Source organism: Pseudorca crassidens, chromosome 16 (assembly GCF_039906515.1).
Source record: "Pseudorca crassidens isolate mPseCra1 chromosome 16, mPseCra1.hap1, whole genome shotgun sequence".
Taxonomy (NCBI): Eukaryota; Metazoa; Chordata; class Mammalia; order Artiodactyla; family Delphinidae; genus Pseudorca; species Pseudorca crassidens.
This window is the reverse complement of record NC_090311.1, coordinates 34811753-34883841: the sequence shown is the minus strand read 5'-3', so window position 1 is coordinate 34883841 and position 72089 is coordinate 34811753. Positions and strand designations below refer to the sequence as shown.

Genomic DNA, 72089 nt, shown 5'->3' with positions numbered 1-72089 from the left:
AGACTGGGACAGACAGATCTCCTGTTACCTCACTGCAGAGCAAGGCCCTTCCAGCTACTATCACCAGCCCTGAAATGGCATGGCCCCCAAATAGGGGCTGGGCCAAAGTCAGGTTACCCAAAGGCACAGCTGATCACCAAACCCATTCTGGATTCAGGGAAAGGTATATAGTCGAGTTTAGGAATGGAAAAAAAACCAGCAAGAGCCACCAAAGGACAATCCAAGATGGCGGCCTACAGAACTGCCAACAGGACAGTCAGAGAGACCAGGAAGCAGACTACCACAGCAAGCCTTGTCTGAGCTGCCCAGGGCCTGACACAGAGCAAGCAGGAGTTTATAGCATAGCGGAGCGTCTTCATATCCCAAGCCAGCTAAACCACTTGGGAGAGTGGAGATGGAGACAGAGAGAAAAGGAGAAAGAGAGAAGAGAGAGAGCGATTAAAATGCTGCCTTTGACCCCACCAGTCATTGTACCCCTTGAGCACATGCCCCTGAGTGAATAGAGGTGGGAGGTCAGCTGTCCCTCAGGAGACTAGGTCCCCTCAGACCTCTCTTAGATAGGCGTCAAATGACATTAAGGGTGGTTGTTGTGTTTAAAGGTAGGTTTTGTTTTTTTTTTTTTTTGGTGGTACGCGGGCCTCTCACTGTTGTGGCCTCTCCTGTTGCAGAGCACAGGCTCCGGGCGTGCAGGCTCAGCGGCCATGGCTCACGAGCCCAGCCGCTCTGTGGCATGTGGGATCTTCCCAGACCGGGGCACGAACCCGTGTCCCCTGCATCGGCAGGCGGACTCTCAACCACTGCGCCACCAGGGAAGCCCTAAAGGTACGTATTTTCATGCACTGCGACCTCTAAATGCAAACCAACACCACATTGTAAAGCAATTATACTCCAATAAAGATGTTAATAAATAAATACAAACCAACCAGTTCATCTGGTGCTCTTCCAAAGAAAGAGTGATATGTCCAAATACTAGAAAATAAGATCTCTCTGATGGATTAAGTGAAATTCTGCAAAGGGTTCCTTTCCTAATGTGGAGTCGTAGGGAATTTTGACCATGTCAGCTTTTAATCTTTTGTGCTGACTTTGGATTATCTCCAGGTGGTTGAGACTCTTCTGTCAATGTGTGTAGTACGATGAGGCATCTTCTGAAGGCCCAGGGCCCAGAGCCTGAGGTCTGACAGGAACTGATATTTAGTTCATGAAAAGTGGTTTTGTTTTTAAAATAAAGATAGCTAAATTCCTTACCAGTAGCAATTGTAGTGTGGCAGGTTAGCCCCGCTGGGAATGTATCATGGAGGTTCTCCAGGAAAGAAAGAAAAGCATTTTTTTCCCCTATTGCTCTCTCCTATCTCTCTTTACTCCAGGAGACCTAAGGTCCCCTGAGGGAAAGTTTAGGGATCTTTATTTTCTAAAGCAAAGCTCTGCTGAGCTATAGACAAGCTGAAACAAGATGGTGGCAGAGTCTTGAAGAAAAGGCAAGTAAAGTTCCTGGAGGGAGAGCATGGTAGACAGAGGAGTGGGGAGTATCTGAGAGACAGGGGTATATACCCTGCTGCCATGTGGTGTCCCAAAGAGGGTTGCCCTTGGGGGGGAGGTGACTGCCAGATGCCTCTGGAGGCTGACACTCAGCACAGTGACCTTAACCTTTGAAGAGGGTTCCTGTGGTCAGTAAAGGGCTAAAGATTTGCAAGGTGAAATAAGACCAGAACAGCTGGAAGTCCCTTCCAAGAAGAAGTCTTGGGCAAATGGCAGAAGACCACAGCACCAGACATCAGCATTGGGAAGCAAAGAAGCGATGCAACAGTGGAACCACCATGAGTTACAGCCCAGTGCCTCCTGCATTTTCCCAGAACCAGGAATCTTGTACCATCCAAAGGAAGGAATGGGGGAGCCCCACTAGCGACTGATATTGGGTTCCCCTCCACCTGAGGAGTGGAAAGAGGGTGCTCAAGCTGTTTGACTTTTATTTCAAAAAGTGAATGAATCTGTCGTTGCTTAGGCCTGAGTTCTCCATAATTTCTTCCCAAATATCATTATTACTGCAATAATAACAATACCTAACATCAGCAGAGGGCTTCTCCAGTTACACTTTCACAGTGTACACTTTCCTGAGTTCTGGATATTATTATCCTTTGGGGTGTGGATTCTAGAAAGGATTTGTAGCCTTCGATTTCATCCTCCAAAGTTGGGGTCTCTTCTTTTTTTTTTTTTTTTTTTTGCAGTACGTGGGCCTCTCACTGTTGTGGCCTCTCCCGTTGCGGAGCACAGGCTCTGGACGTGCAGGCTCAGCGGCCATGGCTCACGGGCTTAGTCTCTCCGCGACATGTGGGATCTTCCCGGACCGGGGCACGAACCCGTGTCCCCTGCATCGGCAGGCGGACTCTCAACCACTGCGCCACCAGGGAAGCCCAAAGGACCTCTTTCAGAACACTTTTGAGTGCTTCACTGATGCTTGCCATTATGCATTTCAACCTTTTAGAGAACTGAGTTTCTTTTAATAGCATCACTGGAACTCTCTCTGTGAACAAGAGCCACTAGATGGCCTCCCATGTGTCATAATGTGATGACCAACATGACTGACACAGACTAGGTGCTTAATAAATATTTGTTGAAAATAAAAATGAGTAACTGAATAAATTATTTGATTAAGCTAGGTTTTTTAAATTAACAGACTTTATATCTTAGAGCAGTTTTAGTTTACAGAAAGCACGGAGTTCTCATATACTCCCTCCCGCTTCTCCACCACAAACAGAGTTTTCTCTGTTATTAACATCTTGTGCTGGTGCAGTACATTTGTTATAATTCATTATGCAGTATTGATGCATGATTATTAATTTAAGTCCACAGTTTACAATTGGGTTCGTTCACTCCCTGTGTTGCATGGTTCCATGGGTTTTGACAAATGCATAATATCATGTATTTACTATTACAGTGTCATACAGAATAGTCTCACTGCCCTAAAAATCCCCTGTGCTTCACCTTAAAATTCCTCCTCCCTTTTCCCTAGCTCCAGGCGGTCACTGATCTTTTCACTGTCTCTACAGTTTTGCCTTTTCCAGAATGTCATATGGTTGAAATCATACAGTATGGAGCCTCTTCAGACTGGCTTCTTTCACTTAGCATTATGCATTTAAGATTCTTCCATGTCTTTTGTGGCTTGAGAGTGCATTTCTTTTTAACCCTGAATAATATTCCATTGTATGGATGTATCAAAGTTTATCTATTCACCTGTTGAAGGATATCTGGGTTGCTTCCAATTTTTAGCAATAATGAATTGAGCTGCTATAAACATTTGTTTGCAGGTTTTTGTGTGGACATAAGTTTTCAATTCATTTGGGTAAATACCTAGGAGCATGACTGCTGAATTTTATGGTAAAGACTATGTTTAGCTGTGTTAAGCCTGTTTTTCAAAAAGCTATTTCTAGGGCTTCCCTGGTGGCGCAGTGGTTGAGAGTCCACCTGCCGATGCAGGGGATACGGGTTCGTGCCCCGGTCCGGGAAGATCCCACATGCCACGGAGCGGCTGGGCCCGTGAGCCATGGCCGCTGAGCCTGCGCATCCGGAGCCTGTGCTCCACAACGGGAGAAGCCACAACAGTGAGAGGCCCACCTACCGCAAAAAAAAAAGCTATTTCTAGCCAGCGTTATCTCATAAAACAGAGGAGGGAGAGGGTAGTAAGCTATGAGTTGACTTCCCCCAGTGTAGAACTATAAAACAGGTCTGCTTTTATTTGTACTAAAAAAAATGTTTAGCTTCAGAGCGTATACCCAAGTTCTAGTAAATTTGGATTTAGTGAATAATACGAATTATGAATTAGTGAATATATCATTGCCCCCATGATTTCATTTTGGCCTTTTCAGTTTGGCTGCCAAGATATACTAGTCTGAGAAAGTCCCTATCCACCGGAATTTTACATGGTAGTGGGAGAAACAGTAAATAAACATACAGCCAAAACCCGTTCAGGTGGAAGTACTGGAGAGGAAAAGACCACAAATGATCAGGCAAGAAAACAAATGAATTTTTCTATCAGCTTACATGGTGAATCTGCTGACGCAGCCAAACTAGGATTTGGGGGAGTGGAGTAGGGGTCGGGCCAGGGTGGGTAATGCAGAGATAATTTGCTTCAAGGAGATATTACTAGAAGCTTTCTTGAAATATTTTCCAAGATGTTCAAGTGACCTGATAGCAGGGGAAGGCAGGTAGTAGTTAAGGGAGAAGATTCATGTTTGGGGCAAAGAAAAACTTTAAAACATGAAAACAGAAAGCAAGAAGTCTTTACGCCTTCTTCCTCCGATGTCAGCTGCCTTTCTCTGAACCTCTACATCACAGCTCTTCAGCTGGGTACATCCCTTTCCAAGGAAACTGGAAGGGTCTTACTTTTTTTTACTGCCCCTCATTTTTACTTTGCAGGTAGTTAAGTGCTCAAGAAGAGCTCACTACATCAAAACGGGGAGCTTTCACCAATATGAAAAAAGGAACTCCAGTTTTACCCTCAAAGTTCAACTACCACAAAAGCCCAACACAAAACCAGAAATAACCTCCTCTCGGTAATCAAGTGTTTTTAAGTGGTGTTAGAAAGAAACCAGCATATACATTTTCAGAGCTTCATAATCATTAACTATTCTCCACCATCCCAGAAAATGTGAACTTGGATGAGCTCCAAGCATCTTAGCAACAAGCCAACAGCTCCCAACCAGAGCCCTCAGCCTTCTGATGGGGCCAGAATCCCAGAGACAAAGCATTATTTATCGACATAAACTGTCTTGCTTCTGAAGCTGGAATCCCAAGAACCAAGCTAATGAGAAGACTCCGTGCCAGGATGTCATATTGAGTTAAGAAGGCCAACCCAGTCACAGTCCATTTCTCTGTGCTCAGCCCAGACCAGAGGAAACGCAGGGCAAACATATACAGCGGCTTCTGAAAGGCCCCAACACTTGATGCTCGAGCACCAAGACAATCGCTGTCTTCAGCTGGGAGCGTGGGAAAGGGCACAGAACATGGAATGTTTTCTGAATGGAGGGGCAGGACCCTTCATGGAGTAGCAGGAGCTGCCAGCTGCAGGCCTCGGCAGCGCGACGCTCCCAAACTCCTGAGTATGGCAGTCAGGGCTCTTGCTTGATGAGCCTAATGGTGAGACCCAACCCCTCTTTTCTCCTTCTAATCCCACCACTACAAAAGGCTTCATCTAGGGCCCAACTGCCGGCACAGCTAGAAGAGGCAACCTCAGCATAGCAATAGGGGTCCCTCGGTTTCAGGAGGTTAAGGCACCTCTCTGAAAACCCCGAGAAGAGGTGACATTTCTCTGCACCCCATCTGGAGTTACCTTTGGTTGTTTCCTAACTCTGAAACATCCTCATATTTTTCCTTCTACTATATGTTTTTTCCTTAATCTTGGGGCAACTTAGAAAGCCCAGCATAGAAGAGGGCTTCAATTTGTGTTAATAACAGCAAATGATCACTGAAATTTACTGAGCTCTATGCATAGCAATGCACTAAGTGCTTTACATCCATCACCTCAATCCTCACAAGAACTCTCTAATTTAGGAATATCAGGGACCCCATTTTACTGATGAGAAAAACAGAGGCTTAGAGAAACTAGGTTAGCAGTTCTCAGAGCATGGTCCCTGGACCAGAAGCATTAACATCACCTGGGAATTTGTTAGAAATGAACATTCTCATGCCCCATCCCAGGCCTACTGAATCAGAAACTCTGGGGGCGGGGCCAGCAATGAATTTCAACAAGCCCACGCGTGCGAAAACGTTGAGGACCCCTGGACCGGGTGACCTACCCAAAACCACACAGTCAGTGGGATCCAAATTCCGGCAGTTTGGCTCCAGAGCCCTGCTGCTAACCTCTGCGCTATGAATTTATCTGGACACAGACCTAAGGGGCCCCCCTCCTACCTACAATCACAAACTCCAGATGTAGAGAATCAGCATCTGTTAATAGATGCTTGGCCACTGAAAATGTCTGGTCAGATTCATAAGGGGGAGAAAAGGGAGAAGCAACCTGCCTTTTCTACATTAAGGTTTTCACTTCTCTCTGATTTAATAAGGCTCTGAAACATTCCTCACAGAAGCGAGGATTTCTTGCACCGTCAACACCCCGCCCTAGTCACAAGGGCACTCCCAGAGGCTACACTCCGGCCTTATGGAATCTTCATTTCACACCCAGAGAGCAGACAGAGCAACGCAGAGGAACGAAGTGGGGAGTAGCTGATATTAAACATGAAAAAAATTAAAAGCATCTGTATTAATTTCCTAGGGCTACCATAATAAAGTGCCACAGACCAGGGGGCTTAGAACAGTGGAAACGTACTGTTTCACAGTTCTGGAGGCTGGAAGTCTGAAATCAAGGTGCTGACAAGGCCCTGCTCCCTGTGAAACCTGTAGGAGAAGGATCTTTCCCTGCCTCTTCCAGCCTCTTGTGGCCCTGGTGTTCCTTGACTTGTGGCAGCATAATTCACTTAGCGTTCTTCCTGTGTGTCTTCACATCATCTTCCCCCTGTATGTTTCTGTGTCCAAACTTCCCCCTTTTAATAAGAATATTAGCTTTATTGAAGGGCCCACCCTACTCCAGTATGATTTCATCTTAACTAATTACACCTGCAGCGACGCTATTTCCGAATAAGTTCACATTGTGGCGTTCTGGGGGTTAATACTTCAACACATGAATGTTGGGAGTACACAATTCACCCATAACAGTATCTGTTTATGAGGATAGGGGATTAGACTACAGAAGTTTTCATGCATAGTGTTTGCGGCAGGACCATTTCAGGGACTCGTAGACTGACATTAACAAGGCCATCTACCTGAGGGTAGTTTCCATCATGGCTGATGATCAGAACCATCTGGTACTTGTTAAAACCAGAAATTCCCAAGCTGCCTCCCAGACATCCTGAATCAGAAAGAGATTCAGAAAGCTGTGTGTTAACAAGCACCCCTGTGATTCTGATGTAACCAGCCCTTTGATGCCCTCAAATTTGGGAAGCACAGTTCTAGCCAACCCACATGGATGTTCAACATTCTGGCCCTTGTGACAGCCAAGTGCCTCTGAAGTGGTATCCAGACTCCCTCAACTCTCCAGCCACCAAGATGCCCGTGGTAAGTTCTAAGTTCAGATCAGTCACCTCAGGAACCCTTGCCCTGAGGACTACTCCAGAGTTTTCTTTACACTCAGGTCCCAGATTACCTACTTTGGTCCACAGTCAGAACCAAAAGTTCAGAGAAACTGAATTCTAAGCTAGATGATTTCACTGAGTGGAAGCCAAGTTGAACCAGGTCCCCTGGGATCCATCTTCACTAACCCAATAACTTCTCCTCTTCAAGTGCCTCTGCTCACTTGTCCCTTTCTCTCCATCAAAGGGCTTCCTCTGCCAGTACCTCAGCCTGTACAGTAGTCATCCTGGTTGCTTTCATCCCCAAGACTACATGGCCCTTCAACTCAGTTCCCCACAGCTCAATGGCTCAGTTTTTCAAGGTTCCAATTCCAAATTTCCAAAAGAATCCAAGTCCATCCTGGGTTACGTAATCTTACTTCACCCAGTTAACTGTGACTGAGTAGTAGGTCACACAGTACAAACGCAGCACCTCAGCCAGGCCTCTCATCAAGGGCTGTAGGTGAAAGCAAGGGTTCTATGGGTGGGCAGCACCCAAGGCATGTCTTCTACAGTAATACAAAAAAGTGAGTACCATTTTCTAAGCACCTAATAGATGACAGACACTGACCTACATGTAATTCTCACTTTAAACATTCAAGGTAATTATTACAGATACAGAAACTGAAGCTCACAGAACTGAGGTAATTTATCAAGGGTCACTCAGCTAGTCAGGGGTGGAGTAGGAATTCCAACTCAAGTCCACCAGATTTCAGAGCGGTGTACTTTTCTTTCTGCCTTCCAGCCTAAGGCAACCGGACCAAGAGATGGAATCATTTCATCACATCAGGGGGAAAGAAATGGGTCAACAATCTCTACCCTGTCTATCTGGCTGGAAAGTGCATTGGGAAACCTCTACAAAGATAAATGTGAACCTTTGAACATGCCTGCTACCACCAGACCCCATCGTGGTGTTTGCTGCAGAGCATCTGTTCACCTCTGCCCTGTGGCTAGAATTGCATGGCCACAGCAGGGGTCTTAGCAGCTGTCCAAGACCCCCTGCAAAGAACTGCCCACTGCTTACAATCTGGTGGTATGGCCACATAAACAGAATCTGAATTCTCAGCCCAGAGCTTGGCAATCCAAGGTGAGTGCTATTTGAATTGCAGTAAACTTCTTGTTTTTTCACTAAGAAACTTAGCGTCCAATGCCAAAATGTTGGTCAGTTGTGTTCAAGTTTGGTGTAACAGAGCACGGACCATGGTCATAGGCAACTCTCAACTGTAATGCCACCCCCCAAACCACAAGAAAGGGGTCAGGCCCACCGAGGTTTTGCCCCAGAAAGGAGATGGGTTTCACACTATGATGTGGAACAGGCCACTCTCGTTGGCACTTGCAATGGTTCTTTCTTTGCGTCAACTTGGTTGGGTTATGGTACCCAGCTGTTTGGTCAAACAGTAGTCTAGATTTTGCTGTGATGGTATTTTGCAGATGTGACAAACATTTACAATCAGTGGACTTTAAGCAGAATATCCTCAATAATGTAGGTGAGATTCATCCAATCAATTTTTCTTTTGTCACTTGACAAAATTTTATTAGGGGCATGGAACTCTGCACATAGCAGAGTTGAAGGATATTAAATAAACAAAACTGGCCAGAGGGGAGGATTCTTAAAGATGGTGGAAGAGGCAGTTAGAACCAGAATTTGGACTCAATTACATGTATAATGAGGTCCCACTAAAAGACAAGGAAATTGATAATTAATGTAGGGTTTTCTGGAAATTAATATGACTGATAGGGTGGAATAATACACAAAATGGAAGGACTTAGAACTGTGTAATAGATGAGGGTCTTTGTAAATATTTTAGGATAGAGTTTCATCCAATCAATTGAAGGCCTTAAAAGCAAAAACTAAAGTTTCCCAGGGAAGGAGGAATTCTGCCTCAAGAAATCCAGCCTGAGTTTCCAGCCTGTTGGCCTGCTCTACAGATTTCAGACTCAATAATTCAGATCAGTATCAACTCTTATCTGAATTTCCAGCTTGCGAGCCTGTTATATTCTCTCCCTCTCTCTCCCTCCCTGACTGATAACAGTCCTTACCCACTGGACTGCTGATGGTGACCTGATGACATTTCCCTCACACTGACAGAGTAACTCCTGCAGCTGGAGCCCTAGGCCAGATAAAGAAAGGGAAGCAGACCATGCTCTGCAGTGCCCAGGTGCAGGTATCTTAGAGTGAGTCCCTCCTTCTTCCACAGGCTCCTGTCTCTCCCCCAGAGACTCAGGTAGCCTCAGAGAGCTCACTGAGGTTGGTATAGACCCTCACTATTCAAAGCATGGCCCACAGACCAGCTGTATGAGCGTCACCTGGGAGCTTATTATTTATTTATTTATTTATTTATTTTTGCTGTGTTGGGTCTTTGTTTCTGTGCGAGGGCTTTCTCTAGTTGCGGCTAGCGGGGGCCGCTCTTCATCGCAGTGCGCGGGCCTCTCACTGTCGCGGCCTCTCGCTGTGGAGCACAGTCTCCAGACGCGCAGGCTCAGTAGTTGTAGCTCACGGGCACAGTTGCTCCGCGGCATGTGGGATCTCCCCAGACCAGGGCTCGAACTCGTGTCCCCTGCATCTGCAGGCAGATTCTCGACCACTGCGCCACCAGGGAAGTTGGGAGGTTATTAGAAATACAGAAGCTCAGGTCCCACCTCAGTCCAACTGAATCAGAATCTGCATTTTAACAAGATTCCTCGGTTATTCAAATACACGTAAAGTTTGAGAGGCACTGTGATTGAAGGCAGCCTGAAATTTCAGGACAAACACTGGACCAGGTGTTAAAGAGATATGGGTAGAGTTCCTGATTGGACTCTAGCCAGCTCTGAGTATGTGGGCAAACCTCGGAAGGAAACAGGCATGCTCAGAACTAACTAAAAAGAGCTTACGTTATTGGGGTTTCACTATGTACCAGGCACTGAACTAGGCATCTTGCGTGTATTAACTCTCCCAACCCTCCCATTGAACCTCTGAGAAAGGTACTCCCACTGTCTCCATTTTACAAATGGCAAAAATGAAATACAGAGACGTTAGGCAGCTCGTCCAAGGTCACACGGAAAGTAAATAGTTGAGTCAGGTTTGAACTCAGAAAGTCTGCCTCCAGAGCTATATACTGCCTCTCAGATTCCAAGCACAGAGTCTTCGCAGTGTTCTATCAGGTGTATAAGACAAGCTCTAGCATGGAACTAATTCTCTCTTGACTGTAGGGTTTGAAGAAAGCTTCATAAAAGAGGCAACTTTTGAGATGGTCTTTGAATGAGAGGTAGGAGTTTGGTAGGAGTTTTAAGTTGAGTGCCTTCCATGGGTAAGAAGGCTATTCCCATAACCTGGATGGGGTTTCCATGCAGCCGAGTACTCCTGTATCCGTGCTGTTTCCTCTGCCTGGAACATCTCAGCATCACCTCACCCCCTTTCACCTGATAATCTGGTTTCACTTGTTGAGTGTCATCCTTCAGATCGCAAGCTCCCAAGACGCTCAGGCAAGGTCAGGCTTCTCATTAAAACTCTCCTCACGTCAATTGCTTTTCCTTCATATCACTTAGACCAGCTTATAAATAAAGAGTTATTGTGAGAGTGTGCCTAATGAACGTGGGATTCTCCAACTAGTCTGTGAGCTTTTTGAGGGCAAGGACTATACCTAGTCCTCTTTTTTTACGGTATAACAACATAATGATCTGACATATGTATACATTGTGAAATGATTACCACAACCAAGTTAATCAACACAACAATCACCTCACGTAGTTACCATATTTTTGTGTGTGATGAGATTAGGACCTACTCTCTTAGCAAATTTCAAGTATACAGTACAAACAGTATTATTAACTGTAATCACCACACTGTACACAGATCCCCAGAACTTATTCACCTCATAATTGAAAGTTTGTATCCTTTGACCAACACCTCCCCATTTCCCCCACCCCTAGCCTCTGGCAGCCACTGTTCCACTCTCTGGTTCTGAGTTCCACTTTTTTAGATTCCACATATAAGTGAGATCATACAGTATTTGTCTTTGTCTGACATATTTCGTGTAGCATAATGCCCTCAAGGTTCACTCATGTTGTTGCAAAGAGAGGATTTTCTTCTTTTTATGTCTGAGTAATTTTCATTGGATATACATGCCACATTTTCTTTATCCATTTATCCATTGACACTTAGATTGCTTCCATATCTAGGCTATTGTGAATAATGTTGCAAGGAAGAGGGAATGCAGGTATTTCTTCAAGATGGTGATCTCATTTCCTTTGGATATCTGCCCAGAAGTGGGATTACTGGATTGTAGGGTAGGTCCATTTTTAATTTGTTGAGGAGTCTCCATATTGTTTTCCATAGTGGCTGCACCACTTTACATTCTCACTAATAGTGTACAAAGCTTCCCTTTTCTCCACACCCTCTCCAACGTTTGTTGTCTCTTGTCTTCATGATAACAGCCATCCTGATGGGTATGAAGTGATATCCCATTGTGATTTTGATTTGCATTTCCCTGATGATTAATGATGTTGAAGACCTTTCATGTGCCTATTGGCCATTGGAATGTCTTCTTTGGAAAATTGTCTACTCGGGTCCTTTGATCATTTTTTAATTCGGTTATTTGGGTCTTCTGCTTTTGAGTTGTATGAATTCCTTATATATTTTGGATATTAAACCCTTATCAGATATGCTTTGCAAATATTTTCTCCCATTCCATAGGTTGTCTTTTCACTTTGTTGTTTCCTTTGCTATTCAGAAGCTTTTTAGTTTGATGTAGTCCCAGTTGCTTATTTTTGCTTTTGTTGCCTGTGTTTGGGGTGTCATAGCTAAAAAAAATCATTTCCAAGACCAATGTCAAGGAGCTTTTCCCCTATGTTTTCTTCTAGGAGTTTTATGGTTTCAGGTCTTTAAGTCTTTAATCCATTTCGAGTTAATTTTTGTGTATGGTGTAAGACAAGGGTCCAATTTCATTCTTCTGTATGTGGATATCCAGTTTTCCCAACACCATTTATTGAAGAGACTATACTTTCCCTATTGTGTATTCTTGGCACCCTTGTCAAAGATTAGTTGACCATACAGATGGAAACTAAACTTCACAGCATACACAAATATTGAATTATTACGCTACACACTGGAGACTAATCTAATGCCATATGTCAATTTTACCTCAATTAATAGAAAAGATTGGTTGACTATATAGATGTGGATTTATTTCTGGGCTCTCTATTGGACTGTACCTGTTTCTACTTTCTTGTGAACCTCTAGGGTCTAGCCCAGTGCCTGACGCACAGTCAGCACTCAGCACTCAGTAACTGTTAGATGCACGGGAGACGATCATCTGCGGCTGTCAATCACCACCGCCCCGCCCCTCCCCCACGCAGAAGTCAGAGAATGGGCTGCAACCCGAAGCAGGAAACCACCCTCCCCTTGATTAATAAATGACAAACAACAGGTCTGCCAAGCCTGCATACCTTGGGTTTATCCATTTCAGCTCATTCCTTCTTTGGAGCCACAATGAGCACAGATAAACAGTTGTTCATAATTTGAATGGCTGTTACTTGCACAAGGTTGTACTGTTACCTCCAAAGCATAGAAGACAAATCATGTATTTAAACTGAAAATGTGAAACATGTTCCAGCAACACTGTGGCTTCTGCAAAATTCCAGATCAAAAAGGAATAAAACAAAGTCGAATTCTTCTTTTAGGCACTGTGAGGTTAGCTTAAACACCAGAAGCACTGACTTAAAGGGGCAAATTCTTCAGAATTATATAATAGATTTGACAAGTTCTTACAAGTAAATTCTCTTTCCAATATGAAAACCTCCTTTCAGAAGCTGGCCCCATTTTGATAAGCGATTAATTTAGTGGTAAATGAAAGGATCCTTTGCCATTCAGAGCTCTGCTTCGTGTGGTCAGCTTGGGAACCTATGGCAACACCTCCATCCCAGGCTACTTGGCTTCAATGGTGTTGAAATAAAGGGATCTCTTTTCCAAATCAGGTTGCCATTTATCAAAGCTGCAATTCTTCTTAGGGTCCAGTTCCATGTTCATTTGCTTGTTTACCAAGTCTCAGTTGGTCCTTTTAAACCCCAAATATAAATATGCCTCCAACTTTGATTTCCGGCCAAGGATTTCTAAAAGCAAGTCAGACTTCAGAATGTTATTCTTTCTTGTAGGGAGGCCTTATCAGATCCCATCACATAAACTGATTTTGTGAAAATAAACTCACTTGAAAACCAATAAGAAGCCCAGCTTTTGGGACCAGTGACAGTGAAAACAAATCACTCATGTAGCTGTGAGGTCTACTGGCAGAGGTTTCTCTCACTCTCCAAACAGAGCAAAGAATCTGCTAAGAAACATTCAATTCTCCTGTAATTCTGGATTGCCCAAAGCAAATATAATTGGAAGCAGACATATCCAGTAGCCCAGCACAGTCATGTGGGTTGACTGTGGGTTCAATTTCAAAAGGAAAGAGTTCTCTGGACCAAGGAATGATCATGTTTACAGTCGCCCTTTGAGTCGTTTGAGTTTTGCTTGTTAGTTTGTTCACAAGAAGACAGAAATTTTAGGAAATTAGAGGAAGAATTTCTTCAATGCTGATTGTCAATGTCCCCACTGAGAACTCTAAAGAGAAATGATTCATTTATCCCTCAGCTCAGTCTTCTGCTTTCTAGCCTCATGCATTAAGGAAAACAGAGAAGTTGAGTTTCCTCTGCTAGACAAGGTCTGGCCAAATGTTTACTATTGAAGGCCAAGTCCTGAGATCAGCGATATACCATTAATTTTCACAACAGCCTAGTAAGGCAAGTACAGGTATCAGCTGCATTTTATAGATGAGGGAGATGAGGCTCAAAAGGTAAATAGGTTACCCAGCTTGTAAAGACAGGCCTGGATTTAAATACTAGCCGGTCTGACTTCTGACCCTCAGCTGGTTTGCCTCCCCAGCCCTGGGCTGTTTAGCCCTGGCCTCGGGCCAGTGCCTTGGGCCTGTCCCCATGGAATTCTTCCTTCCCCACAGCCTTCTTTCTCCTCCTCCGTCCAGGCGAGGGGAGCCTGCTCCAGGCTTGTCCTCCAGTCCCCATTTTCTCAGGGCTGCCCATGATGACTCCCTGAGCAGATTACAAGCCCCGTGTCCCTTGGTTCCCATTTATCTCCAGGGCCTGAACAGCAAGCTGTTCATCAAGGCTCTGAAAACTGTTGGTGCCTGACTGATGATTATTGGGGTTCAGACCCCCTCTTCTACAGTGTCTTTCATCTCATCGAGGAAATACCCTCAACTCAAGTCTCCTTTTATTCCATCATCCAGGTCACAGATAAAAATATTCAGCCAAACGCATAGTCTCTTTACGTCACCCACCGAGAGAGACCAGTTCTACCTGTGCAAGAAGGCAGCCCAAGGGAGAAGGGAAAAGGGAGGAGAGACGGGGCTGGGGGGGTAGTTCTCCCCTCCAGCAGTGAACCCCTTTCCCACTATTGCCATGTTGTATAAAGGCCCAGAAAAAGTAAAGAATCTGAATTGGAAAAAGAAAAACCATGAGGAATCTATCAAAACTACAGTTATTAACAACTTCTTACTCATTTATTTTCATTGCATTTTGTTTCTCTTTATCCTTAAGGACAGGACACAGTAAAACCAAATCAACCAGCTGAGCTCTGTCTGAGAGGCCAAAGAAAGTCTGACCTGTGACTTTTATGTATTAACAACGCCCACTCTCTACTAAAGAAATAGGTGAACAAAGAGCTCTAGGTTAAAGTACTAAAAACCCAAATGAGCAGAGTTACCTACATGACAAACACAACTGCCCAGCCTGGAAACCCCTTTGGAATGATACTGTCCAGAGACACTGTGGCTCATCGAAAAGAGCAGTGGACTTGATGGGCTATCCCAACCCTGCTCACTGACAAGCTGTGTGACTTTGGGGAAATAACTTACCCTCTCTGAACTTCAGTTTCCTTAACTATAAGATGGGAATCATTTGAGTTTTACTTTACAGGGTTGTTGTGAGGATTACATAAATTATTAGGTCACAAAAGGTCCTCAGTAAATATTAGTCAAATTCCAATCCTAATGGCCCCTTACACATACGCTGGAGGTGACCACTGCCCTCCAGTAGTTTTCTGGATATCCAAAGTTCCTCTGGGCAATTCATTACAATTTGCCTATACGTAGGACACCTACTACTTCTTCCTGTTGGTCTACCCACTGCCCCTACCCCACATAAGATTCCATTCTCTCATTTAACTAAACATAGCTGAGGGACAAGCAACTGAGTCTTTGCTAGAAACTAATTCTCAGTAAGTATGAACAGCCACAGGTAAAGCGCCTGGGTAGCTTGCCACTTGGCCATAGGTAGACTCGGGGTAACAAACCCAGCTGTGCTTGCCGTGCATCTCCTTCTCTTTACTTTCCTCCCCTGTGAACTGAGATGGTTGAGTCAGCTGGATGGCAGACTCCTATTCAGCCTTATCAGTCAGTGGGGCTCCAGCGTTTACTGGGGTCCGTAAATGCCACCACATGGACCTAAGAGATCCAAGTTTTCTCTTCCCACATCCTCAGTCTTCTCCTCTCACTCCCTCCAGCATCTCTCTTGGCTTGGCCCCCAAGACTAAGCATCTTTCCAGCCTAGTCCCCAATTTGGATGCCCTATCTACTCCAACATGAAGAAATCCTCAAATACAAACCATATGCAAGTTTTTAAAATTAAGCTGACTCCGATCTTACTCATTACAAAAAAGGTTGAGGTGACTTAGAATAAAAGCTATAAAATTAATAGTACATAGTTATCATTATGACACCAGATGAGAAACAGCTGATGTCACTAAGTGAGCTCTTACTAGGCCCAATGAAGCATTTCAAAGGTTCAGCTCAGGGTTTCGGGGTCTCTCTGTCCTCCTGGCCGACTGCAGGTTATAAATCAATTCTGCCCCATGCTGTCTCTATTCTCCACTTTTGCACTTTCCAGCTACTTCTAATAGTGTATCCAGCATGCCTGGGCTTTGTCTCTCTCTCCAGGAAAAGTATAGACTGGGACAATCAGAAGTTGCTTCTCTCCTGGGCCCTGCCTTCCTGGGAGAGCAAACAATGATTCTCTTGATGCTCTAGGTCTTTCTCTCTTGTGCTTTGGTCACCCACCTGTAGGGCACCTTAACAACTTTTGCAGCCCTCCCCTGGTTCCTATAGACCAGTGGTTCCCTAGCCTGGCTGCCCATAAGAATCATTTGGGGAGCTTAAAAAATGCTAGTGTTTAGGCCTCCACCCTATTGAGGTAGAAGCCCTGTTGGAGAGGCCTGGCCATCTGTATTTGTAAAGCTTCCGGGGTGATTCTAACACATAAGCAGGGTTGAAACCCACTTCTGTAGATTTTCACCTTTGGACCTCCAGCCTTACATTGTCTGCTGGTATTTCCAGGTTCCTAATATATTACAACTGAATATTCCTTGGAGATGAGGGGAAGGGGCATGGGGAAAGCAAGGACAATGTACTACTCTTACCCAAAGGTAATTTTTTTAAAAAAACAGCAATAGGGAATAATTTTCTTTTAAGGGAAACAAAATAATTACATGTGGCATAACACTTTTTTTCGAGCAGCCTTTAGTAGTTATTAAGAAAATACTGGCACATTTTATTTATTCATATACTACATTATAAAAATAACTCATTTTTATTTTCAGACACAATACAATAAGTCTAATTGAGAAAATTCTTGATTCTCACATGTAATTAGTGACAAAATAGTTTGGGAAAATCTAAACAAATTCTTTCAAAAGTCCACCCCTGGGACGCCCTAAAGGTCATTAAAAAGGCAAAAGGTGCAGGGATCTCTCTTCTTTGGAAACTAAAAGGCATCTTTGCACAGATGCGATGACAGGCATTTCTTCAACAAATATATGTTGAATTCCTACTTGGTGTGAGGCGTTGCTCCAGGCCTGGTGTGTGGGGCTTTAACTTGAACCCCTACATCATGTCCTTCCACCTCAAGTCCCACAGGTTGATTATTCATAGCCTGTACTTCTTTCTTTAGATTGAAGTATAGTTGATCTACAATGTTGTGTTCATTTCTGATGTATAGCAAAGTGATACAGTTACACATATATATATTCTTTTTTCATATTATTTTCCATTATAGGTTATTACAAGATACTGAGTACAGTTCCCTGTGCTATACAGTAGGACCTTGTTTATCTCTTTTGTATATAGCAGTTTGTATCTGCTAATTGCAAACGCCTAATTTATCCCTCCCCCCTCTTCCCCTTTGGTAACCATAAGTTTGTTTTCTATGTCTGTGAGTCTGTTTCTGTTTTGTTAATAAGTTCATTTGTATCATATTTTAGATTCCACATATAAGTGATATCACATGATATTTGTCTTTTTCTTTCAGACTTACTTCACTTAGTATGATAAACTCTAGGTCCATCCATGTTGCTGCAAATGGCATTATTTCATTCTTTTTTATGGCTGAGTAATAGTCCATTGTATGTATGTATACTGCATCTTCTTTATCCATTCATCTGTCCGTGGACATTTAGGTTGTGTCCATGTCTCAGCTATCGTAAATAGTGCTGCAATGAACACTGGGGTGCACGTACCTTTTTGAACTAGAGTTTTCTCCGATATATGCCCAGGAGTGGGATTGCTGGATCATATTGTAGCTCTATTTTTAGTTTTTTAAGGAACCTCTGTACTGTTCTCCATAGTGGCTATACCAGTTTACATTCCCACCAATAATGTAGGAGGATTCCCTTTTCTCCACACCCTCTCCAGTATTTATTATTTGTAGACTTTTTAATGGTGGCCAGTCTGACTGGTGTGAGGTGATACTGCATTATAGTTTTGATTTGCCTTTTGCTAATAATTAGCGATGTGTTTTAATTCTCACTGACAACATTTTTTTTATTGAGATGTGCCTATTGGCCATCTGTATGTCTTCTTGGGCGAAATGTCTGTTTAGGTCTTCTGCCCATTTTTTGATTGGATTATTTGTTTTTTTGTTATTGAGTTGTATTTGTATATTTGAGCTATTTGTATATTTTGGAAATTAAGCCCTGTTGGTTGCATCATTTGCAAATATTTTCTTCCAGTCTGTAGGTTGTCTTTTCATTTTGTTTATGGTTTCCTTTGTTGTGCAAAAGCTTATACATTTGATTAAGTCCATTTGCTTATTTCTGTCATAGCCTGTACTTCTAATTGAATCACCTGACAACATATGAATCTTGTTTTCAATCATATTCTTTTTCTTCAATGGTCTCTACCTTCATCATCATCGAGTTTCCCATTGGTCTTAGTGTCTTTGATCTCCTTGTTTCTGAAAGTTCTCCTACATTTCTTCTAGAGTTCTTATACACAGTTCAGCCATTTTTATATTTCCTAAAACTTATCAACTTTCTCGTCAATTATGTAAAGGAAAAATTCTTGAAGGCGGTCACAAGCTGATACAATCTGCCAGCCTAAATCAATAAACAGACTTAGTTTTGTCACCATCACTAGACATGCCACCTGAACTTAAGGGAAGTGCAAAAGCATTTTACATGTTTGTAGACTAACAACTCATTTACCTGCACCTAGGAAGCGAACTCTTCCTCCTTCAAGACTTTCCAAAAACTTCCAACACTAAAACTGAAATTTAACCATTTAGATCAGGAATCTCACAGTGGTAGATGGCTGACTAATTCAGTTTGCATATGTGTTTTAATTTGCACTGAAAACATTTTTTTATTGACATGTAATTGACATACAACGTTGTATTAGTTTTAGGTGTACAACATAGTGATTTGATACATGAATATATTGAGAAATGATCAGAACACTGTTTAGTCGACATCCATCACCACACCCACTTACAAATTCTTTTTGTGTGTGACTACTATCACTTCCACTACCCACACACACACACAAACACACAAGAGTCTTTTGACATACACAAACCCTTTCTAACCCTCTACTCTTCTGTAGGCTAAGAACCAGGAAGATAATTTAATTGGAATTGTGTGTAAAGTAATAATAAGTAGGCTTGAATCAGGAAGTCTTTAAGGAAGGTGTCTCTTTATAATAGATAAACTTCAGTGCAAGTTCTTTGTTTTGACTGTTCAGAAATCATCAACCATTCAGTTATAGGCTCTTTAAAGAAGGCTGATAAGTATGTCTCCTGTCTAATAGAAGAGTTTGCAATGGAAATTCTGAGCATTGGATTTCGCATGAAGAATCAAAAACTCACTCACTAAGCCAAATAGAAAGCATGCCCACTGACCTTCAATTCTTGACCTTCACTGCCAACCATAAAATAAACAACTAGAAACAAACAGCCACAGATGTCATGCCCTTCCTTGGGTTGATTAGTGGCACCAAGAGCACTTGTGCAGCCAGCACTGTAGCATGAGCCACTTGTGTAAGCAGAAAGCCACTCGTCATTAACTAGACAACGATGGCCAAGCCAGCCCAGCTCGGAGCCTCTACTCATTCTGTACTCAGAGGCCACAGAATCAGCTCCCTCAGAGGGGCCGGGGCTGCCTTGCTCCCCTCACATCCAGTCAGGCCCACTGCCCACCCCAGCCTAGGTTTTTGTCCCTCCTCACCTGGGCTATTACAATGACTCCCCCAGCTGCACTTCCGCTTCCCATCTCTCTCTGCCTGAGCCATCCTTGTCAGACTTTCTAACCCTCTGCTCTCATTGCATTGCTTCCAGGTAAAGACGAACTTCAGTCTATCTCCCTCTTACCTGGAGAAAAAAAGATGACTTTCGCCAATCTCTATCATTCACTGCACCTTACCTTTCTGCAGGCCCCAGCCCAAGCAAACATGTTTACCTCTTTGCTTTCCCACCACTCCATGGTTATTGCCACTTCCTGCCTTTGCTCTTGGTGCCCTTCTGGAACACCATCTCTATTCCCCTCTGTCTGTCCAAATTCCAGCCAGACTTCATATCTCTATTCAAGAAGCCATTCCCAACCACTCCACTCCTTCAGGGTATCATTCAACTTTCATTCAACTCCATACAACTCCCAACAATTTAAGCCCTCCTCTTTTTTTTCCCACTGTCCTGGGCATAAGCCCTGGCATAGAGCAGAGGTCCTAACATGAAACTTCTTTGGTGGGTCCCGATCAATTTCCATCTCTCTAAATACTAACATGTTTAATGAATACAACTGACCTTGTAAATGAAGACCCTAAGAAGGGGTAAGTTTCTCTTTGGAGAAACTGCAGTCTCCCTCTCACAACAATGCACTGCCCTTCAAGTTTCATGGAGAAAGTACCGACGGGCTAGGTTCCCTGACAGCTGGCAAAGGAAGGGCAAATCAACCTCCTCCCCTCTGCCAACCACCCCACACTTGCCAGACAGCATTTAAAATGCACTTCAGGGTGTCCATCTTTTCATTTGGAAAGGAAACAAGTCTTGACATTCTGTGTCTCCCATTTCATTAAGGACAGAGGTCATCCCAGGGAGGGGAAAGGCAGTTTCCAAGAGAGGGCTTGTGGAGGAGTGTGGTGGGAGAACTCCCTCAGCCCTTCTCTTTAGCCTGCTTCACCCTTTGAAGAGAACAAGCCTAGCTCTCAGAGCGAATTATTTTCAGCGCAGCCTCTGCCAGGACCGGGCTCTCCCTGGCTGGCTGAGGCAATACCCAGAAGGACTGAGTGATAGCTCAAGGTCAAGGTCAGTGACTCAAGGGCAAGGTCAGACAGGGTGTCCAGACAGGACTGGCTGGAGGAGGTGGCACTGAGACAGCTGGGAGAAAAGGGATTGCAGAGGGGACGAGGGAGAAGGCAGAGTGCATGTGTTAAACGAAAGCCCAAAAGTTTCCCTTCTCTCTCTCTCTCTCTCTCTCTCTCTCCCTCCCACACACACACACACACACACACACACACACACACACACACACACTCCCGCACAGAAACACATTCTTTGCTTTCCCTCCCCTCCTCTACCTCCCCAAGGCATTTCTATAAATAAACAATAAGCCACCGTGCCTGCCTGCCACCCATTATTAACTCTTGCAGTGTTCAGACTGTAAGTGTATAAATCCTCACACTGTTCCCCACTTCAGGGTTTGTAAAGCCCTTTCCCACATGTAATCTTCACCTGATTCCTGCATCACACACCTTAAAGGGTCCTATAAGTCCCGTGCACAGAATCATGGGCACCCCACACCTGCACTCTCCAAGTTCTGAGCCTTAATACAACAAGCTTTAGGTTGTGCTACTCAGAAGAATCCCCTATGGTTCAGGCCACATATTTCTTAAACCATTATTTGCACACCCCTAATAATCAGAGCCACGATCTATTAAACATTTGCTCTGTTGCAGGCACTGCACTAAGTGGTTGACATGCATGATCTCATTTAAATTCTGTAACGATCCTGAGTTGTCAATATGACGGGCATTTTGTCGATGAGGGAAGGGGAGCTCTGATGTTATGTTACTTGACTGAGATCCTAACTGGAGAGTGTGGGTGCTGAGTTCTGAACCCAGATCTCTATGACTATAACACCTATGTTCTCAGTTCCTGCCCTGAGGTTCTCTTACTAAGAATCCTTTAGCACCCAAGGCAAACCTGTAAAACTCTCTGGAGGTTGGCCTTGATCCACTGCCCCATGACCTCCTCTCTGTGCCCCCCATAACCGACAACATCCTGCCCCAGCCCCCCTCCTAAGAGAGGAGCTGGAGGGCAGCTGGAACAAAGAACCAGGGTGAGGAAGGGCATGGGAGCAAAGACAGGTGGAAGAGCTGTGGCTGGGTTTGCCCTGTCACAGAGCACACAGCTGAGAGCTCTCTCCACACCAGCCATGCAGTAAAAGAGCAGTGAGTAAACATGGAAAGGAGGATGCTGACAGTCCTCAAGGAATTAAAGGGCTGAGATGTGAAAGAGTAAGTGGAGTTAAAGGCCTTAAAGATTCCCAGGGCCCCGGGGCAAGGATGCAATTGGAGGCCCCTTCTCTTCCCACCCTGACTTTGGCCTGCAGCACTGGGGACCTCATCCTTATGCAGTGGACACTCCAACCCACAAGCCTTGTCCACGTGAACTCCCCCACCCCATCTTCCAAACAGCCACCTCCCAGAACCCAGGGTGCAGCCACTGGCGGTATAGACCGTCCCCAGGAAGACACGCTCGGAGCAGAGGCCAGCACGGGCCCTGGAGGTGGGCTCAGCTGGGGAAACCATTCCAGGGTCCAGGGGTGCCACGAGCATAGTCTAGATGGGGGATGTGCAGAGGCTCAGGTGGGCACATCCCCTTGGCCTCACGGATTGCTCACCCTATGGGAAGAGGTATAGCTAGAAGAGGGTCAGAGAAGGACCTTCTAAGGTGCAGGGACTGAGGGCAGAGGGGCCGAAGGTGGTATCATGCGCTTGTTAGTGGAGCACCAAAAGGCAAAACTGGGACAAGTGGAGTTAGAAGGAAAAATCTTCCCTAGGGAGCTTGCTTCCCTTCTCCACAAATTAGTATGCCCAGCTCTAAACTCATCTGCGTTACCAATTATACATAAAATGTCTGTGGATTCACCGTCACCTCCAACTCAGTCTATGCAAAAGTACAATCTTCCTCTCATACTTCACGAAATTCCCCACTGAGCCGGTGGTACCATCATTTTCTCATGTCCTAGTAAGTTAAAATACGGAATCATCTCCTCTGCCCTGCCTTCCTCAGCACCTGGTTCATCTCTGTCTGGGGCCCTTCAGCTAAAATTTAATAATAATAATAATACGCATGTAAAAATGAAACCTGTTTGTGATGAGAGGTCAGACTTTGGAAATTGGAAAAACAAAAAGCGCATTTGAGAAATAAGAGACTCTACCTTCCTATCATATCTTAAATCACAGGCGTCTAGTGACGGCATTCACCTGCAGTGGCCTCTTAAACATAATGACAGCTCAAGGGGCATTTAAATAACGTACTTCTAATATAAAGCTCTAAAAGAAAGCAATTTTATGATAATGACAGTTGTCATGAACAGAGTTTAAACGTGCATGTAGAATATTTGTTGTCTGCTACCAACATGGTTGCTTTTAGGATTTGTGTCCAATTTTTTCCGTTGCCAGCCAAGACGTTGGTCGCAACAAAATGACAACTCCAGCTATATGCTAGGGTTGATTCTCCGTGACCTAAATGATCAGAGCCCAGAGTATCAGCCTCCACAGGGAAGAGAGTGTATCATAAATCCCAAAGCAGACGTGTAAACAAGTAGTTTATAGACTACTAACTAGGGGATACCCAAAGATTAATTTTCAAAGTTACAGCATCCAACAGTGTACACACTGAACATTTAAGTCTTTGCATGTCTCTGGTTATAACCATTTTTAGTTACTGTGAATCTGGTCAGCGTTGTAAATGGCCAGGATAAAATATCTGCTGGAGGAGCAGGTATAAGCCTGTGACTCACCAGCTAATCTGACTCAGTGGACCCATACCAGTCAGGAGCTGTTAATACCTAGATCCGGTAACAAAGCCTGAGCAGGGCTAAGGGGCTATAAGAAGTTTTAACAGCAAATGGCTAGGAGCCCCTGTGGCTGTCTTTATGACTGTATGCTTCGGTGGTATGTAGCACCTATATCTTTTGTTGCTATAATGGCAAATTTGGGGTATAAGCGTGGCCTGATCATTGTTTCCAAGCACACTGAAACTAGTTGATGATATAGTACAGTCGGAACTGATCCCAAGATGGGAGGTGCCTCTCTCTACCAGGGTTTGATGCACTCTTAATGTAGATGAGGGCTGGGAGACTCTGCTAGAAATCAGAAAGGCAGAGTGGTGTGGGTGCCTATAGTTGCAGGTGGTGGGACCATTTAGAATGTTAAGGGAGGGTGGTTACCATGTTACATAGGATTGGTCTTTCTGCCACCTAGAACCCCATGTGTAAGCACCAATAACCTAGAGAATAGCTGGTCCTTAACAGAAACACCTAAGGATTTAGCTTTTATTTTCATTTCTGCAGCAGCAATGAGAACGCAAAGAAAACTTCTACTCAACTTGACACAATCTGACATCTCAAAAGTTTAGGAAAAAACATATAAAAATGGCCCTGGTTCAGGAAGATCCTACCTGCCGCAGAGCAGCTAGGCCCGTGCGCCACAACTACTGAGCCTGCGCTCTAGAGCCCGCGCATAGAGCCAGTGCTCCAAGACGAGAGAGGCCACCACAATGAGAGGCCCGCGCATGGCAATGAAGAGTAGCCCCCACTCACCGCAACTAAAAAGAAAGCCCACGTACAGCAATGAAGACCCAACGCAGCCAAAAATAAATTAAAAAAAAAAAAAGTCCTTTGTCATGAATTCAAACCACATCTTAAAGGCTGGCAGAACAATGCTTTCAAAACCCAGACGTTCCCAAACAATTTATTATTCTCAAGGGTTACATAGGGAAGAGATCATCACTAACCCCCCCCCCAAAAAATTGAAAGGAAAATAAAAGTTCTATTTAGCATGCAAATGGGAAAGTTCCTAGTGTGCTTATACATGTACTAACAAAACTTGTTTACAGTGTTTATTATAAAGTATTATTTACACATGAAATATATAATGTGTATACAAGAAATTTTTGCTTAAGAAATAAAATGTTAACTTTGTTTTTTTGGGCTACGTTGGATATTCGTTGCTGCGCGCAGGCTTTCTCTAGTAGCGGTGAGCGGGGGCTACTCTTCGCTGTGGTGCGCAGGCTTCTCATTGTGGTGGCTTCTCTTGTTACGGAGCATGGCCTCTAGGCACACGGGCTTCAGTAGTTGTGGTACACGGGGTTAGCTGCTCTGTGGCATGTGGGATCTTCCCAGACCAGGGCTCGAACCCGTGTCCCCTGTATTGGCAGGCAGATTCCTAACCACTGCACCACCAGTAAGTCCCCTTAATAACTTTTTTGAATCCTTTTTTGTACGCCACCCCATTTCCATTTACATCCTCCCCAAGAAGTAACCACTATGCCAAATTCTACTTATTGTTCCTATGTTTCCCTTATTAGATATACATATCAATTTGCTATGAATTTGTAAAAAATCCATATATTCAGCTATGTGTGGTCTCAAACCTTATGTAAATGAATCATACTGTAGATATTTTCTGTAACCTGCTTTTTTGCTCAACTTCATGTTTGTGGGATTCATTTGTGTTGGTAGAAGTAGCTGCCATACATTTTCACTTAAATAGAATTTATTTATCCAATGTACCCTCAGTGGATATTTGTGCTGGTTTCAGTTTTTGCTTTTACAAATAATACTGCTATAAACATACTTAACTATCTCCTGATACACACACTCAAGAGTTTCTCTGTAGGATATATACATATAGAAGTGGAACTGCTGTGCATCGCTGACTTTACAATGCTAACTTGTTTCCAAAGTGGTCACACCAGTTTATAATCTCACCGGCAGGGTATGAGGCCCACCGTCCACAAGCTCACCAATATTTGCTGTTTACAATGTTTTCACTTTTGCCATTCAGGTGGATATGAAATAATATCTCGGTTTTAATTTGCATTTTCCTGATCATTAATGCAGTTGATAATCTTTTCACATGTTTATTGGCCATTCATGTTTCCTCTTCTGGGAAATGCCTACTCAGGTCTTTTTTGCCTGTTTTTCTATGGGTTATTTTCCTTATTAGGTATCGGAGTTCTGTACATATTCTAGATACTAATCGGAGAAGTTATAGCTTCTCCCACTTGGTAGCCCATCTTTTCATTTTCATTATATTGTCTTCTGATTTTAAAAAATTCTAAATCTTAATGTGGTTAAATTTATCAGTTGTTTCCTTTGGACTTGTGTTTCTTCTTTATCTTAGAAATCTTTTCCAGCTCCAAGGTCCTAAAAACCTTCTATATTTTCTTCAAAAAATTTTAAAAGCTTTTCCTTTCCCCTTTAATTATTTAACCCCCTGGAACTGCTTTTGGTGCAAGGCATGAGGAAGGGTCCTAGTTTTATGTTTTTCCATGTGATTAACCATTTGTTCCAGCATCAGTTATTGTGAAGTCCTTTCTCTTCCCACTTAGCATCATTCCCAGCTCTGTCCTAAGTCTTCATATATGTGTGGGCTGGTTTCTAGGTGCTCTATTTTGTTCCACTAGAAATCTGTCCATCTCTGAGCTTACACCCCACACTGTTAGTTACTATAATTTTATAAGAAATCTTGGTATTTGCTACAGCAAGTCCCTCTCTTGCTCCCCCATCATGTTCTTTTTCTTTAGGACATTGTTGACTCTCATTGGGGCTCTTTTACTTCCACACAAATTTTAAAAGCAATTTGTGTAGTTCCTAAAAACAAAAACAAAAAACTATTGGTATCTTGGTTTTGATTGGCATTGCTTAAAATAGTTGACAAGTATCTTCTTGATATTAAGCATTCCTAACAATGAATATGGAAGAGTTATTCATTTGTACATCTCTTTATTGCCTTTCAAAGTATATTTCTAATTTTCACCATAAACATGTAGAAACTTTTGTTATGTTTACTCCAAGGAATTCCAAGGAATTTTTTATATTATTGCTGCTATTGTAAAATATTCCTTTTTTAAAAAATTACATGTTCTTTTTATTGCTTTATCTGTAGATATTCAGTTCACTTTTGCATGTTGATCATTGCTGAGTAACAAATTACCCTTAAATGTGGCTTAAAACCACAAACATTTATTATCTCATAGTTTCTTAAAGTCAATAATTTAGGAGGAACTTAGTTGGGCAGTTTTGGCTCAGGGTCTCTAAGGTCATAATCAAGATGTCATCCAGGGGTGCAGTCTTCTGAAAACTTGACTGGGACTGGAGGATCCATTTCCAAGGTCACTCACAGGGCTGTTGTTCAGAGGCCTCTGTTCCTCATCATGTGGGCCTACCCAGGAAGGATGTTCATACCAAGGCAACTGGCTTCTTCCAGCACGAGTGAATCAGAGAGAGAGAGAGAGAGAGAGAGAGAAGGGGGGAAGAGGGAAGGGAAGAGGGAGGGGAAGAGGGAGGGAGAGAAAGGGGAGTGGGAGAGGGAAGGAGAGAAAGGGGAGATAGAGGGGAAGAGGAAGGAAGAGAGAGGGGAGAAGGAGAAGAGGGGAGAGAGAGAGAAAGGACAACTAAGATGAAAGCCACAGTGTCTTTTATAACCTAATTTTGGAAGTGACATACCATAATTTCTGCTATGTTCTATTGGTTACACAGAGCAACTCTGGTACAATATGGGAGGAGACTACCAGAGAGTGAATCACAGAAGGTGGGGATCATTGGGGCTGTCTTGTAGGCTAACTACCACAATCTTATATCCAACAACTGCTAAATTCTCACACTTATTCTAATAATTTACTAGTAGATTCTTTTGGATTTTCTGTACAGGCAAATAAGGATAATTTTCTTTCTTTCCTTCCTTTCCTTTCTTTCTTTCCTGTTTATTTCTTTCTTGCTTTACTTCACTGGCTCAGATTTCTGGCACAATGTTTGAAAGAGGTGGTAACAGAGGATCTTATCTTAAAAGTAGTGTCAACATTTACCATAGTATGATGTTTGTGGTAGGTTTTAATTGTTTTTATTTTTAGTCAATATCCTTTTTTCAAATTAAGGAAGTTTCCCTTTATACCTAGTTTGAGTAGTGTTTTTTTTATCATTAATAGTAGAAAATTTTATAAACACTTTTTGGTATCTATTGAGCTGATCATGTTTTTATTCCTTTAATTTGTTTATGTGGCAAATTATAGTAATTTTTGGTCTACTGTTGAACCAATCTTGCATTCTTAAAATATCCCCAACTTGATTATAATACATTACCTTTTTATATATTTTGGATTCATTTTAATAATTTACTGTTTATAAATGTTTGCATCTATTCAATATTTATAAGTGAAATTGGTATCCTTTCCCATACTGTCTTTGTAAGGTTTCAGTGTCAAGGTTATGCTAACTTATATATGAGTCAGGGAATGTTCCCTCTTTTTTTTATATACTGCAGAATATTTTATATAAGATTAGAAATAGTTGGTCCTTGAATGTTTGATACTACTTATCTGTAAAAAATATCTGGGCCAGCTATTTTGCTTATGAATGGATTTTAAACTACTAATCTTAAATGTTTATAGACTACCCAAGTTTTCTATTTCTTCTTGAGATCATTTTGAAACAATACATTTTTCTAGAAATGCATCTATTTTATCTGCTTTAAGATTTATTAGTATAAAGTTGTTCATAACGCCCTTATATTAACTTTTTAATTATGCATTACCTACGTTTATGACATTTTATTTAAGTCCCAATTTTTTTTAGTTTTCTCACTCTCGTCTTCATGCCTCTTGTCAAAGATTTGTCTTTTTATTTCACTGGGTGTGAATTCATGTTTGATGAAAATTCTTTGAGGCTTTATATTGAAGGTACACTCTTACACAGAGCACTTATATTTGCTTCTACCAAAAACCTGCGGGTACTACAACTAGGAGCCTTTCTTTTTTTTTTTTTTTGCGGTACGCGGGCCTCTCACTGCGGTGGCCTCTCACTGCGGTGGCCTCTCCCGCCGTGGAGCACAGGATCCGGACGCGCAGGCTCAGCGGCCATGGCTCACGGGCCCAGCCGCTCCGCGGCATGTGGGATCTTCCCAGACCGGGGCACGAACCCGCGTCCCCTGCATCGGCAGGCGGACTCTCAAGCACTGCGGCACCAGGGAAGCCCAACCAGAAGCCATTTTTAAATAAATTTTCTGCTTCAGGTTTTTCAGAACACGGGAATGTGAATTCAGATTGCAAATCCCGATGAGGGCCAGAATGTGGTTATGAATTTTAGGAGGAGGTATTTTTTCCCTCTACCCAGAGGTAGAGGCATCTTTCTTAGTTGAATTTCTTTGTAAGAGGGTTTTATCCCCTTCGTACCAAGGGTGTATCTTTTCTTGGTTCTGGCTATACTAGATATTCGCTGTGACCCCACCCCCACCTTAATGCAGCTTCTTTCCTCATAGCAGCTGTAGATGTTAAAAAACAATGTTGGTCACCTGGGGGTTAACAGGTGACTTCAGGACAGGTGCCAGCCACTTACCTCTCTAGAGTTCTGCTTTTGCTTTTCGTTTAGGGGGCAGAGGAAGCCTTTAAGGCCCACCTTACTTTATTCCCAGCTTAGCAATGCTTTTATAAATGTAAGTAGAAAATATTTTATCTAGCACTTTTAGATGTTTTGTAGTGGGAGAGTTTTGGTGGGGAATAATCTAGACTTTTTATTTACTTTTTACATTTTCAAGGCCATTCTCATCTTGTTCATGTTGTACAGGGTATAACTTTGGGGTTGCTATGAAGCACTTCTTTAGGTATTAGAACAATCCCTGAAATGCTTCTAGAAGACAAAGGTGGAATAGGTTTCTATCCAGGTTAGGATCCTGGTTATACTCTTCAATTTTTACAATGACAAAGTATACTTATGCCCTCTCCTTAGATTTCTAGAAGAAATTCACATAGGGTGAGGTAATGAACTGTATAGTTATGAGAGAAGAGCTTGCAGTAAACCAACGTTCCTAATGAGAACTAGAAAAGCCATATAAAATATGACAACAACAAAAAAAATCTGAAAGCATTGAGCTGTTGTTGAGACAACCAGGGACTTGAAATAAGGAGAACCAGTACAGAGAGAATTAAAGATCGGATAGACCACCACTTCTGAATATGATAGAGTAACTTGAGGCAGACCATTACTAACATGAAGATCAACAAGAAAATCTAGGGGAAAATACCAACAAATTGTTTAAAAGCATTGGAAAGTTACTAAAACAACTAGATTTTATGGCTAAAATGAGCTAACACACTGCAGCTGTTTGTACCAGGATGTGTTTGCTGATTCTGGACAAGGGCAAGAAGCTGAAAATCTGAACTTTGCCTTGGAAGAAGACCAGTGGCATTGACAGAGGTATTGATGGCCTCAAGGAGCTGGAAAAAAAGAAAATTTAAGAGTTCAGACGTCAATATTCTGGTGAGAGGGTGTGCATAAAACTGAACCTGACACTCAGTTCATTTTCCACTCAGGATATTTGGCAAATTTCAAAGCTACAAAGGGCAGGAGGCTAAACAGCTTACCGCAAAAGCAAAGTGGAAATGTTGACAGTCTAGGGGTGCTGAGAAGACAAGGATTAGAGTTTAAAACCTGTCAGGAGGAGGAATCCTGCTGTATACACCAAACTCTCAGCCTCAGAGGGCCACAACTTAAGTGTAGGGGTGAAGGAAAGATAAAAAATCTTTAACATGACTGCAATCCTGCCTTCATTCAGCTCAATTCCTGAATGGATTAGGATGATTGGTCCTAACCCTATATGTCTAGCAGAGGAAAGGGTGAATACTCTCTGGAGAAAGATTGTACATCCAGTGAAATTCTCTTTCATCTATTTTTTCCATCTTTTCCTCTATTTTTAAAAAACTACAAATAATATCTATTTTCTTTTTGCACTCAATACTTGTCATTCAATCCAAAGTTACTAGGATGCCAAAAGACAAGACCACATGAATAAAAACCAAGAAGAAAATAGATAATATAATCAGACCCAAAGGAGACTTAGATATTAGAATTAGCAGACAATTATTTTAAAGTAACTATCAATATTTTCAAGAAAAATAGAGGAAAGGGTAGAAAAATAGATGAAAATATGGAGAAGTTCACAGGGAATTGGAAACTATCAAAAATAATTAAATGGAAATTTTAGAACTAAAAAAGATAATAACTGAAATTAAAAGCACAAGAATAGATTTAAAAGCAGGGTTCAACACAGCAAAAGAGAGGCTTAAGTGAACTAGTGAATAGAAAATATGTGAGTAAAGCCCAGAGAGAAAAATAATGGGAAATAGAGAAAAGAGGATGAAACACTGGGGCAGAGTAAAGGGGTATAACATAAGTGCAATCGGAGTCCCAGAAAGAGAAGAGATAGCAAACGAGACAGAAGAAATATTTAAAGAAATAATTAGCAGATGATTTTCTAACCCCTACCTAGACTCCTGGCTAGAAATTTACACCTAGTGAAACTATCTTTCAAAAATGAAAGCTGGGGCTTCCCTGGTGGCGCAGTGGTTGGGAGTCCGCCTGCTGATGCAGGGGACACGGATTCATGCCCCGGTCTGGGAAGATCCCACATGCCACGGAGCGGCTGGGCCCGTGAGCCATGGCCGCTGAGCCTGCGTGTCCAGAGCCTGTGCTCCGCAACGGGAGAGGCCACAACAGTGAGAGGCCCACGTACCGCAAAAAAAAAAAAAAAAAGAAAGAAAGAAAGAAAGCTAAAGATGTCTTCAACAAACAAAAAGAGGGAATTCTGCATCTGCACCAATAACTATACTAAAAGAAATACTAAAAGGGCTTTTCCCTAAGGCTGAAGGAAAAGTGATCCAAGATGGAAACACAGAAATACAAGAAGAGAAGGAAAACAGAGAAGGTAAGTAAATGGATATGGATAAATATAAAATAACTGAAGAAAACAATGATGACAACATCTCATGGGGTTTAAAATATATTTAGAATTAAAATGCAAAATAGCAATGCAAAAGGTGTTCGGATGGCAAAGTATTTTAAGGTCCTAGCTTTATTTTTTTTTAAAAATTGGTAAAAATAATAATGTGTGTTGTAATTATTAGGGTAACCAACAAAAGAACAGTAAACAAGTTAATAAACTGGAAAAAAATGGAATCATTAAAAAATAGATTAGGGAGTTCCCTGGTGGTCCAGTGGTTAGGACTCTGTGCTTCCACTGCAGGGGGCACGGGTTCGATCCCTGGTCAGGGAACTAAGATCCTGCAAGCCACTGGTGCAGCCAAAAAATAAATAAATTATAACCATTATAAATAAATAATAGATTAATCCAAAAGAAACCAAGAAATAAATGAAAAAGAACATAAAACAAGGGGGTCTAATAGAAAACAAATAATAAAATGGTAGACATAAACTCAACTTTATCCAAAATTGTATTAAATAGAAATGGACAAAATTACTAAAAGGCATATTGTGAATAAAGAGTTTTGAGAAGCAGTATAGTATAGAAGTGATGACCATGGACTCTTTAAGTCTGGGCTCCAATCTTAGCTTCAATACTTACTGACTAAATATTTGACATTGGCCAAGTCACAAATCTTGCCTGTGCCTCAGTTTCCTCATCTGTAAAATGAAACTAAGGAGAAAACCACCTGATAGAGCAGTTGTGAAAATTAAATGAGTTAATATATGTGTAAAGTACCCAGAACAATGTTTGGCATATAGTAACTGCTATATAAGCGTTAGCCATTGTTATTATTATTTAAGCCTCACAGCAACCCTGTAAATAATTAACTCATTTCACACAGAATTCAATTGAAGCTAGGATGGTAGTGCAACTTGCCCAAAATTACCCAGCAGGGGTGTTACTACAAAATTATAGAGATGTGTAAATGTCTCCAATAGTCACGCTCCATGATGTTTGTTCTGTTCATCACTATACACTCAATGCCAAGCACATAGTTAGTGTTCTAGAAATATTTTTTGGATGGGGAGTGACTCTTACTACTTACTATACCAAGCTCTTTCAGATACTCTCAGCCAGGAACACAGAATATTAATATTAGTACTAGCAGTCCTTATTTGAGAAAAGAATCTCAAAAATTGATATTCATCTTCAATAAGAAACACACTGTGAGAATGAATATTTGTGAGGAAACTTTTTACCACTGGGTATTAATTTTAGTAACAACTTACACTTATTTACCACCTATCATTGTTAAGTACTTCATCCGTATGACCTCATTTTATTCTCACAACCACTTCATGACGTTTGAATGTTATCCCCATTTTAAAGATAAGAACAATGACACCTGGAGATAAGTTGCCACTGAAACACTGGGCCTCAACCATTTAGGAAAGGCTGTACCAAGGGGACCTATGTGATGAAGTTCCAGTATTTCCTCTGTACAGCTTTGAGTTTCAGAAGTTGCACGTCCTCCACCTCCTGGTTGGAATCAGGGTGGGGGGGGGTAGTGAAGGCGGGGGAGGATTCCTTACTTCTCTGAGCCAATCATAGAGTCCCATTCACCTGTCCAAGGACTGGCTTATGCACAGGCATGTGCCTTAATTCTAGTCAGTGAAACATAGTGAGGGGAGGGGAGCCTTTGGTGGAGGGTGGGATGAACTCCTGGGAAACGTCTATTCACTCATAAAAAATGACACAAGAAAGATGGGCTGCTGCTTCTATTCAGTGGCGTTGTGTCTGCATATGATGCCTGGAAATTGTGGCAGCCTTCTTATAATTAGGAAGCAAGTCAGCACAGGCACAATCAAAAGTAATGAGGATGGGAGGACAAAAAATGAAAATAACCTGAGTTTAAAGCTACTAAATTAACCAACTTGGAAAACACCCTACCTTGGGACTCGAGATCACAAATTTTCTTTATTGTTTAAGCTCGTTGAGTCAGAGGATTATGTCCCTTGCAACCAAAGGCCTCCTCATTAACATACCACCATATAAAAAGATCAAAGAAGAGAAAAGGGAGTGGAAAGATTGGTAAAACTAAGAAGTCCGTGTTCAGCTTGTTTAGCAGGAGAGGATATGCGCAGGGGCAAGGGTGTTGGGAGAAGGGGTCGGGGGCCAGGCCGTACTGTCTCTGTAACTGTCAGCAAGTCTGAACTACTCTAGGCCTCCATTTCATCATCTGTAAAAAGAAGTGAGTGGACGGAATCCTCTGAACCACATATGACTTTCTCTGAGATGGAGAAGTTGAAGACACTTCAGTTCCCACAGCGTAAAGCAGGGGTCCTCAACTTTGATGCATATTGGAAACAGCTGAGAAGCTCTCAAAACTATCCAATACTCAGGCCACAACCCAGAATGACTACAAAAGAATCTGAGCGGGGTGGAGGGAGGCAGGCATCAGTCCTTATAAAGCTCTCTAGGTGATTCTGATATGTAGCCAAGGTTGAGGACCACTGGCTTAGAGGGATCCTATAAACCCAGTAGTGGGTGCCCACTCATTGGCAGAAAGAGGGACGGGTCCAGAGGCAGGAAATCAGCAAAACTGCATATAAGGTACTGCTCTGACTTTGGGATCCTTGCCCACAATCTAGAGGGTTTGTTTAGGCCACAACTCCCAGAAGCTGCTAAAACAAAACAAAAAAACAAAAAACCTCCGTGGGGAGCCTGGCGATGAAAGCTGAAAAGAAGGCTCTCTCTTTGGGGCCTGGAGGATCACCCAGACTTGGGCAGCTCTTTGGGACTCACAATGATGAAGATGCTCAGTCTGCTAACTGCACTAGGGATTTCCAGACCTTCAGTGTGGGGATAAACTAAAAGGAAAGCCATAAATCTAGAAGAGGGCCAAGTCCTTCCTTAAATAACTAAATTAAGCATTATTTCTCGGGAACAGAATATCATGCACCCCAAATTCAAGCCATTCTCTGTGTTAAACTTTAAAAGCAGTGTTGCTTCTGCTATGAGGTGAGGTATCAGGATGTGAAATAGAGTTGATTCTGTTCAATAGGAAACACTCAGGAACAGCTTGCTCTTTGACCAGGCTCTCCTCCTTCAGTTCACGTGCAGCCCAGGACAAGCCAGTGGTGGGTGGAGCTGGCATAGGTGACCAGCAAGAGCTGACCAGAGTCATGCCTGCCTGGCAATCACTCCCTCTTTAAGAAAGACAAATATCATATGATATCACTTATATGTGGAATCTAAAATAATTGTACAAGTGAACTTATTTACAAAACAGAAGTAGAGTCAGGGATGTAGAAAACAAACTTAGGGTTACCAGGGGGGACAGGGGTAGGGAGGGATAAATTGGGAGACTGGGATTGACATATACACACTACAATATATAAAATAGATAACCAATAAGGACTTACTGTATAGCACAGGGAACTCTACTCAATACTCTGTAATAACCTATAGGGAATAGAATCTTAAAAAAGAGTGCATATATGTATATGTATAACTGATTCACTTTGCTGTACTGCAGAAACTAACACAACATTGTAAATCAACTATACTCCAATAAAAAATATTTTTAATTTTAAAAAAAAGGAAGGGGGCAGCTAGGAAAGGAAGGTCTTCAGGGGAGACTTCAAGGAAGAAGTGGAAAGGAAAACACTAGGCAAAATGTCACTATCTACAAAAAAAAAAACTTTTATTTAAAAAAAGCAAAAGAATAAAAAATATTTTTAAAAAGAAAAAGGAGAAAACAATCACTGTCCGGCCTGGAAGTCACTGTTCCAGGCCAACTCAACCTGCCACGGGACCTTGAACAAGTCACTTTCCCTCTCTGAATCTGAGTTTATTTAATAAAGGCAGACATTTGCATCCCATGGTCTTCAAGGTCCCTGTCAGACCCATATTTAATTTTTCTCCAACCTGTGGGAAGAGGGCTCTCTTCACCCAACCATCAGCATGAACAGAGAGCCAGAGAACATTTCATGAGTAAGTTTCAGAGTAAATTTCAGAGTTAGTTTCATGAACTCCAGCGCCTACAGAAGTCAGGCAGACAGCACAGAAGAATGCAGCAGGGGTGACAAAACTAGCAAGTACCTCTGTACCATTTTTCTAGATTCCACATATATGCGTTAATATACCTATTTGCAGGGCAGGAATAGAGACATAGACATAGAGAACGAACATGTGGACACTGGGGGAGGGGAGAAAGGGAAGGGGGGACGAACTGGGAGATTAGAATTGACATATATACACTACCATGTGTAAAATAGATAACTAGCAGGAACATGCTATAAAGCACAGGCAGCTCAGCTCGGGGCTCTATGAAGACCTAGGTGGGATGGGGGTGGCGGTGGTGGGAGGGAGGTCCAAGAGGGAGGGGATATATGTATACATATAGCTGATTCACTTCACTATACAGCGGAAACTAACACAACATTGTAAACATTGTAAAGCAACATTGTAAAGCAATTATACTTTTATAAAGTATACTATTATAAAAAATACTATAATTTTTTTAAAATTATACTTTTAAAAAAGCAAATATAGCCCATCTATAAAGGAGGCAGCTGCTACTCAACTCCAGGTAACTGTCACCATGAGGAAAGACCTTGCAACTTTTTCAGAAGAAAGGAAATCTAGATTTTTTTTTTTTAATGTAGCCTGCTGATGGTCTGCTCTTGGAAATAAATTCTCTTTAAAAAAAAACAGAGAAAGAAACCAAAAAACAGTATCAAAAAAATAATCTGCAGCCAGATACAGCCTGTAGGCCTATAGTTTACAACTTCTGATCAAGAGGCTGTTGCGATATGATTAAATTTGTTTTTCATAATTGGGCCTTTCTAGGTCGGTCATTTATTCCCCCTTAAGTTACACTGTGCAGAAGACATTTTTGGCATTTTAGGCAAGAACTGAAACTACAACTTTGGTTCCTAGATCTGCTGCCTCATACCCCAAGGAGCTGAGCTCCCCCTCAGTCTGGGACTGATGCCCACTGCCCCTCCCTACACCCTCCATGCAGCTCCAAGCTTTGCCCCTGCAGGAGGGAGCCGGATCTCAGGAGGTAGAAGCCACTTCCCACACCATCCCTTCCCCCATTTCAAAGACTCTCGAGAGGTGGTCCCCAAGATAAACCTGACCCAGCAGAGAGTACACGTTATAGGCAGTCAGCACAGATGGGGACAGTCAGGGGGACAGTCCCAGCAGCTCAAGTCACTGCCCCTGGACCCCAGCCCCAATGGTCAGGAGGTGGAAATTCTCACTAATGAGACTGGGACCACATGAATACTTTCAGGTGGATCCAATTCCTGGTCCAAACTAACCCTGCTCAGTTGTTCTTAAAGAAAACAGGAGAATATCAGTTGATGGTTTCTTATTTAACTAACTGTGGCTTTGAGAAAGAAAACATACTCAGATCTTATATCAAACATTTTTATTTTTAAAGTGAGAAGTTCACAGAGGATAGCTATAGGAGAGTGAAATATTTAGAGCAGAAAAATTGTGGGTGCTAGCCAAACTTCAAATATTGTCATAGCAGAGTTATTCCACTAGTACGCTTCCAGCATGGCAGATCATGTGTTAAAATTAACTGCATTCTCGGAACACCTCAGTGGACGTGCACAATGATAGAAGCAAACATTCAGAGGCTCCTGTTCTGAAGATTTTACAGAATGGATTTAGGCACACTCCAAAACAAGTATATTACAACACACCCCAAACAATTCACATCCATTAAAAAAAAAAATGTTGACTTTAAAGATATTGGTAGGAAGACTCAAAATAACCAGAAGAATATAGGCAAGAAACAGAAATGGCTACTTTTATGTGCAAGGTACTGGATTCTTAAATTGAGAATCAGTGCCAATCCTCACTTCCAACATCACATCGAAAAAGTGTGGCAGAAAAATGAGTCACCTTCAATATGAAGGACGCGAGTTGTATACATTGACAACACTCTTGAAGATACAACAGTTTTGCAGGAGGAATGCCAGCGTACAGAGTGGGCCTTCTTAGGAGGCCAAACGCTCACAGGTTATCCGATGACCCTTCACACACTCGGGTTAAGCAACTACAACATTCTGGTTTAATCAAGGCACTGGCAAAGAGTGATCCTTGACATGACACAGAGTCCCTACAAGTTGTTGGCCAATGATGATGGCATGGGATTTTTGGTCAGGCAGCATCTATACTGAGAACCCAAGCATGGCACCTTGATCACAAGCAAGGTCGCTTATCCCATTAGGACTGCAAAGCCAGATTTGCCTCAGCTTTCCCCAAATCATGATTTTTGTTAAGTCACGTTTGAACAGAATCAATCTTGATTCCCCAGAATTATAATTCACTTTCCCCAGTACCACCCAACACTCCTAAAGTTTGTTTGGGTTTTTCTCTACAAGAATACATAGAATGGATGTTTTTCTCCCCTCTACAAATTACTTCCCTGGGAGAGAACTGTAAAACCAACTTAAAACCACAAAATAACCTTACATTTTCTCACCGACAGTTAAGTATCAGACCTCTCGCTCCTACTCTGACCTGAGCTGCAGAGCCCTTTGGGTATACTTTTCAGACATTCCTCATACCATTAACACAGCTTTCTGTCACCATCCACTGTCCTTCCTCAACCTTTTCTTGCCCAACGTGAAAGCCAGTGAATTGAGAGGGAAGGAGAAATGGGCATTGACAATGTATTACTTTTATAAAAATAGGGTTACCAGGCTGTTACTTGACCCTCCACAGCAAAATGGGGCAGCGTCATCCATATAGAACCCCACACTAAATTCTCAAGGGGCTATCTTTTTTGTAGCCAGGTCTCAAAAGTTCCAAGCTAAACCTACTGAAGGAAAGTAGCAATGCCTTCCTAATATTAAGCAACACAGACCTAGAATTACATGGGCAATAAGGTCAAGACCAGCCGCTAGGTTGCTTCATTCATCGGTAAGAGGACAAGTTCTCCATCCTCCCCCAGCTCTGCCATTCTGGGAAGAGCCCGCTGGCCAGCCTCGGGCTGCCGAAGACTGTCGACTCCAGCTCAGCCTTGGGGGACGCCTGGTGGAAGGTGCAGTCCTGGGCTGCCCTCTGCGTCTGCACTCCATCAGGTTTCCACTGCGCGTGGACAATTCTGTAATTCTGACCCTCATTGTTGTCCCAGAAGACCCGCCCGTTAGCATGGTATGAGATGCAGAACTCAATTTTCTCCTTCGTTGGGATGACGGAGGGTAGGTCAATGGCAAACGAGAAGGTGTCACTCTCGGAGCCACCATACACGTTTTTCATGTAGACACAGTCCACATCCGTGTAGCTCTGCCAGGTATCAAAAGTGATCCGGATCTGAACCTTCTTCTCAAAGCTCATGTTTTTCACCTTCACAGTCCCCATCACCGTTCGCTCCTGCAAAGAGCAGTTCTCCAGGCAGACAGAGTTCTTCTGGAAGTGGTTCCGAAAACTTAAGTAATCAGCTGAAGGTTGAGGGAAATCTAAAATCAAGTTTTTCTCCTCGTGGAGTTTTAAGCCTGAGGAGATATCGTTCAGGTCCAAGAGGTCAAACTGGAGATCCCACACTGGCTCTTCCGGAAGGTCCGAGAAGACGTGGATGGCAGTGAGGGAGAGGCCCTTGGAGTCCGCAAACACCACCCGCTTCTTGGCTTGGTTGTGTGAAGGCTTCCAGTCGTTCTGTGTTTTGGCTTCCTGTTTTATGTTGAGACACGGCTTCAGTGGCTTTAATTTGTTCACGAAATTTCTTCGTTGGAAGTCATCATAAGGGCCCAGGAAGCTCTTCAGAGGTGGGGAATGAGCCAGGCAGAGCCTCATAGCCACATCCACGGGCATGACCGAACTTGTCAAAGGCCGTGGATCTAAAACCTGGATCATTCTGGAATACAAAAAGAAGAGAGGTTATCATCTGCACCTGGAATGCACTTCGCATGGTCCCAAATATATCTGTACTATTTTTGTTAGCTAAGTTATAGCCAGCACAGTAAGTTTCAAGGAGGTGCTCTCATATGTAGTGAAGGAATACAGTATTAGGTGATGACAGCTGCATCTTATGTTTGGCTCTACCCTTGACTGGCTATAGGCCATGGGTTAAAACACTTGGGGTCTCAGTTTCTCCATCTGAGACATAAAAGATTTGGATGCGATCATCTCTAATACAGCTCTAAAACCATTTGGTCTGTTCTGGACCAGTGGTTCTCAAACCTGTCTGTTCACAATGGCCTAGGGAGTTGGTTTTCTTCCTTTTTCTTTAATGCTGAATCCTAGGACTTAGAGCCACTAATGCAGAACCTCTGCGAACGGGGACAAGGAGGTAAATATGTTCTTAAAGCTTCCCAGGTGATCTAATGACCAGATAGGTTCTAGAACCAAAGTGCTCCCTCAACTGCGTTCCCTCAACTGCTTTGATGATTTTGCTATTGAACTGATTACACTTCTCTGGAATAGTAATCCACTTGAAAAGAAAAAAACAGCAATAAAAATTCTCATGGAATGGTTTCGAGAGTGAGGGGCTAGAAAGAGTGAACCAGAGGATTATCTTTGCACTTTCATTATCATGCTCTTCATCATTTTACACAAATAACCCACTGAAGTGCAAGTCAGCAATTGGTGAACTTAAAAAAAAACTTTACCTAATCTGTGTTTCACAAAGAAAGACATCCATGTCAAGTCCACATTTAAGTGGAAAAAGTTGATGACCTGAAAATGGGGCTGTTTTCAACATATGCTATATATATGAACTTATAAATGTTGAAAAGTGTAATAGGAAGCACAACAAAAAGATAACAATTATCTCTGGGTGATAGGTGATCTATTTTTGCCTTTGTACTTTTTTGGTATTTTCTAATGTTTCGGCAATGGATATTTATAACCAGAAAGATAATAAAGCTATTTAAAATTTAAACATAACTATGCCCCGCAATACTAAATCAAGACGTATCCATCAAGAAGGATATTTTTTCTGGCCTTTAGCCCTGAGTACATTGCCAAGCTTAGGGACATTCTTCCCCTATCCTAGCCTTCAGATAAGAGGTGTGTGTATACTGTATGTGACATTTCTCAGTCTGGCTTTAGTAACTTTCTTCCCAGCAGCTCTAAGCACAAAGGCAAATGGTCATTATCATAGGATGGATAATAAAAGAACATTCAGAGAATTTACTTTATTAGATTTGGGATTTTTCTGGGAGACCTACAAACTTAGAACAAACAAATGAAAGAGAAAGTTATATTTGTGGCTCTAATAATAGTGAACAGGCAGGATTTTTAGAGAGGTCTGCTAAGTTATGTCTAGAGGAGCTATTTAAGTGGTTTTGCAGGGGGCGGGGGTGTTTGGGAGGTTTGTTTTGTATTTTCATATTTTGCACTTGTAGAAAGACAGTTTAAGGATACGGAGATTTCCCTGGAATTTAAGTCCTGCCCCAGAGTTTAAAAATAATCGTTTGCTCAAACTCTGAGACTGAGTTTTCTATGGCAAACCGTCATAAGAAGAACGGAAGAGGACCAAGGAATGCGAACATCGTCCTGTAGTTATTCCCAAAGCTAAACTACCCAACCAGCAATCTCAGAGTGCTATTCCCACGAGTTAAGCGGCCCGAGTCCTTGAGACATTTGTGCAGGACCAAGAGATACGGTCGGAATCCATGAGGGAATCAGAACTCAAGCTGACTCACGTTAAGACAGTTTCTGGTTTAAGATGCCGTTTACCAAAATCAGCTCTGCCTAAGAAGCACAGAGCAAATCTCCACACCTCCGAGGCCTCCCCGGTGCCAGATTCCAAGTCAGCAGCCAGTCAACCCGCCCTCCCCTGGGGTCTTCATGTGCGGTGATGACAGAAGGAAAACGCAGCCCAACCTCCCTGCAGCTGCGCGCTCCCTGTGCTCCGGGGCGGGGAATCTACAGGGAACCTACCTGGTGCAGCTCATTAGGCAGAGGGGCGGCGGGACTCCGCTGCCTGCGCGAGTTCGCACCCGGCTCCCAGCAGCCCCGGCTTGGCTGCAGCTCTGGCGGATTGCGGGTGCAGCGCCCGAGAGGCCGCTTATCTGCTCGGGACCACGTGAGGCGACGGCTGGGACCAATCGCCGAGCCGCGAGCTCGACGGCGCGACCAACCAGGTCTCAGCTGGGGCGCGAGCCCTCGCCCGGGACGTGACGGCGGTAACGCAAGACTCGCGGGGCTCTGGGGCCGCTCGGAGAACCCCGGCCAGCTGGTCTGAGTCGCGTTAACAGGAGCCCCGGGCGAGGCGCCGTGGAGGCAGCACCGTAGCGCAAGTAGCGGGTGCAGGCCAGGAGGGAATGCAGCAAACCTGCCCCAGGCCGGGCGCCAGCACAGCGGGGCTGCGGGGAAGGAGATGCCTTTCACTTCTAGAGGCTTCTGTATACAGTTAATCTGAGCGCAGAACGTTGCGGCTTGTTCCAAATGTGTGTGTGTGTGGATATAGATAGATATAGATATAGATGATATAGATACACACAAATATATTTCAAACATATATATTTGAAATGTTTATCTTGTTCACTGATCGGTGTATCGGCTCATGTTCTCCCTTTCCTTGCCCTGAGCAAGCAGAAGTTGGCTTTATATTTTGGGGTTAGGGTGAACCCACAAATGCACCACACAGTAGACTGCTTCTCTAACTAATGTTGTTAATAAATCATGTTAGCCCTGTTATAAGACAGTGAGAAGGCATTCACTTAAAAGGCACTTTGTATTTCGATCTATTCTTCAGTTTTTCTCCCTGGAAGAGAAAACTAAAGCCAGAAATGGCCTGTTTTGCTTGTGTGGCAGGTCAGCCACAGAGCCAGTGGTCAACCCAAATCCCTCGACCCGGTTCTGACGTCCTCTGGCAGTGATGCGAAAACCAAAATGTTAAAATATCACACTGTAAGTTTCATGATTCTCCCGGGCCAGTTACTCTCGCTGAGGTTTTGGAATTTTGTTCAGGTTGGGGAGGTTTTAGACCATCAGTTAAAACCATAAAATTAAATTTCTAAGTCTAGTATAAATTATTTTTATAAAACCCATGTCCTCGTTCTGCTCTCAACTTAGTTATCCGGTAGTCCATTAAAATGTACAAAATGTACAACGTAAAATGTACAAAAATCCCTGTGTCTTTTAAATCACTGTCAAACAGTGGAATTGTTAAAATGGTGTGATTAAAGAAAAAGAAACTCACGCTGAATATCACTGGGGAAGGTACGTAATGCTTGGGCTTGATTCTTTTAAAGGAAACATCCAACTAAGAGCAGATCTAGTCTCTCAGCCCAACCAAAAGTAGCTGAAGGGGCACAGTCTTTGGAGTTGACACTTTCAAATCTAGGCAAGTTCTAGCCTCAACTCCCTCACCTGTAAAATGGAGATAGTGAAGTTGTTCTTAGGATTAAATGATATTGTGCAGATGAGAAAACTCAGTGTAGTTTCTCAGTATGTGTTCAACTATCCTATGTTGAGCTAAGGAGTGTATATTACCAATTAAAGTTATGGCGAAACATAAAATAAGAAGAATAAATTGCGATCCCGTTTTAGGGGTAAGATGTGCACTCATAGAAAAGAGAATATGCTCAACCCAAATGTTAACAGTGCTTAATTTTGGACAGTGATATTATGAGTAATTAAAATTTTCTTTGTCATTGCTTCTCTGTATTTTTTACTTTTTCTGCAAAGTACATGGACTTTTTCTGTAACTGAGAAATCATCTTTAAATGACTTAAGACTTTCAGATTCAACTAACATGTATAGCCTACCTGCTAGGTGCCAAGAACTGTGTTGGAAGCTTTGACATGCTTACACCATCTACTCACGTCCTTTTGAGTTTGGGTTTCTTTCCATTCAAGCTACTTTCTCTTCTGCCCCCTGGTGCTGACTGATGCCATAAAAGCCACCTCTCCAAACTCCTTAAAATAGAAATCAGGGATACAGGGATCTCTGCAAAGAAGAGTCAACACTCAATAAACTTCTAAACTACATGACCCAGGCCTCCCACTTCTTTCCTCCTCCCAGATTTATTGAGATGTAATTGACATATGACATTATGTAGGTTTAGAGTGTACAAGGTATTGATCTGATATATTGCAAAATGATGCTATGTTATGTTACCACCATAACACTAGCTAAAGCCTCCATCAAGTCACATAATTACCATTTCCTTTTTATGGTAAGAACATTGAAGATATATTCTCTTAGCAACTTTCAAGTGTATAATAATACAGTATTATTAACCATGTGGTACATTAGATGCCTAGAAGTTTATACTCTTTGACCATCTCCCCATTTTCCCCACACCCCCAACCCCTGGTAACCACCATTCTACCCTCTGTTTCTATGAGTTCAGCTTTTTTAGATTCCATATATATGTGAGATCATATGGGATTTGTTTTTCTCTGCCTGACTTATTTCACCTAGCAGAATCAGGCCCCTCATTTCTATGTCCTTCCTGGCTTTTACTGCCCTTCATCATGGGATGAGAGGGACTGGAATGGAATCAGTGTTCTTAGTCATGGTGGATTAGGAATTGTGGGGAGTTTTCTTCTTATTTGTAGGTTTCCTCCAACTGTTGTTTAACAGCATCCAAACATTGCTTTGTCCTACCCATCTTAATAATAAATCTATTGATGAGAGCTTCTTGATCTGTGCCGTGTTTCTAGCCATGCCAGGGGTTGCAAGGACTCATAAGCCAGAGCCCCTTGACCTTGAGAATGCTACAATCTTTATTATAGGAAACCAAATTTAAACTCATGAAATACCCAGGGAACATTTTAAGGTGCTGCAAAGCAAGGAGCTGATGATGTGTGACTTATACAAATGGGTCTCTTCCAGCATCTGTCCAACACGTTACCAGACATGCCCTTGTGGGAAAAACACCCTGGGGGCAGGGAGTCCCAGGTTGTCAACTCATTTTCTCCAACCTAGCCCTTTTTTTCAGTGCCCAATCAAGAAAGGGCTTGAATATTCAACTCTACAGTTATTAATATTAAAATGTCAGTACTCAGTAGTAACAGAATGAACCTTATAACTGATCTTTAAGCCCTGCCCTGTAGAAATAGTGAGGTTGAGAACTGCTCGTTTTGATGAAAAGAACTGAGATTTCTATTTCTGAAATAAAGAAAGGAGCCAGTTCACATGTCTCCAGGAATAGTAAGCTCTCTCTTACACTAACTCCTTCTGCCTTCTTTAGCCACATTGGATGGGAACACCAATATTAGGTGAAGGAGAGTAATTTTTAAAAAAAACAAAGACACTTACATAAGCTTACTTTGGCCAGGCGCTGTTTTAAGCACTTTACAAATAAATATTAACTCATGTAATATTTATAAGAATCCAAGTAGGTCAAAACCATGATGTTTATCCACATTTCAAGATGAGGAAACTGAGGAGGTCTGGGAGTTTAAGTAACTTGTCCAAGATCATATAGCTAGTAGATGGCAAGATCAGGTTTCAAAACCTTCTAGAGTCCACGCTCCAAGTGTATGAGTTGCTCTGAAAAGAACAAGCACCACACTGGTACCCACCAAGACCATAAGAGCTTCAGAAAGGGGAGGGCTCCCTGAGGAATGCATATGAAAGCTTTAAGGAGGAAGTGAGACTTGGGAATTGGCAAGAATTTACCTATGGCGGAGTATCATCTTTAGGGCATTGAGATGATAAGAATCCAGCTGTATGGCTCAACCAACGAGAGAGAAAATGAGATCACAATTGAAATGGTACCAGCAGCCCACCATTCTATTCAAAGAACATATTCCCAGAGGATAAGAGAAGGAATTAAAAGTGTTGCTGAGTAGACTATACTATTGGCCATTCTGGTTGCACTGAAAGAATTTTCAGTATCATTTTCACTGCCTGGATTTTTTTAGTTTAAAAAAAATCTACTTTTTTTTTTTTTTTTTTTTTGCGGTACGTGGGCCTCTCACTGTTGTGGCCTCTCCCATTGCAGAGCACAAGGTCCGGACGCACAGGCTCAGCGGCCATGGCTCACGGGCCCAGCCGCTCCGCAGCATGTGGGATCTTCCCGGACCGGGGCACGAACCCGTGTCCCCTGCCTCGGCAGGCGGACTCTCAACCACTGCACCACCAGAGAAGCCCAAAATCTCTACTTTTAAAACATCCCTGTAAGAGAACAATCTGGGTGCAGTTGTGAATGCACAGTTGTTGCTACCAAGAGTAAGTGGTTAAAGAAAGTGCAAGACACTACCTGAGGCATGTAGAGTATCTCAGGTGAGGTGAAGAGGAAGGAGAAGGGAGGGGGAACAAAAAAGGATGATACACTTAACCTCTAATAATCTATTGGGAAGATGGACACAGAGGTTAAAAGACCAGTAACCATACCAGGTTGGCTGAGTGGCAAATGGGTCGTGTGAACATAATGCACCTTTGCTATATGTGCTTCAGGACGTTAGAGAAAGGAGAGGCCTCCAGGGGCCAGGATGGCCAATGAGGACCAGGATATGCAGGGTAACAGCAAGGAGAGTGGTTTGCTAGAGGTGAGGATTCAGGCTGGGGGAATAGCAGGGAAGGATCAAAGGAGAGAGACCCTTTAAGTTTATATATTTTTTAAATTCCCTGGACTATCTTGAACAAAATTAGAGATCTGAGTGATACAAAAGGAAATTAGCAAAGAATTAAATAATAATCTGACTGGAGGGGTGAAACCATTCTCTAACATTGCTAGTTACATCTTCAAGTTTCTGCAGTTTCTCCATATTCATTGAAGGATTAGGGTGAAGAAAAGTAGAAGTTAGAAAGGACCTATGAAGAAAACTTTAAACCACTATAGAAGGGCTTTTTTTTAAAAAGGTTTTAATGTGAATATTATGGAGGATGTGAGAGGGAATAAACAGGAACTACCCAAAATGTACTAAAGTTCATATGAAACATCAGCATAGGAAAAATCAAATTGGGAAGAAGGAATATTTTGAAAAAGAATAATGAGGATGTACTAGCCCTATCAGAGTAAAATTTATTATAAATTTAGAGTGTTTTAAAAAATTAGTATTCGTGTATGAATAAAGAGTCAGATCAGTGAGATTAGAGTCCATGCATAGACCTTCTTACATAAGAGAATTTATTTTATGATACAGGTGGGCATGTCTAATAATGGAAGAGGAAAAAATGGTTTATTCAATAAATGGGCAACTGGCTGTCCATTGGGTGGGGGGGTGGAATGGAGAGATGTGTACAGGAAACTGTTTTCAATTCATGCCTCTGTGGAGAGGGATGAAGGTGCTTTGATGACATGGCAACGTACACCAACGGGCACCTCCACAGGGAATTCTGCAAGGGTACTGCTGGTTCAACATGCTCTGGGCACTGTAATTTTTGTGACTTGGAGAGTTTTCTTTTTAACTCGGGGCTATGGGAAAGAGAAAAAGTATTGGGACAATCAGTGAATCCAGTCAGTAAGAGAGAAATGACACAACAAACACTCTAAAATTCTGTCCTTCTCCAACTCCAGTTCCTTCTCCCTGGAGAAGACCCTTCCTGGGCATGGCTGACTGCGTTTGTCATGCCGGGTGGGTCTGATGCTCTGTGCTTGTTCTCATGGCTCTGTCTGGGCCAAGATACCCTCCTTTAGTGTCAGTCCCATATTTTGCTAAATCTTAGCATCCTGAATCATTGTGAATTTGCATTCTGATTCTTTGTTACAAACTTAAAGCCTGTGAGACGCAGGTTCTTTCTAACCACTCTACTCAGCAGGCTAATTTGTCTAAAGACAGGTATTTTTCTGCTGTGTAAACTGGCTTTTGGACTCCGCTGCCAACTATGGCTATTAGAGGAGTTTTGGCAGAAGGAATCCAAACTGAATACAGATCCCTCATTTATAAGGTACCACACTTCCTTTCTTATGTGACAAAATTAAACTTCTCTACCCATCCACTCCCCACGCACACACACAAACACATCACATCACCACCCCCCCCCCCAGCTCTGGATATAACTATTCATGACTACTTGTTCCAATAGATGTTTAAAACTCTTCAGACCCTTCTTTTAAGCTATGCTATAGTATCTCCCTGAACCATGGAGAGAAAAAGCAAATTCAGTCTAAGACACGGACGGCTTTGTGTCTATCAGAGAACTCTTTCTGTTTACTTGCTACATGCCCTCTCTGACTTGGTGGAAAGTTCCAACTGGGGGAAGTTGGGGAAGGTGAATAATTTTCCACATCCTACTGAGACAACTCGTTTCACTAGGGCTTTAATATTTGTCTGAAGTATAATAAATCCTCTAGAATACCAACCACAGCTTTAAAAACTCATTTCAAAGCCAACTTTCTCCAATCCTTGTTTTACTCTCTATTAGTAAGGTATTAATATTTTTTAACTGAACAACAGTGAAACTTTTAAGTCACTCAGTAAAATCGGCAATTATTTGAGATCACCAATAGGAGGACAAAACACTTAAAAATTCCCTCATTTCTCCTGTCAAAAAACCACCTCCTGTAGTTGAAAGTAATAATGTTGGGCAAAAAAGCATTAGGTCTTGCTTTCCTGCAGAGAGAATTGAGCTCTGGTTGTCACTGAGGTTTTGGAGCCCAGACAATTAGTGATTAAAAGGGAAGATTTTTCTTTCAGAAGAAGTGACAGAAAAAAAGAAAATTAAGATTATTAAGAACAAACTACATATTCAACACTCTTTTAGGTGCTTTCATATATTTTATGATATAATCACTGGCTACAGTATTGATACAATGTAATGCTTTTTTTTTTTTAAGAATAAGCACTTTATTTATTTATCTATTTAGCCATGCCACACAGCTTGCAGATCTTAGTTCCCTGACCAGGGATCAAACCCGTGTCCCCTGCACAGAGTCCTAACCACTGGACCTCCAGGGAATTCCCTATAATGCATCTTTTAAATTAAGTGTTATTAAAGAGAAAAACAGAAGACTATAGCTTAAAAGAGGACAAAAGATGATTGCTTCCCTCCTGCCCCACCCCCATATCCAAAGTTTTGACACTATTTATGGAATTAGTCTTCTCTATGGTTGATTTTGGAAGAGGTTCTTATTTTGCAAACTACACACAGAAATGCCAGATTTGATTGGTAAAGATCACAGGGACAGCAGTTGAGCAGTAACATTTTGCATGTGAGTAATCCTTTCAACTTTTTAAATGCCTTCACATCCTTTATTTCATTTAATCTTCATCAAAACCCTGTGAAGCCAATCTTATTATTATTCCATCTAACAGAAGGGGAAACTGAGACTCAGGAAGACTGAATGACTACAGTAGGGTTCACAGCTGTCAAGTGATGGAGGCAGGCTTCAGTGCCAAGATTTAACCTTATCTGAGTCTTGAGGACATGGGGAGGGGGAAGGGTAAGCTGGGACAAAGTGAGAGAGTGGCATGGACATACGTCCACTACCAAATGTAAAACAGATAGCTCTTAGGAAGCAGCCGCATAGCACAGGGAGATCAGCTCGGTGCTTTGTGACCACCTAGAGGGGTGGGATAGGGAGGGTGGGAGGGAGACGCAAGAGTGAGGGGATATGGGGATATATGTATATGTATAGCTGATTCACTTTGTTATAAAGCAGAAACTAACACACCATTGTAAAGCAATTATACTCCAATAAAGATGTTTAAATAAATAAATAAATAATGTTGCAATGACCATAGGGGTGTATATGTCTTTTTGTATTCGTGTTTTTGTTTTCTTTGGAAAAACCCAGAAGTGGAATTGCTGGATTGTATGATATGATAGTTCTATTTTTAATGTTTCAAGGAACCTGTATACTGTTTTCCATACTGGCTGCACGAATTTATATTCCACCAACAGTGCACAAGTGTTCTCTTTTCTCCACATTCTCACCAACACCTAATCACTTAAGTGATTATCTTTTCTTCTGCAATGTTTAACCTGTTGTTAATCCATATAGTGAATTTTTCATTTCAGATGTCATATTTTTCATCTCTAGAAGTTCCATTTGTTGGAGTTTGGTTTGTTTGGTTTTGTTCTTTGTATCTTCAATTTCTCTCCTCACTGTCTTCATGTTTTCCTTTAAATACTTGAACATAATTATAGTAGCTGTTTTAACATCTTAGTCTGCTAATTTTATCATCTCTATCATTTCTGGATCTATTTCTCTTGACCTTTTTTTTTCCTGGTTACAGGTCACAGTTTCCTTCTTCTTGGCATGCCTAGTGGTTTTTTATTGGATGCTGAATGCTATAATTTTAAGTTTCAAGTGACTAGATTTCACGGCTGTCTTTTAAAGAGTGTCAGACTTTGTTCTGGTAAGCAGAATGTCATGTTCTAAAGTCATACAGTTTGTAAGCTTTTGTGAATTGTCTTATCACTCTACATAATGCTCTTGAAATTCATCCATATTGTTGCGTGTATCAGTAGCTTGGTTTTTCTTATTGCAGAATAGTATTCCACTGTATGGGTGTACCACAATCTGTTTATCCATTCACCAGTGGATGGACTTTTAGACTTTTTATTTCCAGTTTTGTGCTACTACAAATAAATATGCTATAAAAGTTTAGGTACAGGGGCTTCCCTGGTGGCGCAGTGGTTGAGAGTCCGCCTGCCGATGCAGGGACACGGGTTTGTGCCCTGGTCCGGGAAGATCCCACATGCCGCGGAGCGGCTGGGCCCGTGCGCCATGGCCGCTGAGCCTGCGCGTCCGGAGCCTGTGCTCCGCAACGGGAGAGGCCACAGCAGTGAGAGGCTCGCATATCGCAAAAAAAAAAAAAAAAATTTAGGTACAGGCCTTTGTGTGGACAAATGCTTTCAGTCCCTTGAGTAAATTTCTAAGTGTGAAATTGCTGAATCATCTGATAAATGTATGTTTAAGTCTATAAAACTGCCAAACTGTTTTCCAAAGTTGCTGTACTACTTTTTATTCCCACCAGGAAGATTTGAGAGCTCCGGCTGCTCCACATCTTTGCCAGAATTTGTATTGTCATTGTGTTCTTTGACTTCTTATTATTGAGCTGAAAGAGTTATTTATATATTCTGGATACAACTACTTTATTAGATATATAGTTTGCAAATATTCTTCCTCCCAGTGTGCACCTTGCTTTTCATTTTCTTAATGTTGTCTTTCAAAGGGCAGAAGTTTTTTATTTTGACAAAACCCATTTTATCAATTTTTTTCTTTCATGGTTCATGTTTTTTATGTCCTATGTAAGAAATCTTTACTTAACCCAAGATTATAATGATTTCCTCCTATGTTTCTATGTTTTCTTCCAGAAGTTTTATAGCTTTAGCTCTTAAATTTTTGTGTCTATAATCCATTTAGGTTTGATTTCTTTGTAGGTGTGAGGTGAGAGTCAAGTTGTCGTTATTCTTGTTACTCTTTTGTTTTTGTTTTCACATACAGACTTCCAATTGCTCCAGCCCCATTTATTTAAAAAGCAATCTTTCTCCATTGAATTTCCTTTGCACCTTTGTCAAAATTCAGTTGATCATTAGGGTCTATTTCCGGAGTTTCTATTCTGTTCCATTATTCAATAAGACTATTCTCCTGCCATTATCACACTTTCTTGATTATTATGACTTTATGTTAAGTCTGAAATCAGGTAGTGTGAGTCATCAACTTTGTTCTTATCTTTCAAATGTATGTGCTAAAGTATAATTTAAATTTTTCCATGTATATTCATAAATTGAACTACAGAGCATTCTGTGCTACATTTTGTAGATTTTAATATTAAAGTTATATTTGTTTCATAATATTAATTGAGGAACTTTCCATACTTATCTAGGGTCTGAAATAATTTGATTAACATACAAATTAACTCTTCTTTGAAGCTCAGAGGAATTCAGTTATAAAACAATTAAGTAGGTTTTTTGTTTGTTTGTTTGTTTGTTTGGGGTTTTTTTGCGGTACGCAGGTCTCTCACTGTTGTGGTCTCTCCCGTTGCGGAGCACAGGCTCCGGACGCACAGGCTCAGCAGCCATGGATCACGGGCCCAGCCGCTCCGCGGCATGTGGGATCTTCCCGGACCGGGGCACGAACCCGTGTCCCCTGCATCGTCAGGTGGACTCTCAACCACTGCGCCACCAGGGAAGCCCTAAGTAGGTTTTTTTTTTCTTAAAGGGAAAGTTTAACAATCTTTTCCAACTCTCCTATTATTTTTGGTTTTCAATCTCTTCTTGCACCAATTTTGCTCATTTATATTTTGCCAGAAAATTATTCATATTGTTACATGTCCAAGATCAGACAGCTAATTATAGCAGAGCCAGGATTTGAACCTAAGATGTCAGGCTCCAGAGTCCCTGCATCAACCACTAGATATCAGGAAATACTGATACATAGTGACCTTTAAATTCAGGAAATAATTTGATAAAGTCTTTCATGATATCCTTGTGAACAAGACAAAGAAACCTGAGCTACAAAACTGCTGACCAACATTACCCAAAGAAAGTCCATCGTTAGCTCTCTTCTTTAAACCCATTAAGAAAGAAAATAATAAAGGGCTTAACATAGAGATCCAAAGACATGGATGAGAACATAAAATGTAATTCCTGAACTTGCAAATGATGCAAAGTACATCTGATAACTTAATGGAAAAACAGAACTCAAGGGACTTTCCTGGTGGTCCAGTGGTTAAGAATCTGCCTTCCAATGCAGGGGACTCAGGTTCAATCCCTGGTCGCGGAACTAAGATCCCACATGCCGCAGGGCAACTAAGCCTGCACGCTGCAACTTCTGAGCCCGTGCCACAACTAGAGAGAAGCCCATGCGCCACAACAAAGATCCCGCATGCTGCAACTAAGACCAAACACAGCCAAAAATAAAAATAAATTAATTAAATTAATATTTTAAAAAAAACTCAGAAAACCTTCCCCACTGCAACCCAGTCAATCAAACAAGTGTCAGCTGAACAGATTATAGGCCCCACAAGAGCAAAGGCCAAATGTGTTTTATTCATCCATGTAAACAGAGCTCCCAGCAGAATTGTAGCTGCTTAGTAAATATTTTTTAACATTTATTGTAAGAAAAATATATACATTACTGATCTTCGACAACTGCACAAGTTTAGACTGAAGATGACATGGTTAAACATTGAGACAAGTGGAAAATACAAATTTTGGTTTGTCACGAGTTCAGTATAAATCAATAGTGTGATGGTGCAGATTTGGCATCAGAAAACTTAAGACTAGATCTTAAGGTAGGGTAAGTCACTCAAACTCACAGCAAAATAAAGCTAATAATAATCTAAAAGATTGTTTTGAGGGTAAGATCATTCACACGAAATTTGTTTTGCAAACTACAAATGTCCATTATTAAGTACGTATTATTGTTATTAGATTATAAATCCCAACATTAAGCTAAGAAGCACTTTGAGCTTATCTGTAATTTCTCAGTTTTGGGGGGGTTGAAGATTAAGAGAGGGTAGATATGAAGTCCCTAGCAAGATGTCTGAAGCATATTAAACATTTAATAAATCTTAGCATAAATGGATTATCCTTTCATATACAGGAGGCTGTATATATAAGTATATATGTAATCATTTATACACATATATTTACATATATGGATGGATATATATCAAAATGTACAGAGGTTTCCCTAGTTATCCCCCAGTCACTATTCTAGATACTGGAGAGACAATGAAGAATTAGATGAACAAAATACTGCTCTCAATTTTTTGTGATTTACTTCTTTCTATCTTCTCTCCCATGTACAATAATCACTTTTTAATTACAGAAGAAAAACCAAACTATAAAGACAATAAAAATATAATGGTTGCCAGGGATATGGGGGAAGAGGAGGGGGATGAACTGCTGGAGCACAGAGGGTTTTTAGGGCAGTGAATTATATTATCATTTGGCAAAACCTATAGAAAGTACCACACAAAGATTGAACCGTAATGTAAACTGTAGATTTTAGTTACTAATAATACATCAATATTGGTTCATCAATTTTTGCAAATGTACAACATCAATGCAAGATGTTAACAATAAAGGAAACTGAGAAGGGAAGAGTATGGGAACACCATACTTTCTGCACAATTTTTCTGTAAACCTAAAACTGCCCCCAAAAGTAAAGTCTGTTAGTTAAAAACAAAAAATCTCTAAAAAAGAGAAGAAAAGAAAAAGAAAAACTAATGAAAGCTCTGGTTTGCTTAAGTGAACACTTTCCAAATACTAAATTGCAATTGCATTACTATTCCTGGCAGCAAACAACTAATGGCCTTTTATCCTTTTATGGCAAGAAATCTTCAGCTGCATCTCCCTTTTGGCCCCAAGTCTACTGAACTATAACAATAAAATGCCTGGTCATATATAGAAAAACCTCCGGGTTACCAATTTTTTTTTTATTATATGTGCTTTTATATTTGCTGATTACAAGCAATTAGTGGTTGCTTGGCAATGAAGTTTGGGGCTGTCTTCCAGGTAGAGGTGAGTTGTCTAAATAAAGCACCTCATTGTCTTACATTTCTCCAAAGAAGATATACAGACTGCCAACAAACACATGAAAGAATGCTCAACATCATTAATCATTAGAGAAATGCAAATCAAAACTACAATGAGATATCATCTCACACCAGTCAGAATGGCCATCATCAAAAAATCTAGAAACAATAAATGCTGGAGAGTGTGTGGAGAAAAGGGAACACTCTTGCACTGCTGCTGGGAATGTGAATTGGTACAGCCACCATGGAGAACAGTATGGAGGATCCTTAAAAAACTAAAAATAGAACTACCATATGACCCAGCAATCCCACTACTGGGCAAATACCTTGAGAAAACCATAATTCAAAAAGAGTCATGTACCAAAATGTTCATTGCAGCTCTATTTACAATACCCAGGACATGGAAGCAACCTAAGTGTCCATCATCGGGTGAATGGATAAAGAAGATGTGGCACATATGTACAATGGAATATTACTCAGCCATAAAAAGAAACGAAATTGAGCTATTTGTAATGAGGTGGATGGACCTAGAGTCTGTCATACAGAGTGAAGTAAGTCAGAAAGAGAAAGACAAATACTGTATGCTAACACATATATATGGAATTTAAGGGAAAAAAAGTCATGAAGAACATAGGGGTAAGACAGGAATAAAGACACAGACCTACTAGAGAATGGACTTGAGGATATGGGGAGGGGGAAGGGTAAGCTGTGACAAAGCGAGAGAGTGGCATGGACATATATGCACTACCAAACGTAAAATAGATAGCTAGTGGGAAGCAGCCGCATGGCACAGGGAGATCAGCTCGGAGCTTTGTGACCACCTAGAGGGGATAGGGAGGGAGGGAGGGAGGGAGACGCAAGAGGGAAGAGATATGGGAACATATGTATATGTATAACTGATTCACTTTGTTATAAAGCAGAAAGTAACACACCATTGTAAAGCAATTATACTCCAATAAAGATGTAAAAATAAACCCAATAATCACAATAAAAAAATAATAAAATAAAATAAATAAAGCACCTCATTGTCTTCAGTGCTGGGTTTCCAAAGCCACCCCAGCATAACCACAGTTATGGAATTCTTCTTGGATTGAGTGACATTCACATCTGGCTCATCTCTTTTCATATTCATTCATTCAACACATATTTAACGAGTATCTATGGTGCGGGTCACCATGCTAGGTTCTGGAGGTAGAGTGGAGAATAAAGTGTACAATGTCCCTGTCCTCAAGGAGCTTGCATTCTAGTGGGGAGGAGGAAGGACAAGCAGTTAAATATAATTTTTCAGGGAATTCCCTGGTGGTCCAGTGGTTAGGACTTGGTGCTCTCACTGTGAAGGGCCCAGGTTCGATCCCGGGTCAGGGAACTAAAATCCCACAAGCTGCACCACGAGGGCCAAAAAAAAAATTTGTTTTCAATTATAACAATTAGGCAAAGCTGAAGATGAGTGCTATGAAGAAAAGTGAAGTAGAATAAGGAGATTTAAAGAATTTGGAAGAAAGTTTCTCTTTGTTCATTTTATAAGTGGTTAGTGAAGGCCTCTCTGAGGAGGTGATGGTTGAAGACAGCTGAATGAAAATGGGGAGGGGGAAGAGCGTGCCATAGACAGAGCATTCTCTTAGGGAGAATAGCAGAATTCCATAGAACTTGGCCTGACAGTAAAAGAAATCATTATACGGTTAATTTTCAGGATTGAGCTGCAGATCGTTTGATACTTTTCAGACACATTTGTCTGATGATTAATTTTATTTATTTATTTTGAACTAAGAATAAATTGACATGTTTTATTAATAGAGGAGCCCTGTCCTTTCAGGCATGATTGTTTATTGATAATAATGAGCCAGTAATTAAAATTTTAACTGGAAGTAAATCGGCCCTAAGAGAAAACTCAGCCGCCACCACTCAATTTTCCCCTCTTTTACTAAGTTTTTGACAGAGAAATTAAGGCTTAAGTTACGCTAGTCTGATCTTTTTCCCTCTTTGAAGATGAGAAACTTTCATTTTAAAGAGTGTAGGGGCTATTTTCTATTCAAAGCTAAACCTTGTTAACATTTTGGTGTTCATTATTCTGAGGGTTTTTTTTTTCCTGTACATAGTGTAGAAATTTTTTTAACTTAAAATATTAGGATTATCATATACATTTTCCACATGTCTTTCTTACTTACTAATATATGGTACTCATGATTCCTTTTCATTAAATATTCTTCTAAAACATCATTTTTAATAATAGAAATATTTGAGGATTTTTATCTCCCATTCTCACCTACATTGGCTTTTATCTTTTCGTTTAACCCTTTGCTAATTTGGAGGATGAAAAGATATTTCCATTTTTACACTTTACTAGTGAAGTTGAACTTTTTCATGTTAATTAATCCTTTTTCTATTATTTTTTCTTCTATCTTTTCTACCAAAGTACTTCATTGATTTATAAAAGCTTTTTATATATTAGGGTTATTAACATTTTTGTCATATGTTACAAATATATTTCCTAAAATATATATTTGCTCCAGATTTTTAATTTTGTTAATAAAATTTTTACCCACAAAAGTTTAATATACAATTTTTTGCATTTTTTTCTACTGTTTGTTTCTGTACCATGATTCCTTTAAAAAAGGCCTGGGGAGATTGTGAGGAAAAAAAAAAATCCCTAAGTTGACTGGAGAGGCCTGAGGAAGGGAAGGGAAAAAAGTATTAAGTCAAGTGTTTCAAGAAGGAGTAGACAGACCTGGTCTTAATTCCATCTCAGTATAACTGGACAAGTGTAAATCTCTCAGAACCAGTTTCCTCTTTTGCAGATTGGGGAGAATAATCGTTTTCCAGCAAAGTTGCTGTGAGGACTAGATTTTTAAAATTTAAAGCACCTCTCTTGAGAGGTAGTGGGTATCCAATAAGTTGTAACTATTACTAAAAGGGAAGGTGTCCCAAACTGGTGCTTCTCAAATGTTAATGTCCCTATGAATCACAGGGCATCTTGTTGAGTGCAGATTCTGATTCAGTACACCTGAGGCAGAGCGTGAGGGTCTGCATTTGTAACAAGCTCCCAGATGATGCTGAGGCTGGTTGAAGGTTCTAGAGTCTTCCAACAACGGGAATCCCTGATGGGGAATATTTAAGAACCAATTTAACAACTGACGTCTATTTTCAAAAGAATTGTGACTCTTAGAATTACACAGAATTTGCAAGATAGAAGAGAAAACTATCCCTTAGAGGATGAAACTGGAATCTAAACTTATGCCAACCAGGTCAATGTTTTACCAGATGAAATTTAATTACAGTCCCTGTTGCTGTCCAGGGAAGCCAAACCTCAGATGGATAGAAAAGTGTACATAAAGAATAAAGGAAAAGATGTAGTGGTCAAGTTTTCTCAATGACCTCCTTCTCAAAGGCCCACCCAAAACATCCATCAAAAGGAAATAACAACAACAAAAATTGAGGCCTTTAGAGGAAATAAACTGCAGTACTCTGCATGCATCTTTCCATGATGCAGTGTTTTCCAGCCTCAGCCAATCAGGAACATCACCTGGGGCATTTGCTCCCACTCTTAACACCTCAGAGAGTTCATGGAAGGGGAGGAAGAATGCCAAGATCTATATTTCTAGACAGAAATGGTTTGGGAACCCCTGCCTTACTGCATTCATCTCCTTTCTTGGCAGTTTAGAATTTATACCAAAGAGGAGTTAACTGAACATAGTGAACAAAGGATCTGCTGTGAAAAGAACTGGATGACACTCAGTCACCGTGTAACCTTGAGCAATTTACCCATCCTCCTTGAGTCTGAGTTTTTTCTCATCTGTAAAACAAAAATAATGAAATCCTCTACATAAGTCATTATAGAGACCAGATAAAGTAATGGATGTGACAGCCACTTGTAAACTGAACGCAAGTGTGATTTCCATAAATGCATGCATTGTGTTAAATCTTCACTGAACAAAGCCATTAAGATTGTTCCTTGAAATCTAAAAAAAAAAAAAAAAACCTGGTTCTGACGAACCTAGGGACAGGACAGGAATAAAGACGCAGACATAGAGAATGGACTTGAGGACACGGGGAGGGGGAAGGGTAAGCTGGGACAAAGTGAGAGAGTGGCATGGACATATATGCACTACCAAACGTAAAATAGATAGCTAGTGGGAAGCAGCCGCATAGCACAGGGAGATCAGCTCGGTGCTTTGTGACCACCTGGAGGGGTGGGATAGGGAGGGTGGGAGGGAGACGCAAGAGGGGAGGAGATATGGGGATATATGTATATGTATAGCTGATTCACTTCGTTATAAAGCAGAAACTAACACACCACTGTAAAGCAATTATACTCCAATAAAGATGTTAAAAAAAAATTGTTCCTTGTGGGTTTTAGTGTGGGATTTTATACCCATAGCAAGGAGGAGTCCGTAAACAAAATGTCAAGCTGAAATAAAACCTGGCTACAAACCCAACTTTGCCTTTCCTTGTTTGAGCCACTCAGGGAAAGATGGCAATCTCCCAGTACTGTTATCTCAACTGTAAAACGTGAGGATGATTAACTCTTTGCTCCCCTCTCAAAGACGTGGAATGCTTTGTAAATGATGACGTCTGGAGGTGTCTTATAAACTCTAAAACTCCATACACATTGTCTGATGCCTGCCTGTGCAGGAGCTGGAAAGGACAAAGCATCCGTTGTCAGATCCAGTAATACACCAGCCCTACCCCACCTAATCCCTGCCCTGCGGGGCAAGAAGATCTGCTGACGGGAGGGCCTGCATCTGAGCCACGATTTTCCATCAGCGGTTCAAGGGACACCAAGGGTACTCAGAGTTCCTGGGGCAGAGGTCAGTCCCCTGGGGTGGAGTTGAGGGGCTGCTGCTCAGCAAAGGAACAGGTTGACCTGTGTGCCTGGGCTCTTTGCAGGTTCCCAAGAGTTCAGTGACAGAAGGGGCCACACGTTCTCAGTGCCGCTGGCTGAAACTGTCATTACGCCTCAGATTTCAAGAGTGGAACCACAGAATCTGTGCGTGGGAAGAAGAATGGGGTCGGATACCTGTAGAGTCCAGCACAGACTTATTACGGGACTCGGAGTGGGGAAAAGCCTGACAGGTAAAACTGCTCACAATGATTAAAAGTGGGGAAGTGAGGACAGCTGTCTGGGAAGATAAAGAACGCCACTCAGAGATGGAAGTCGGGATGCAGGGGGCAAGAGACGGTGAGCAGAGACGGTGAGCAGACAGGAAGACCAGACGAGCACCAGCGCTAGTAAGTGGAGCATGGGCCGATCAGCTGCTTCCATCCGTGACCACGTCCGGACAGGAATTCTAGAGAACCAAGGAGCTGGGCTCAGCAGTGAGGTTTGGAAGAGGTAAGTTACGGAGACTCATAGCCCCAAAGAGCAGCCTCCAGATGATTCTATTTTTCAGATTTTTTTCAAAGCTCTCTTTTTCCTACCAAATCTTACTCACTTAGAAACCAGCAAGAAATGTGGTATCACATTTATTTACAAACCTAAAGGTAACAATTCCTACATACTTTCCCTTTCATGACATATTACATTCAACAGGATGAGCCTTAAAAAAAGAAAAAAAACTACAGGGTGCATCTTAGGGGGATGAAGATCTATTTGTCAAGAAAACTATCGCTTTAAATTAATCGTTCTCAAACTTTAGCTAACGTCAGAATCACCTGGAGGGCTTGTTAAAGCACCGAGTGCTAGGCCATACCCCCAGTTTCTGATTCATTAGGTCTGGGGTGAGGCCAGAGAATTTACATCCCTAACAAGTTCATAGGTGATGTCAAGGCTGCAGGTCCAAAGACCATACTTTGAGAGCTATGGCCCCAGCTAACTGGGAATCTTTGACAGGGAGAGAAATAAAAACACAAAGCATCTCTACTGGCAAATGCATTCCCTCATCATTATTTTCCTTCCAATCTTTAAGTTGAAGTTCAGAAATGTCAACCCCCGCAAGCACATCACTTGGCTAACTAGTTACTCGCTTTGTAGAAATAGTCATAGAAACTCTAAGCGTCATCTGAAAATAGAATCATAGTGGTTCACTGAACTAGAACCACAGCGTTAGGTGGAGGTCACTTGAATGCTCTTAGGGGCTGGTGACATTAAGATCTATCCCCTGTGAGGACAGGTCTGTCAAGGGCAAGGAACACAGAACGCCCTCGCTTGGACGATACTTCCTGGTATGTTACCAAAACCTTGCTCTCTCAACCCCATGTTAGAGAATTCATCATTCAGGAAACAATCCCTCTCAGTACTATATAGAATCTCCTTCCTGAGGAGACAGACTCTAAGATTTGGGACATTCCAGATCCTTGCTCCCAATCGAAAAATAACGCAAGCCACGTATATAACTTTAAATTTTAAAAGTAAAACTAAGCAGATGAAGGTAATTTTAATAATATATTTAATCTAATACACAAATATCACCTCAACATGTAGGCCCTGTTAAAAAAAAAGAGATATTTTTACATTCTTTTCTTATACTATTTTAGAAGTCCAGGGTGTATATTATAGCACATCTCAATTTGGATTAACCGCATCTCAAATGTTCAATAGTCACATATGGCTAGTGGCTACCTCGTTGGACAGAGCAGTTCCAGATGATATTTTCTTGATGAATTGGATTTGCCTTTGATCTTAGTAGCACCAACTACTTTTAATAATTATTTTCCCTTGCACCATCAAGCTCCAACAGACTCCCAAGACTGTCCCCGCTCTGGCTGCCCCTGAGAGTGGCTCTCTGTCCAGAGAATAACTGGTACCATGTCCATTCCCCCACACTTCCATAGAGATGGCAGGTTTAGCTGGACATGTGGCTACCCAGAATAAACACTGCATTTTCCCTTGCAGCTAGGTGAAGCCGTGAAACTACTTTTTAGTCAATGAAATGTAAACATAAATTCATGCAGCACCTTCCAGGAACCTTCTTTTTTTTTTTAATATATATTTATTTATTTATTCAGTTGTGCTGAGTCTTAGTTGCAGCAGGTGGGCTCCTTAGTTGCAGCTTGCTGGCTCCTTAGTTGCGGCATGTGAACTCTTAGTTGTGGTGTGCATGTGGGATCTAGTTCCCTTACCAGGGATCAAACCCGGGCCTCCTGCATTGGGAGCATGGAGTCTTATCCACTGCGCCACCAGGGAAGTCCCCAGAAACCTTCTTGAAGAAAGAGCTGGCATCACCCTTTTCCCATCTCAACCTCCTTCTTCCTAGCGGCTGGAATGAAAACCAGATGTCTGGTATTACTGCCACGACCTCATACCATGAGGTGACCTTGGAAATGGAGGCTACACCATAGTCTAGGAGCCCATTTCCTGGGGATTTCGTAGAGCAGAGCCTATGTTCTGACTTTAAAGTGAGAGAGAAATGAACTTCTACCACGTTTAAGACAATATTGTTTATCCAATTTTTACAGCTGAACTTAACTCGTCATACCTAACTCACGTGCCCACCCATTCATCCCTGGCTTGTAAACATGTCCCAGGTGGAGATCCCTGGGAAAGAGGAACTCACAGATGCAGTGTGCATTTTTAGCACAAAATAAAACTAATAAACTGAGTGCTTACTTTAACAGACCTTATGTTTTTATTCCTTTTAATGCTTACTACAATCCCCATGTATAAATAAGGAAATCTAAAAGATGTTAAGTGACTTGTCCAGGATCACACTGCTAGGAAATGGTGAAGCCAGGATCTGAATCCAGGTCTGGATGGCTTCATAAACCATGTTCTTTGCTAGATGTATCCTCATTGGTAGAGTCTGAGCCACAAAACAGGAGAGAGAATGGGACATAAGTCCAGTTTTTCAAAATAACAGAAGTACTAAATTCAAACTTGAATTCATACTCTTATCCCAGCAAGATTCAATCAGTAAAAATGTGAGTCAGCTGTTCTTAGCACTTTGTAAAGCACTTCAGGTGAAAGAGGAACATCCATTTAAGCCGATTTCCCCCAAAATTCAACTCCCTTTGGGGTTCTCGCACCTGTCCAGCTGTTCTTTTCGTCATCACTTTAGCACTCTAAGGATTAAAAAATGGTTCTACCTAGAGTAAAACGTCTGATTTACTGCATTTCTAACAAGTCCATGTTAAATAAACATTTTTAAGAATGGTGGGTTTGGGAATGCCTTTGAGTGGCAGGGAGTGGAAGGAGACTTTTGGAAAAACAACCTTGAGCCAGAAGTCAGAAGAATTTTCTTTTTATCAACCTCAACTCTTTTTCAGACGATGGAGAACGCAAAAGGCAAGGAGTGAAACTCCATAGAGAAGTTGGGGGAAGAATACGTGACTCTCAAATTCAAACCTGTTGTCAGCAAAAGCTGGAGAGAAACACCTAGCTTCAAGCAAGCCAGTGCCTCAGGTTCACCAAGCACCTCCTCCCTCCTCGAAGGGGACCAAATGAGAATCATCTGTGAAGGATGACAAGGCTGCTGTGCACAATAGAATGCTACATGCAACGAGAGCCTAAAACCTCCGAAGAAGATACCTCGTCCTCCATTACCCTCTAAACTGCCACCAGTCAGCCTGCTTCCCCGACACCTGGTGTGGGCCTGGCATCAGTGACAGCTGAGCAGAGGTCGGACGCATTATAAGCAACTCTCTGAATGCGCTTCCCCAAATCAAAAGAATATTCCTATCACAGCAAAGGAGGCCAAGATCCAGAAATTCATAAAGAAGATCAAAGGTGGACTAAGGGGAAACGTATCTAGAAAGATCTAAGAAAAAGATGTGCTCTGAGGGGACTGATCCTCTGGCCTGAGGAGGGGAGCCTGCACTAGAAGAATCTCCCGCTCTCACTGAGGGAGCTAATACCGTTGTAGTAACAACTTCAGCCCCAAGGCTATGCTGGCCTCCTGGACCAGAACTGCAGCCAAGGCCAGGATGATGGAGGCAACAGAATCGCCACAAGAGACTTAGGGTGTCCGGTGGGGTGTGGTCCACGGGAGAAGTCTCCCTGCAGACACAGATGACAGGGTACACTTGTAATTTCATGCTGGATAAGCCTGGGTTCCTGAGAAACCAGGGAGAGTGAGCGCCTCCTTCTTGCCCCCTGCCTGCAGTTTTCCAGTACGTTGTGCCCCATGTGTTCAGAGGGATGATGTGTTAATGAAAAGCCTCGAGTGAGACTAGGATACCAGGAAAAAGGGCACATCGGTGATTGTAGTCGTGGTGGAAAGGTTACTCTACACCCTCCACCCTTCCTGCTTCCAGGGCTCTGGACTGGTGGGTTGCAGATGATACACAAACATGTCTGCTTTGGGTTGGGATACAGAGACACTTACGTATAAAAAGGGGAAAACATTTCATTAGTTACCATTCATTCCAGTTAAGAAGATGAAAACATCTTTCGTATTACCAAATGTTTGCCCTTCTGAAGTGATAGAAGCGGCCTCAACAGCTTCTCATGGGAGTGTCTTCAGCTGAGCATTGTGAAGATGTCTAGTGAGGAATCAGCGATAATTTGTTTCCAGGCTGGATTTCCCTCTTCGGATACAGACCACCTTAGGAGCTGCTCTCTTCTAATTGTAAGTGTGATGACTTTGAACGGTTGAGCATTTTAAGCCAAAGCTGTTATTCCCTTCTTCCCTCCTGAAAACACATAATTCTTAACTTGGAAACTGTTGTTTTGTATTTTTCTAAGTAACCTGAGACTTCTGTGGTTCAGTTCTGGGCTAAAAATGCAGGGCCCTTTGCAATAGTATTTCCACTTGTAACTGTTGTGTATATTTCAGCTGCTTAAAAAAATGTTTAAGACTGCTTCCCAATCATAACTAAATAATACGTTGTATTTAAAATGTGTGTATAAAATAATTCATCAGCTATTGTGTTTAGGGGACTATATTCATTGCATGCAAATTGTTAGTTAACTTTCTGAACTCCAAGTAGGTTAAAGTCAGAAAGCATGATTTTCTTCTTCTGCATGATTCACTTTCAATTTTTTTCTTTACTACCTAAATTTATAAGAAGCACATTTCTGGGAATTTGGCCTGAAGGCAGCTGGGCGGCATTCTGGCTCCTGCAATAGACTTATTTCTCCACGAGAAGCACTCCCTCTACAGCAGTCTCTGAGGACAAGAGAATATTGCTGTGTCAGCGCTCACCGCAATGTTTAAAACGTTTACAGTAAGTGGTGGCACAGGGATGCTTGCAGCTAATGTCTGAAATTATGCATAGCTCTGGAAGTTTATCAATTCTAAAAAGCAGCAAATCTGAAGAGGCACTGATAGAGCAAACAGCTAGCCGAAATAATAGATTTCTTTTTTCCTAACATTTATTGAATATTTACTTTGTGCTGGGCCAGGGTTCATCACACGAGAGCTTCACAAAAGCCCTATGATAATATTAATTTTAATTTACAGATAATATTATTTTTTAATTTATTTATTTATTTTATCTATTTATTTTTGGCTGTGTTGGGTCTTCATTGCTGCACGTGGGCTTTCTCTAGTTGCAGCGAGCGAGGGCTACTCTTCATTGCGGTGCGTGGGCTTCTCATTGCGGTGGCTTCTCTTGTTGTGGAGCACGGGCTCTAGGCGCGCGGGCTTCAGTAGTTGTGGCTCTCAGGCTCAGTTGCTTCGTGGCATGTGGGATCTTCCTGGAGCAGCACTCAAACTCGTGTGCCCTGCACTGGCAGGCGGATTCTTAGCCACTGTGCCACCAGGGACGTCCGATAATATTATTTTTAATTTACATATTTTTAATTTAATATTATTTTTAATTTAATCTCTGTAAATTAAAAATAATATTGGGTTTAGAAGGTATTAATTACCCATGGTTTCACTGCTAGGAGTTGGAAGATGCCAGCCAACTTCCAGGCCTCTTTTATATGAGAGAGGAATAAATAAATACCTCTAGGGCAGTTTAAGGAATAAATATCTGTATAAGGTGCCTTCTGTTATATGTAGCTGAAATCAATTATAGCTGTTACATTTACCCAATTACAAGGGATTTCTGATACTACTTGTGGTTCTTCAAGCCCGAATCCAAACACCCTAGCAGACATTCTAAACAGCTGTAATCATAATGTACTCTTCCCAGTGTGCATTAAAAAAAAAAAATCAATAGCTATCTGACAATACAAAAGCTATATCACAGGGAAAAAAAATCCCAGTGTTCCAAGGACTTTTATAGGTATAATGACTGTATTTTTACCTGACCCAAAAACTGACCCCTACGAAATGATAAACATGAATGTGCTTAGAGATTTTCAATAGGACCGTAGGGAAAAGTTATTTCATTCATTTATTCATTTAAAAGCCATTTATTAAGTTCAGGGAAGCTATACAGATAAAAAGGTGGGCCCTACCCTCTAGGAGGCCCGGGTCTACCGAGAGAGGCATACAAGGAAACGGCCCAGGTGGGCCAGTGTGGGAGTGCTGTAGCCCAGCGGAGCCCAAGGCATACAATCCAGTGTTGAGCGAGAGTGGGAGGCTTCCTGGGGGAGGTGACGCCCAAGTGAGTCCTAAAAGCTGAGAGGTATCCATGGGTAAATCTGGGTAGGGGTTGGCAGAGGGTGCAGGGAGAGAGGCCAGGGCATGCTGGGAGAACTTGAAGCAGCACACTGTGGTGGAAACACAGGGAGGAGACAAGGCCACTGCAGCATATGGGAGCCACATCACGAAGGCCTGGCACCACGATGTGCGGATCACCTGGAAAGCTCCGCAAAGTGTGGAAGTGTTTTAGATGGGGAATACCATGTGAATGGTTGTAGTTTAGAAAGATCTCTAAAATGCCGTTCCCTGGGTGAGCTCTCTGACCCTTCCTGCTCTAACACTATGCTTCAAATAACTTGTGTGATTTTTTTTTTTAAATCGCAATAACTTGTCTGAATCTAGACTGATAGGAACGTGCAAGTAACATGTGCCCTTATTTGGGAAGCTAACTTGGCTCACTGAACATGCGTGCCTGATTCTGTCCTCTTGGGACGTGCCTGGTGGACATTCTTAAGTTGGGAAAAGAGATGCAGGCGAATCCTTTGGGGGTACCGATTCAAGCAGGCGCGAGGACTGGAGCTGAGAAGAGATGAAGTCTCAGGACTGGGGATTAGGGCTCAGTGATAGCATGTTATCAGCTATATGGCTGCAGGGACCGAGAACCCAGCAAGTGCTACACTCACCGCATCAGATTCCTAAGAGGGAACTCTCTTCATAGTTGAACATTATCTGCAGAGTTCAGGGGGTTTCCAGGGCATGGAAACGGGGTTGGACCCCCAGTGGCTCCTGGGCTAACAAACCCTAACCTGGGTGAGGGAAGGTGAGGGCACCTTCCCTCACCACTTCCACATGCATTGGCCAAAGGTGGTGGGTCCCTCCTCAGGAATCCCATGCCTCCTTTTACTGAGTAAAGAGCAGGAAGCCAGGTGCAAGGCAGGGACTGAACCTGCTTTGTTCACAACTGTATCCTCAGCACCTAGTATAGCACTCACTCAGCACATTGTAGGTTCTCAAGAAATATGTGTGAAATAAACAAATGTCAGTTAATTGTGCTTTTGCATATATAATAATAGCAAACCTATTGTTAACCATGTGTTCTAAGCATTTACAAGTATTTTATCTTTGAAACATTATAAGGGATATACTATTACCCCCTTTTTACAGATGAGAAAAATTAGGCACGGGGAGGTTAAGTGACTTGGCTAAGATCACACAGCTGTAAGTATAGAGTCTGTAGCAATAGAAAGAAAATAGTATTTGTTATATGAATTAGTATTTCTGGTTCCTTTGAGACCCCATTCATTTTTTCAGTTTGGGGCACTCGTAGGTGTGGGTTGTTGTTAAGGTAGCATTATTAACAGATAAACCTGCTCATCTTCTGGTTATGAATTGCAATTCAAACACTGGAAGAAGCGAAAAAGACTCAAGTGGGAGAAAACCTTAAAATCCTCCACCACAATCCCATGACTCTTAAAATAAGACCCAAACGCCCAGCCCTGACCTCTCTGATCAGGCCCCAAATCTGGTTTCCCTGGTCACTGAGGTCTCTGTCACGTGGGCCAGCTTTCCGCCCTCCTCACGGACGAAGCATCTGCTATTCTCACTGCCGCACATACTCTCCCCTAGGTTTTCTCCTGGCTGGGTAGCTTCTGGCATCCAGGTCACTCCTTGTTGAGGCCTTTCTGGAGCTCCCAGTCTAAAGAACTACCGCCAGCCCCCACCCCCCCTCCATCTGTCCAGTCATTCTCTCTCTATCCCATGAACCTTTATTTTCCCATGAGCTTTGTTTTCTTCATAACACTTATCACTAGCAGAAATAATCATTTGTTTGCTTGTGTCCTACTGTCATCTTACCACTTGAGACTAAAATCCATGAGATAGATGAGGGACACTGTCCACACAGCAGAGTGCAATTCGTACTTATCGAATGACAAGTGATTCCACAAATTACAAATCTTTGCCAAGCACTGACCAATACAAATCATATGAGAAAAGGAACCTCAGATTTCTGTGCGCTCATATCTATGCACCTGAATCATGTAGGATGAAATACCCAGGCCCTGAGGCTTCCACATCAAAGGCTCACTGACAATACCCAGTTGTCCCTAAAGACTCCTAAAGCACCCCCCTTGCAAATATAAGAGGTCAAATTGGGAACTTTGAGCGTGAGGCAGATGACTGTAAAATCAAACCAAGAGGTTTAGTAGCACCAAGGATGCTGGAAATCTGTGGGGCTGCTCCCAAGGTTCCTGGCGAAAAAAGAGTTGGTACCACCTCTAGGTATCAGCAGGGAGGGTTGTTGTTCCAGTTTTATATACTGAGTGTAGCATAAGATTTCACATGAAAGAAAAAAATTCCTTTGATTTAAAACAAAGCATAGTTTAGAACCATTTTTTTAAGTATAGTTGGTTTACAGTATTATATTAGTTTCAAGTACACAACATAGTGATTCAATATTTTTATAGATTATACTCCATTTAAAGTTATTACAAAATAATGGCTATACTTCCCTGTGCTGTTCAGTATATCCTTGTTGCTTATTATTGTGTACATAGTGTTTGTATCTCTTAATCCAGGGTTCCCCAACCCCTGGACCACAGACCAGCAGCGGTCCGTGGCCTGTTAGGAACTGGGCCGCACAGCAGGATGTGAGTGGCGGGTGAGCAAGCGAAGCGTCATCTGTATTTACAGCCGCTCCCCATCGCTCACATTACTGCCTGAACTCCGCCTCCTGTCAGATCAGCGGCCGCATTAGATTCTCATAGGAGCACGAACCCTACTGTGAACTGCACATGTGAGGGATCTAGGTTGTACACTCCTTATAAGAATTCGGGCTTCCCTGGTGGCGCAGTGGTTGAGAGTCCACCTGCCGATGCAGGGGACACGGGTTCATGCCCCGGTCCGGGAGGATCCCACATGCTGCGGAGCGGCTGGGCCCGTGAGCCATGGCCACTGAGCCTGCGCGTCCGGAGCCTGTTGCTCCGCAACGGGAGAGGCCACAACAGTGAGAGGCCCGCGTACCGCAAAAAAAAAAAAAAAAAAAAAAAAGAATCTAATGCCTGATGATCTGAGGTTGAGCTGAGGCAGTGATGCTAGCCCTGGGCAGTGGCTGCAAATACAGATTATCATTAGCAGAGAGATTTGACTGCACAGAGACCATAATAAATCAGTTGCTTGCAGACATATCAAAACCCTATCTGTGAGTGGCAAGTGACCATTAAGCCGTATCTTACGGAGCAGACTGGACATAAGCAACACACTTCAGGTGTCATTGTCTCCCATCACCCCCAGATGGGACCATCTAGTTGCAGGAAAACAAGCTCAGGGCTCCCACTGATTCTGCATGACGGAGAGTTGTATAATTATTTCATTATATATTACAGTGTAATAATAATAGAAATAAAGTGCACAATAAACGTAATGCCCATGAATCATCCCAAAACCATCCCCCCTCAACCATCCGTGGAAAAATTTTCTTCCATGAAACCAGTCCCTGGTGCCAAAAAGATCGAGGACCACTGTCTTAATCCCATACCCCTATCTTGCCCCTCCCCACTTCCCTCTCCCCACTGGTAACCACTAGTTCTCTGTATCTGTGAATCGGTTTCTATTTCTTTTGGAAACTGTTTCTTTAGAGAATTTCTCTTCATTGGGGACAGAGTGAAAGTGCTAGAGGAAAAAAATATTCTTTTTTTTTACTGAAGTCTTTCTCAATATTCAGAATAAATATTTTAAATGTTGTACTTCAGAGGTAGGAATTTTAAAATTTCAAGGCCAAGCACCCCTCCTGCAGGCCCAGGGAGTTGAATGCATTCACCCCTCCGTCCACCCTTCACTCCTCCCCAGGTGGTGGCTAGTGCCCAGTGCCGGCTCCAGGCAAAGCACATTAGAAATACAGGGCCTGCAAACGTGCTACTGATGTGGGTAATTTTTCCTGCGGGAAGAGAAACCAGGAAAATAATTGCCCTAGAAATAACTCAGTCCATGGGCATCCCTCGCCCAAACCCCACCAGGTGCCCACTCCTCCTAGCAGCTAATGCTGCAAGCCAGCATCCCAGAAGGCTTTGGTAAAAAGTCTGCTCACAGCCATCAGAATGATTTGGAACGTTTAGCTGGAGATAAACTCCTTCCCCTCATTTGCACCTCGTGCCTTCAGGCTCCCAAGGTGCCACTTCCCCTGCTGCTGCGGGGAGAGTGGCAGGGATTCTGTAGTCACTCTCCCTGGCAGCACCGGCCTGGGAGCACAGAGCAGCCGCCCCTCACCTCTGCGTGGTGACTGCCACCTCACTGCTGCTAGGCAAGAGATCATTGGTGGTGCTGAAACATGGCCAGGATTCAGAAGGATGCAGAGCAGGCATCTAAACACAGGGCTTTGGTGCCAGCATTTGAGCCCTGACAGTGGTGGGTTAGGGGCCAAGGTCACCACATAGCTCAGTGTGACCTCAGAGGTCAGGGCACCCTGCCTGTGTCCAGGCCCCCACTCACTCAGCTTCCATGCTTCGTGGATGCCACTCCTCCTACATACCAGCCTCTTGCTAGGGTAGCAGCAAGAAGGTGTTAGGTGACATTCAATCCTATATGGCATGCAGGTAGTGACTGCACATCACCCGCAAGTTGGATCGTGACAGTGGCAGCTATAATTAGGGAAGGGGATCAGCACAGCCTTCCGTGGGTACTGCCAGTACTGGCACCGGGGCTCTCTGCGTTGTGCCAGCCAGCTTATTGGTAGTGTAGAACTTGTTCCGTGCCAACTGGGAAAACGATCACTTTAACTTGAGCCAGGGAGAGAACAGCATCTGCTGTTTGAAGAACCACACCCTTGTGGTCTGACACTCAATTGGTTAATTGAATCCGAAGACCTATGCGTCTGTGTCTTTTTTTGGAAGTTGCTCCACCACCCCACCCTCTGTCACTGTATTGTCATTGCGGAAGCCCAGCGACAGCCCTAGTCCTGAGACTGGGTGTGTGCCACTGGGGACGGGGAGGGAAGGTTTTAAGTGGGGTACCACTCTCAGAAGTAGGGGCAGGCATCCCATTTCACAAGGGGCATCAAGAGACCAGCTAGCCCAGGCCTGTGTTCACAAAGGTCCTCAAACTTAGAATTTTGAAATGACCTGCAAGAGAAATTATATATACAGTCAGTGAGATCCCCTGAGAAGAGTGAAAGAAAATAATATTCAAGATGAAACTTTAAATTAGCATCCTCTTACTAGATGACACTGCATGGAGTGCAATAAGGTAATAATAATAATAATAATAATGACTGACATGTATAGAAAGCATACAAAGAGTCTAGGTATTTGTATAAAACTTACATTTAATCCTCACAAAAACCCGAAAAGGAGTTAATACTACGTCCCTTTTATAGACTAGAAACTGAGGTATAGGAAGACCAAATAACATGCCCAAAGTCACACAGCTGATGAGGTAACCTGGCTAATAAGTGCCAGGATTTGAACTCAGGCTATCTGAGCTCCAGGGTCCCTATGCTTCACTACTATACTATGATGTAATTGTTTTTATTTTTTTAATATTTATTTAATTTTATTTATTGCTGTGTTGGGTCTTCCCTGCTGCACGCGGGCTCTCTCTAGTTGCGGCAAGCGGGGGCCACTCCTGGTTGTGGTGGGCGGGCTTCTCATTGTGGTGGCTTCTCTTGTTGTGGAGCACAGGCTCTAGGCGCATGGGCTTCAGTAGTTGTGGTACGTGGGCTCAGTAGTTGTGGCTCGCGGGCTTAGTTGCTCTGCGGCATGTGGGATCCTCCCGGACCAGGGCTCGAACTCGTGTCCCCGGCATTGGCAGGCGGATTCCTAACCACTGCGCCACCAGGGAAGCCCAATGTAATTGTTTTTAAAAATAAATCCTTGGTAGTAGCACAATCACATTGCCATTCTGTGGGTTAAAAGCACCTACCTCTTAGCATGGAAATACTTGGCATTTCACCATTTTTTAATATCCCAAGAGTCTCTAAAAATGGAAGCACCCCAGACTCTCTAAAAGGCCTCAGGTCAGGCCAGCAACAGCCTGTCTTCTTCATGAGGATTGCTCGTACTTGAGAGAAAAGTGACACAAGTTCTGGATGAGGATGTTGAAGGCCCTGTGAGTGGGCCTTTCTCTATGCTACAGAATCGCATTTATGTGGTCATGTCAGTTCTTCAACTCAACGCTCTCAAATTAGGGATCAGGAGAGCTTCTCTGTACCTAATAACTGGTGATGCCAAGGCCCCTGAGAGCTCCAGTTCTGTTCCAGTCTCCCCGATGGAGTGGCAGCATCAGGGGGCCGTGCCAGGCACCCAGCCAAGGTGCTGGGAGGCATTGCCCAAATGTGAGCTCTAACTGACCTACAAAATGAAAAGGTGGCAGTTGAATTGGGAAATCTCTCAGCAACAGAGTCCCGAGTCTGCTGGAGGGGACCACTGTGTACAATTAGTATTTGATGAATGGACATTAGGATTTATTCACTCAAACCCATTACTAGCCCTCCCTGGGAGGGCCCTGTGCTGGACACTGTAGGAATGGAGATGAATGAGACACGAGAGCCTGGAACGGGGGCCATGAACACACAAACAAATCGCTACTACAGTGTGGTTCATGAAGCAGACCACGGCGTGTACTCATGCTGGGCAAACCCAGAAGAGGGCAGTTTTCATTCTGCAGAGGAAATCTGTGGAAGGCTCCATTACAGGAGCTGACATTCTCAGGCAGCCTCTAAGGATGACCAGGTGTTGACTTAGCCAAGCAGAGAAAGCTAAGTGAAGGACGAAGGGAGGCAGCGGGGACACAGGAGTAAAGGCAGGGCCCCTAAGTGCCATCCAACCCGTTATCACCTTCCTGCCTTTGAGCAAACTTCCTGTTAATTAGTCGATTTAATGAATATTT

At 42.4% G+C, this 72089-nt stretch overlaps 1 protein-coding gene and 1 pseudogene across 1 annotated transcript; one reads left to right on the top strand and one right to left on the bottom strand.

Annotated features, from left to right (window-relative positions):
* Positions 1-36866: 36866 nt before the first annotated feature.
* Positions 36867-41509, bottom strand: PPP1R3C (protein phosphatase 1 regulatory subunit 3C). The gene is made up of 2 exons (XM_067710018.1): positions 41351-41509; positions 36867-39320 (listed from the first exon to the last, which is right to left on the bottom strand). Exons 1-2 carry the CDS (start codon positions 41362-41364, stop codon positions 38381-38383), a joined length of 954 nt encoding a protein of 317 aa, XP_067566119.1. The 5' UTR covers positions 41365-41509; the 3' UTR covers positions 36867-38380.
* Positions 41510-59039: 17530 nt separating this feature from the next.
* LOC137208454 (developmental pluripotency-associated protein 4-like) lies at positions 59040-71546 on the top strand (annotated as a pseudogene).
* The last annotated feature ends 543 nt before the right edge of the window (positions 71547-72089 follow it).